The following is a 72,089-nucleotide window of genomic DNA, read 5'->3' as shown; positions in this document are numbered from 1 at the left end:
AGATTTCCTTTAGCTCTTCTTTTTTAATTATTATTTTTTTGTACAACATAAACCAAAACTAATGAGAATAAATATCAAGCAAAATTGAAATCGTATTCCAAACGTCTCTAAACAAACAAGGAAATCACACTGAATCAATCGCCGTAACTAAGCTTGTTCACTAGATTTGTAGCCGATGTTGATCTATAGAAGAAACCATAAAGTGCATCTTTGGATGATAAACAACACTGAATGGAAATGCGACTGACTCTTCCAGCCCATAAAGAGTTAATAAACAATTACAGATTGGTTTGGGTTACACTCAAACAAATTGCTCCCAAATTTAAACCGTTGACTGGACTGAGGAAAAAAAACAAAAACAAATAAAACATAAAGTAAAATAAAATCATACAACTAAAAAGATGTGAAGCATAAACGAAACAAACGTTTAAAAGGATCTCTGTGCGTTGTGCTTCCCAGAAAGACAGAGCATTTTAAGACAAACTTCCACACAAGGCACATTTCAGTACACGTGGCAGATGTAGCACCTTCTCTCAAACTGTTAAAAAATATTATTTATCACCAATTATTCAGCTTTAAACCTCACAGGAACAAATATATTTTTCAAACACTGTCTCAAAACCGTTGGCGTGAACCAAAGCGACAAAAATGGCAGCTGTGGATTTATTATTAAACTGAAACTCTGGACTTTAGTAAAGAGGCTGAAATTCCTGTTATGGTCCACAGAAAGTCACTGCCACATTCACACGAGTGCTCATCACAATGTCACTGACTTCAGGTTGGATATTTAGAGCAAAAGAAAAAAAAAATCAGTCAGGTTTGAGGGCAGTAACACTTAGACGACTTAACTGACTGCAGGAAGGGAAGGAAATGCCCGTCCTAATGGCAGAATCTCCTGAAAACACTTCCAGTCATAAAACATAAAGCTACGAGAACAGACAGGAGTTTGGCAACTTGGTCAACAGCACAAAATCCTGGCGAACAGCGAAAGAAACTGGAGAAATGAGGGGAAGAAATAAAGAGAAGACACTCTGCTGCTTAAGCAGATCATCGTGGCTCTCCTCAGTAGCCTTTTAACTCATATTTAATTTAGTGTAATCCACAGAGAGGTGAGATTATCCACACTGGACTACCAGAAGGGAGGATATGAGTGTGTGCATGTGTGTGTTTGGGTGCTGCTCGCTGCCTCTTTCCATTCTCTTTCACGTTCTTTGGCTTTCAGGCGTCACTCCTCCTACAGCCTCGGCTCTCACCGTCCCATCAGTCCGTCTTACTGTGGTTGTTGTTGAGGACGGTGTGGCCATTCTGCACGTGGCCGTTTTTAGACTTCCCCCTGCGCTCGTCTTCCTCGTCCTCGGACTCCGTCTCCTCCTTGTCGCTCCGTTCATCCTCAACAATATCCTATCAAGGCAAGGCAAGGCAAGGCGAGGCAGCTTTACTTGTACAGCACATTTCATACACAAGGGCAGCTCAATGTGCTTTGCATTAACCCTCCTGCTGTCCTCATTTATGGGCACCAAAAATATTGTTTCCTTGTCTGAAAAAAATCCAAAAATTCAGCAAAAAAAAAAAAATTCTCCAAATTTCTGAAAATTTGCAAAACCTTCAGGAAGAAAATTCCAATAATTTCTTAAAAGTTTCCCTTAAAAAAATTTATTTAAAAAAATTCCCCAAATTTGGCAAGAAAATTCTTGTAAATATTTTCAAAAAATGAGTAAAAATCTTCAAATAAATCCTAAAGATATCTAAAGTGATTACATATATACCAGTAAAGCTTCTAATATTTTCTTTAAGAACATTCACAAAAAATAGATGTTTTTATAAATGTTCTTAAAAAGCATTTTCAAAATGTCTTTTTTCCCCCAAAAAATGTTCAAAGATTTCCCAAAAATGTTGAAAATGTGGACATCAGAAGTTTCACTGTGAAAATGCTTTGGGTTTTTTTTTTTTCCAACATTTTCAAATTTTAAAACGGGTCAATTTGACCTGCAGGACGACATGAGGGTTAAAACATTTAAAGCACTGGAACCAAGGAAAATTAGAAATACATATAAAAAAATAAACTTAGAATTTGCATTTAAAATGAGGTAAAATAAGCGATAATAGGAAAGCAGCGGCAAACAGAAAAATCTTGAGCTGTGATTTAAAAAAAGTGAGAGTTGGAACGAACCGACAGCTTTCAGGGAGTTTGTTCCAGATCTGTGGAGCATAATGAGTAAACGCTGCTTCACCATGTTTAGTTCTAACTCTAGGGACTGAAAGCAGACCAGAACCTGATGACCTCAGAGGTCCTGATGGTTCATAAAGTGACAGCAGATGAGATATGTGTTTTTGGCTTAAACCATTCAGCGCTTTATAAACTATCAGCTGTAGAAAGTGTTGCTTCTACAAGATGAATTATGTGATTATTTCTTCATATTTGCCTAAATGTTAAATATTTTCCAAGCACATTTAGTTCGTTGTCATGGCCTTGTGACCAAAAACAAGCTGTGATAAAAACTCTGACAGTGTCACACATCTGGAGTGACCATCTCAGTGTGATGGCTGCTGCGACCTACGACAACTAGCCAATAGAAATGCAGGATGAAATGACATACTGGTCAGCGCCACACTAAACCCAAGTAGATGATTTGTGGTGACAATGGCAAAACGCATCAAAACAAGTATGTGGGATTTGTGGCAGCAGAGTCCTCCAGCTCGTACCACAACCGGACAAAAAAGGACAAAACATGGAAGGACATAGCGGCGGAACTGCAGCGTCCATATTCTCCTCCTACAGCCTTTTTTTGGGATTTCTCTCCAAACACATAAATGTCATACGGGCGAGGGCTAGTTCCCTGCTTCTTTATTTTCATGGCTGGATGGTGCCCAATTCTGACATTTTATTCTTGTGCATTCACGTCGACTCACATACTCGGCTGCGTTGTCATCGTACAATCTGCACAGAGCAAGCTTCATGTCGAGCCCAAAGATTATTAGATTTATGTCGCACAGCATAGCAAACGGTGAACTTATAAGACTGTTAAAATCGCACCGTATGTAAAGGCCTTTACATGAGAGGTTTTGCAAAAAAAACAAACAAAAATAAAACAAAACAAAAAGTGGCCGTTTCTTACATTTCCAGGCAGGAATTTGATCACCATGCGCAAGATGAGCGCGGCCCAGAAGACGTGCAGAATCTGCAGCACGAACAGCAGCCCGTTGAAGAAGTAGAAGCCGATGAAGGGGGGGTAGAGAGTCAGCGGGTACACCCACGTCGTATGTATGATCCTGGACACAAAGGAGGACAAAGAGGCCAGTCAGAGCCACCTACAGTCACCCTCAACAGCCCATTGATGGAGGCCAGCGGAGCAGACAATGGCGCCGTTGTTGTGATTACAACAAAACACTCTGAAGAGGTTTGAAATTTCTGCAAAGAAAAATATGAATCAATGCATGTTAGCCAGTTACCTGTGTGGTAATACACTGAGGATTGTGGGAGCTTTATACAGCATGATAAAAATGAGCGTCAGCAGCTGTAAAATACATCACTGTGTCTCACTGCCGCTTCCCACCTAAGATGGCATTTGTTTGTTTTGAGCGGCATGTACACAGCTGCTATTGTGACACACAGGGAGGTGACAGAACGGCGGATGTTTAACCCTCTTGTTCTTCAAACAGCTTTTTTGGTGGAGTAGAGGAAGTGAGCTCTGGCAAACTGGAGGATGGAGGGCTTTAGTCTATATTTTGCTTATTGTCTACAAATCTGATGGAAACACTGAAACAAATAATGTGTTAAGCGAGTTCCATTTATCATAGTCCGAAACTAGAAAGTCCGAGAGAATCCTCAGATTTTGAACTTCTCATTTCTTGAACTACTAATCTGTGGCACGCTGTTTGACAAGGAAACTTAATACCATGATATTTTATCTAAATCTCACAAATGCATTTCTCATGTAAAATTAACCAGAAAGTAACAGTTTGCTTCTGCAAACAACTAAATATTCTGTAGGGCTGGCCCGAATAGTGGTTTCTGGCCTCCGAATATTCAGGCCCTATTAAAGACGAATATCCGAATATTCGTACCCGTAACGTCCAGGACAGGGGAGGTGGGGTGGGGGCGCAGTGGCGGCGGCGGCTTGTGGCAGAGACGGCCCGAATATTCGGATCCGTTCGTCTGGTCTCCCGGGTCCAAATTTTGCCTCGTTTTGTCTTCAGTTAAACTGAAGAATTCCCAAACAGCGGAGGTCTTCAGCATCTTGTCTTGTGTTTATGCAACGAAGCGAAGCGTGGCTTCAGAGTCGGCAGCCACCCAGCCATTCGGGTGGTAACGAACACGAATGGATGAGCCGAACACGATGGAATGAGCCGAAGTGGGCCGAAGGCGAAGGGAAGAGACGAGCTCCGAATATTTTCGTCTGGGGGGAGGAAAGGGTGATCACATAGACATATGTGTATATGTCATAGAATATGTGTACCGCCGTAGTGAACGAATATCCGGGATATTCGGGTCCAGCCCTCATATTCTGTGCCCCTAAACACAGTCAGGAAGCCATTAGTGATTAATCTACAACCAACAGTCACCTAACACAAACTCAGAGACATTTTCTGGGTCAAACTGGGTTGAACTGCAGGCTGTGCTTCCACAGAGCAAATATATGGAACCAAATTAAAAACACAAACAGTACAATATCTACAGTATGTAGAGCTACTGTTTTTTTTCAGTTTTGATAACAAAATGTGGGAACTTAGAAGCCTATTCTAAAACTTGATTCCAGGTCTGAATTTTTGTTCGCAAAATAAATGATCAAAGAAATTCAACTTTCATTTTCCCCCTTTTTTTTAGGATTCTTGGTATTACAACTTTGTTTTACTGCACTAAAGACATGTTTGAGTCATGCTGTTTCCATAGAGGTGCAGGAAAAATGTATTTTACTGTAAAAATTAGTCCACAGTGACTAAAAGTGTGGCAGAAGCAGAAAACAAACTGAAATTTCCTGGTGTTTAGAGGGTTGAACAAGGTCAAAAAAGACTATATAACATCTTAAAACATTTTTTAAGCAAAAGTGCATTTCTTGGGTACTTTTTTCAGACACAGCACTGAAGTTACAGAAGTACGTGTTCATCAGACTGAAGGCTCATGTTATCAGTGCAGTAGTGCAGCTTATGAATGTTTGAGCACAGGTTATACTATTTTAGACCGATAAGATGTACTGTTATTGCATCTCTTTTTGTTTTCAATAACTTTTCTGTTTCAGTCACACATTAAAAGCTAAATCCCACATTACTGCAGGTTTTCAGTTTTCTACGTCAGCGCTAAAAATTGTAAACAGCATTGCAACCTTGAGAAGAGCTGCTGCCGTCACCAAAGACGTGCAAAGCAGTCATCGCTCGAGCCTTGTCATCCTACAGGAATATCAGCGGCTCATTTCAGTGATAGAAAGTGTGATGCAACATCATTTTTACCAGAAGGGGAGGATGACGAGGCGGGTGATGATGAAAACCGCAGCGAACAATGTGAAGATGAAGTTGCAGGTTTTTCTCCAACCTGCGTAGTTGAACATTTTGGCTGACTGGAATTTTTAAAAAAAAAGAGAGAGAGAAGACGATTAGCTTTTCCTTTTATTGTCCTCTAGAGGGCAGACAGTGAACTGTGAGAGGAGCTGAGTGCTCTTAAGCTACTCAGCAGGGAGCTTTAATGGTATCTGCTGCTGTGTGATTGTAATTAAACTCTTAAAACATGCATTCCCTGTTGCAGCTGGATGAAAACAACAGTCAGGATTTTTTAGAGTCACACCTCCATTAGATAGTCTGCGGCATCATGCACCAACATGATCAAAGTTCCTGCCCGGATATAGTTGACCAGCCAGGAGAAACCGATGAGGGAGATGGTGGCCACATGGTGAATTATCTGCTCTTTGAAATCCTGCAGAGAGGGAAAGAGATGATGCAAAACCCCAAATCCACCAGAGTTTGGTCACTTATTGATCAGGCTGTAAAGATTGGTCACTAATCGACAGCGTTCCACCGCTTGCTGCCGGTATTACAAATGATTAACTCTCTGCACACAGCAGATTATGCTGTTTTCGGGTTATAAAAAGAAACTAAATCCACACAACAAAAGGATAGAAAAGGAACTCAGCTGAAACCTACAAAATAATGACCTCAAATTCGAGGCTTATTTCAACAGAGATAAGCAGAAATAGGTTGTTTTGGTTTAAAAGATTAGCTACTATTTGTGAAGTGGAGCTATAAAATGAATGCTGGCACAGACCACAACATTCAAACCTGCACAGTGTGATTTCTAACAGAGCATCTCAAGAAACAACACCTCCCAACTGAAGAGGCTTACTTGCTTATTGTGACTTTACCAAACAGAGAAGTGGAACTCGACATTATCTTTAACGGCCTTCTCACTGCTGACAGCTCCACTCAATAAAACACATGATGTCAGGACTTAATGGGAAAATCAATACTCAAACCTCAAAACACACTACCAACTGCTCGGATGCATTGTTTTACGCACTCAGTGAGCGATCTGTCTTGATGGAGGGCTTCCGAGGGGGTTTATAGTATAGTAGCTTATAGACAAAGCCGTATTATTTACCTTCCGTTTGACATCTGATGCTACGCTGAAAAGCAGCGAGATATAGAAGCCCAGTTCGATCATGTAGTACCAGTACTGTGAAGGCAACAGCGGCTGGAAAGGAAACACAAAGAGTTCATCATTTTATCAATTATTCATGTCTATGGTACACATATAAATCAATTTAAAAGGGAAGGGGAAGCCACTTTCTGTACTTTGGGATGCATCGTGTGCATAAACAAATATAAAGAGTTACCATTTTCGGGAAGTTCTCCCACATCATCTTCATATCGTAGAACCATGGTTTCTGAGAGGAAAAAGATGGTTTTTAAGTGTCCAACACAAAACCACGCTCATGTACAAACAATAAGCTCAAAGAGTGCGCCGACTGTAGCTGCAAATCTAAGCTCCAGTTCTCTACATTTCTCTGCTATTGCTGATCATGTGTGATATGTAGCAACTCTAATTCATTCTGTTAAAGGTCCCATAGTGTGCCCCTTTTCATCAAATGAACGAAAGTCTCACATGTAAACCAGAAGGTGTCATTTAGTTGTTTTGTACTGCAAAGATGGTTTGTTTCACTATGGATGTATGACCTTTAGTTTTTGCTCTGTTCTCTACAGCATCTATAGCTTTAATGGGAGTTGAGCTGCTGCTGTCCACGCCTCCTTCAGGAAGAAAACTCTCTCTGCATGTGTTTGACAGCGCGGAGCTAAACGGTTGACCACCAACAGCAGGACATCTGGTGTGTTTTGCTCGTGGCTCAGTCCTGCGAGTTCTTCTTATGAAGGACGGTGCGGATTTTAATGCATGTAGTTACATTTTATGCTAGTTACCCGAGTTAATTACGGAAGTTTTCGGTGCCGTATTGGTGTTCTGTCTCTTAATCTATTCGTTTGGACAGTGGTTGTCTGTGCAGAAGTCACAGATGGTGTAAGCTTTCTCTACTGTATTTAAGCTTTCTCTTTGTACTGTTTAGGATGTTTTCAGTTGCTATGGCGATAACATTGATGCTAACTACTTCAGCTTTTTGGTAAGCTTGAAGACTACTGGAACGTTGTAGCTCAGTACAGTTCTTAACAGTCGATAAAGTTATGAGTTTTCGAGAAATAGCACAAGTTTATAACAACCACAAAACACGTTGAAAATGGATTTTCACCATATGGGACCTTTATATCAATATCAGTAAAGACTTTTCTAGTCATGAGAAAAGTGTGTCAGATGTTGTTTTTTTTGCTTTGCTTATTGTAAAAACCAGATGGACTACTCACATCCACAAGGACTGCCAGGCCAGCAAAGAAAGCAAGAAGGTAAAAGGTAAATCTCCAACTGTAAGAGAACGCACAATGATCTCAGAAAACACCGCTCTAGCAAAGCATCCTTTCACAGAGAACAAAACCGGCAAACCTTCCCACTTGTGCACAAACAATATTCAAACAAAGGCACAAAGCTTTCGGGTTTCCAGGATGTGAAGAAAGAAAAATCAAACAAAAGAAAATTTAAGGACATGTGCCAAGTGTGCTCATGTTGCTGCTGAAGATGACGGAAACAATCAACCTGTGTCTGAAGCTTCTGAGAAACATGTCATTTACTTTTCATTTGACATTTAAAACAAGTGATATAGAAGGAAATCACAAATGAACTCTTTAAAAAGCATCAGATATCACATCCAGCACGAACGGTGAATCACACGGGGCAGGAAACTTCCTCTAACAGCTGCTGGGAAACACCGGGGTTACATTCAGTGTGTCCATCATCATTTTACTGCTTCAGTGACTATCACATCATAACTGTGGCTTGTTTTGCAACAGCTTTTTGAGAAATCTCTGCTCCCGTTATATGTGGGTGCGTCCGGGTTGAAAGCCAAGACACTGCCGATGAGGAAACAGTCATCGGTGCGCCACGGAGCACTTAAATACAGCGTAAACGTTCTGCAGCGGCAGCTCGCACCGAAGCTTTACAAGAACACACTCAATAAACCACTGTTACTGTTTTACTTTCACACCCACGACTGGGATGTTTCTAGAGGTCTAGGATTTCAAGGCCAGTGTTGTAAAGCACTTCTTTTTTAACATTTTCGGCATGTGACCTCATTAAACAAAGCAAGGACTTTTCAATGCCGTTCACAGGCTGGTTGGTGTCCAAGCCAAGCACACACTTCCTCTTCCTGGATCAATTCTTTAGCGTCATTTTCGCAGGTGCAATCAAGTCAAATTATTAAGTCATCCCCAAGACACACTTTTCTGTGCATCCATGACCTCTGAAATATACCTTGCTGACTTTAAAGAAACTGTAAAAGCACAGCAGGACCTCTCCGAAATCAGCGATTATTCTGAGCACCTAAATTTTCTTGAAAAAAAATTCCCCAACAAGGAAAAAAGTGCTGCAGCCAGTGTCTTTTTCAGAGCACTCAACCTTACTTGTGCAGCTGTTTCGAGCACTTGAAGATCGTAAAGTTTTTAAGAGGGCACAGGTGTCGTCACTCTTTTTCAGGAAAGGGAGGAACTTGTCACCATGGTAACCCAGAAAGCGGCAGTGTGTCTGTCTCAAGCTACATGAAATGTCAGATATAAAGCACCACGCCAGTGTTAGTCTGTCACACAACGGTGACACGCTGTCAAGATGGTGTTGTCATAGAAACAAGAGACTCTAGGAACCTGGTGGCATTTTTCTGCCAGAAAAAAAAACAAAACTCTACGGACATACAGTCTGAAAGAAGAAAACACCATCATGAGTAGTTGTACATCAATAAAAGAGGTGAAATGGTGAGTTTGAGGTCTGGCTAAAGACGTTAACCTACCTCGCCTCCCGAAATTTTTTGACCTTGCTGGGTCGGTCCTGGTTTCTCCGCCGCCTGAACCACCTCTGGACCTGCCGCACCGAACAGCCCGTCTGTTTACTTAAACTCTCTATGGAGCTCTGAGGACAAAAGCAGGGCACAAAGAAGAAGAGGCAGTGTAGGAGCCATGAATGAGCAGGTGTTTTATTACATGGTTATGAGACACACTGATTGTGCTTTGTGTTTGTTTGGTTATGATATTATTTTGTGATCATGTTGGCTAGAGGGATAGCGGGCGGGGTTAGTTAAGCGAATATATTCACCTGTTCACCTTTCTTGACTTTTTTTTTCCATTATTTGAGAGAGGGTGAGCTGGATTTTTTTGTTGACAAAATGTAGCGACTTTAACGAACAAGAGTCGCTGAGGAATTGTTTGTCCGACGCTCTAAACACAAGAATTCACTAAGACTTCCAAAGAATAAATGTAACCGTTTACAAAAGAAAAAAGATAGTCGACTCAGGAAAACGTATGCAAAGTCATAACTAAAGTAATCAAAGAAAAATCGTGGTAAACAAACAAAAATACAGCAACCCAGCTCACCCCCTCTCAAACAATAAAAAATTTGCTTAATTATTGCCGCCCATATCCATGTGACCCATCATTTCTATTTCCAACATGATCACAAAATAATACTATAACCAAACAAACACAAAAAACAATTAATACGCCCCTTAACCTTACAATAAAACAACAATTCATTCATGGCTCCTACAGTCAGCGCTGTATTTAATGTCTAGATAAAGTCCTGCTCCTGTACAGAAACAGCTCAGCCAGCAAGAAGTAGAGAGATCTCCAAATGTCTTTTCTGCAGTATAATAAAATCAGAAAAATGTGAATTATATTTAAAAAGACAGAATTTCTCTGATTATTTATTTGACAAAAAATAGAAAAAACTTTGAAGTGCCCCCGGGTTACAAACGCTGGGAAAAAAAGCTTTGTTCTACACACTGAAGGCGTGTTGCTTCTTGCATTTTCTAAATTGGTTTCTATACAGGTTTCCCACCTGCTCACTGTCAGCACCTGCAATTCAGCCCAAAGTCCCTGAATTTTTGTTAAATGACTGTTGGCCACAGCTGAGTCAATCGTGGAACAACGGTTGTGTCAATGACGGCAGAATTTTTTACTTTTTACAGCATCTGGATAAAAGAAATCTTAAATAAGGCACGTAGAAAAATGGTGATTGGATGAAATATATCAATTTGAAGCTTAGATTTGGGTCATTTTGTGGTAGAAAATCAACAGCAGCAGAGATTTTCAACCAACTAGACTTTTATCTTAAAAAGAAAAAGCCAAATCAATCTGCAGAAAGTAAAATTCAAATTCAATTTAAAAAAAATCAGAGCAAATATCACGTACAATGCCCTAAAGCCGCTTATGCCAAGACTCCTATTACACAGTGTCAATACAAAGTCTGCTGCTGATTCTCAGTTATCTCATTATTCTTATGAAACCAAAAGTGGCACATGATACCTTCAAGGACTGCCAAAAAGTCCAAATTCGGATCATTTTTCCTTTTTTCACTGTTTCTGGTGCTGATAAATTATGTAATTTTGGCATTTAAAAAAAAACAACAAGCCGTACCAACCCTTTGAAGGGTTAACATGGCGGTCTATGGGCATCATTTGAGAAAATGGAGTTTTTGCCACTTCCATTCTCCAGCCTCGAAGGTTGCCAGTTGTTTTGAAGTCATGAATTGATCTTAGCTGAGTGTCCACAATAAATTCAAGCGTGCAAAAATATGTTTTCCAACTAAACATCAAACAGCAGCATCTCTGACATCCATAAAGGTCAGGGTGTGCTACTGTTGGAACACATACAGCACATCTACAACGCCTATGAGGCTCCGGTGTTGGCGGGATGAGTACCTGTGTGGGATGCTTTGATGTGCTGCAGAAATAGGACTCCAGGACGGGATTAGGAGAAGCGCGAACACGCTGCTTGTCGCTCACTTTCATCAGAGAGGCCAGAGGAATCGCTACCGTCCTGGAAAGAGGACACGCACACGTCATTTCACATTTGTCAGCGAGACACATGCAAATCAGGTAAAAGGCTCGATTAGCAGGCAAATGATGCCGTGATGACACATTACTCACCGCTCAAATATCTGTCTGATGACGAGGAAGCAGAGGGCGATGGGTATAGTCGCCCAGAGGTCCTGCGTTTTAGGGAAGACTTTGCCATCGTGATCCTTCAAGTCGTCCCAACCGTGGCCTTCGGGGAACCAAATCCAGTCGGCCCATATCTGCTCTCTCAGCTCAGACAACATCCTACAGACAAAGCAGAGGCAGACTGATTTAGAAGGAAATTAAAACAGGTATTAAAAAGACGATTTTGTTTGCCCGGCGAACTCGATTCAGATTTTCCATCAGATAAACACAGCAGCCGACTCAGCTGTGACAATATCCTGAGAGGAAGCAGAGGAAACAGAGAGGAGACGAGAGGAATAAGGATCGATCGGAGGTTATTAATCTCACTGAGCATCAGCGACAGGCATCGTATCTGCTGGGCATTTCCAGCTCCAGATGAAAGGGAGTAAATGAAGGGAGGATTTTAGCTTTTTGCTGCACTCAAAGCAAAGAAAAACCCCTGGAGAAGTCATCTGGGACAGTAAAGTGAACTCAGCTTGACAGCCAATTCCCTTCTATAAAAAAACAAAAAACTAAAACATTTCTGCACCTGGGTGGCAGTGAACATGTGGTTATAAAAAAATGCTACAGGGTTGGTATCTCCAAAAGGGTGATAGAAAAGCCTCAACAGACCTGTCTGAGGTGCAATTGATTTATTATGTCCTTGCTGATTAACAGCACACTGTATCTAAACCGGCTAGAGGAAATTGCGCAATAAACAGCTAATCGTCTCTTGAGCAAGACGACTCGTGATGCTTCCTGCTGACTGTTATTTCATTCCCACTATAACCACTATGGGAACACAACGCTAAAAACACTACACTGGAACTTTACAAAGCAATTCAAGTTATTAATGGAGCATCAGATCAAAGAGCAACAATACTTTAAAGAGCCCTATTATGCTCATTGACAGGTTTATACTTCTATCTGGGGCGTCTCCTAGATTATGTTTACAGGCTTAAAAGGCTCCACATAGCGCAGACCCATTTGTATCGTACGTTTTGTGGTTGTTATAAACTCGGTGGTGCAAAGTAAAAGCTGTTAAAATAAGGAGACGACTTCTTCTGCTAGTTCTCAACCCCCTCCACAGCCAGACGGCCTTCCAGCTTTACAGGCCGGTTAGAACTTTTCTGAGCTGCTCTGTACCAACTGAGGAACCACAATTTTTGCACCTGAAACTTTAGAAATTACAGCCACCTTCCAAGGTGAGCCAGTCAGAATGAGAAGCTGTTTACAAGTCCACCAGGTTTATTTACCATATTAGACCCATTCTGTTAACTCTACAATGTTTCAGCCACAAACCAAATGTTCTGCTGCTGACTGCAAGAGTGAACACAACACTCCCAGCATCTGTAGAACTGAATATATTGAGTATTAGTTGCATTTATTTTGTACAGCAATGTCCCCACAACAATAGGAAAGTCCTTAGTGTTAGCATGTTGTGTAGCTAATGTGGCTAACGTTACCATTAGCTTAAAACGTATACAAGTCAGAGCTCTAACTTGCGTAAAAGTAGTTTTTTATATCTGGTTGCTTCTGTCCTGCTCTCTGTGCTCACATATAATGCATTTTAATACAATTAAATTCTCAATAAAGCTGTTTTCACTCACATATTTAGCTGTTTTTGTTGTCAGCTGCTGCTCTGCACCACGAAAATACGGATTTTATATACAACTTAGTCAGTATATAATTGAGGGACTACATAAATAATATATAAAAATCACTTCCCACTAAGTTACCCGTCACAAAAACACCTCTCAAGGAAGTGTGTTAATTCCAGATCACATGATCTGCTCCACATGATGTCATTTCCTCCTGAAGAAAAGACTGAAAGACTCCAAGGCTTTCTGACTTATTTAATATAAAGTAGTCAACAGATTTACTACAATATCTTTATAAATAACCTCTCAAGTCCAAAGTTACTCAAATGTATATATAATATTTAGAAGAATCTTTGTGTAAAAATGCCATGTGGTGTTTGTTATAGGCGACCATGTTGACTTTGACCTGAAAACAGCAAAAAATGTCAACTATGATACAAAAAGTCCTGCAATCAGATATTGACCCAGCTTAGCACACAGATGAGTTAAAAAAAAAAAAAAAAAAACGACAGCTGTGGATTTGACTGAGGGGATAAAACTCGCTCAAAGAAAAAGTTAGAAGAGAGGAGTAGCAGAGAGAGTCTTCTTCCTGAAAGGGGTGTAGACAGCAGCACCTCAGCTGTATTTAAAGTTTAAGAATAACTGAAATGGTCAGTTTTGAACAGGACTGAAAGCAGCGGTTACACAGCCATGGTGAAAATAACTATCTTGCAGTATTTTGAGAAAAACAGATGAACAAAAAGACAATTTCTGGTTACATGAGACTTTGATTATTTGCTAAATGTCCCAAAAAAAACTTTACTTTTCACTGTAAAGACGCCACTACAGGGTTGACAGAATAACCAAATTTGCTGAAAGTAATTGTGATAATTCTGAGCTTAAAGTGAACTGATGTCAATAAAGGAGCAACAGACACCTGAAGAGCAGCTTGGCTGATGTGTCTCCAGTCAAATAAACTGGGATGTAATTACTGGAGCCACCTAACCTGAACGCTTAGTCACCTGTTGATGTCACCACAGCGTCGGATCAGCAGATTTTGAGTCTGATCGTTATAAAACCGCTGCACCTTTGTGTCTGCTGTCAGTGTTTCGTTTCAAATTGCGAGTGTCTTTTGATGCAAATCACTGGAGACAGAAACTCAGCTGCGTTTGTAAACTTTAACCCAACTGTCTGGTATGAATGCACCTCAGTCAGACTTGGTTTTACTTCAACCGAACAGCTGCTGTAATTCAAAGACACATCAACTCACCTTAAAGCAACAGCAGTCAAACTTCAACTATCCTGTCTTTAATCAGTGTGAGGATTTCAGTAAACCTGCTTCGTCTCTCTCAGGTCACACATATAAACCGTCCTACTTTCCCTCAAACTGTCCACGTTTCCACTCAGCTGAGTGCAGATCGGGTTAAGTCCTTTAAATGCTTCAAACAGAGAACGGCTCTCTGCGGATTGCGTTAGAATATGTTAATGAGTGCAGGTTTGTATTCGGTGCTGGAGTGGATTTTGGTGAACATGCAGAAGGATTTTTTTGTCTAGCGGGGGGGAACTGGAAACCAACCTCGAGGGCTACAAGAGTTCTGGTGTGGATCTCACTCCTGAAATGCAAAGTACACGTTCTACCTGAAGCTGATCTGAACTAGAGACAGCTTGCTTTCTTTGTACAGGACAGCAGATCAACGCTAACTCCCAAACTGGCAACATTATAACTACCGTAAGCAAAAGCAAAATGTGCACAAATAACTTGCAATAAAAATCCTCCAAGAATGTCTTACGTATGACATGACAAGTAGCAGCCTTTCAGTAGCAGCAGAAGTTTTAATGTGCTGGTGGATGATCTCGTCGAGGATTTCCTGACTGGAGGAGATCAATCATTGGCAGAAGAGCACGTCTGGCTATGAGCTAAAGCAAACTTGCATTTAATTTTGTTGGCTGATCATCTAGTACAAAGTGCAACAAACAAGTGCAACGGATGTTTCATTTAAAGCAGAAAAAAGCTCATTTAGACTCATCAGTTTTGCTATCGGCCCTGAAAAAAGACCACAAGTTGACCTCTAACCTCTGGCCTCCTCTCCGTCTGTGTGAGCGTCATCATGGCCTCGTTTTTCAAAGTTGTCTTTCAGTGTCTCCTACGAAAGGGATCCTTTAACTGTTCAGCATTGCTTCATAAAAGCGGAGCACTCACAAAAGAGAAATTTTGAAAATAAAAAAGAGGGTCAAATTCTGTGTCACTGAGGCCACGATGACCTGGCTTTTAGACGAGCTCTAAAAACTTCCTGTAATCTCCACGCAGCCGGTTCATAGGACAGGCTTCTCATTAAAACGTACCATGTGACCACTTGCAGCATCATGGAATCCATTTTTTGGATTAAGCAATACACATCCAGCTAATGATTCAACACTATTCCATTGATCTACAGCCACAAGGATCCACACAATGAGTTGCAGGGAGCGACACTGAACAAGAAACTTCACCTCCCCAGGGCACGTTTGAAAGTCTCCAGCCGAGGCTAATAGCAGGTTTGAAAAGACAAAGTAGCTCAGGGTGTGTCCTGTTGAGCACGTAATTTACATATCCTCATCCAACTGCACGGTTGTTTCTTGGCAGATCCGCTATGTACAACTACACATGCAGAGTAGTTCATTTCCTGCTGCTCGTGTTTTGTTTCCTGAGTACACAACAGGCTTTTTAGTCTAAAAGAAACTGTTACAGAGTTTTACTTGGAAATGAATGAACTTTGGGGGTGACTGGCTGCACACAACTGGAAGCATAATCACTCTACATGCAGCGAAAGCCAATGAGTCTGTGTTCTCCTATTTGACAGAAATCGAGGCATTTATGCGTGTTCTGTTCTCGGTTGTCATCATTTTGGCTTCTGGTGATTTTCCTTTGGTGCTGGCTAAAACCTCTTTGGTGCATTATCCAGCAAAATTCCTCCAGGCAGGAAAAACCCTGCTTAATACAGCTATGACGCCAAGGCCAGCTTTCCTTCACAATGAGTAGCAGCTGGAGCTGGTCGAGTGTAAGAGCCCAGCTACGGTCTCTCAGAACTACTTCTTAGGATCTGCTCTCTACCCATAGAGGAAACAAAACAGATTTATCGTTATTCCAAACAGCTGCGCGGGAAGGTGGATGGAAAAGCCGACTGTAGAAAAAAGGAGGGACGGAGGGAGACGAGATGTTGCCCCAAAACTCACAGGCAGTTTAGGCAGCAGCATCCTTATATGTGGAGTTAAAGATAAAGTCTAAACCACCAACGTGGCAGTTTGGTTGACGTCACAAATATCATCAAATACATATTTCTAAAGCACGATAAATGGCAGGTATGATGGAGACATGATAAAATGGTTTCTGGTGGAGCAACATAATACAGACGAGTCATCAAAATAAAAGCCTGGACATGAGATGAGGGGGATTTTTCCAACGGCAGCATCATCAGTTTTTAGTAACTCCATTTAAAGTGACTGTACAGTGAGGCTAAACAAAAAACTCATGTTATTGTTAATAATAATGGCCTGCAGTCCTACAATCTTTAAAGAATGTTTTGAGAGAATCTTACTAATTTTGGAGAGTGTATTTTTTTATTATCGTTCTCTATTATTTATATAGATTTATATATTTGATTTTTGCGCATTTTTTCTGTATTTGGGTTTATATATTATTGTTTTTCTTTTTTTGCATTTTTTCTATATGTGCGTTTCTATACATGTATACATAATTGTTGTTTTTTGTTTTATTTATTTATTTATTTTTGCTAATATTTAATTTTACATTTTTTTTCTCTATATTTGGGTCTTACAGGGTTAAACGCTTATGGCCTTAAAGGGGAGGTTCCCCTTTATCGTCCATAACGTAAACTCCACAACAAATATTATCAATATAAACTTTCATTTTAAAATAATTCTGCACACATGGCCATTGTCTGTAAAGCTAATGTAGCAATTTGCAAACAATAAAGTCACTTTGAGGATATAAACATTCTGACATTGTGTTAATATTAGGATAAGGTGTTGCCTCTTTGTGTTAAGAATGAACCTGTTTGCATTCTTGCCTTTGGCCGTCTACAACTTAAATCATGTGTAAACATCTACACACACACAGTTTTTTTCCCAGCACAAGTCACTGCACCTGGAATAAACGCGACATAAACACAGAATGTCACGTTTTCAGAAATTTTGCTTGGACTTGTTTTTGGATGTATAATCAGCTTTCTCCTCGACCATCTCTGGTTTGATTGAAACTTTACTTTCACACACTAAGGACAGTTGAAATGGTACCTGTAGAATTTTAGATTGATATATCAACAAGTTATGTGTATATTTATTTCCTGTTGACCCACTTTGAGTACATTTTTTTTGCACTTTGAAATTTGAGTCTACGTCTGCATGACAGTATCTCAGAAACTCTGGACAAGAAGATAAAACAATCTCATGAAAAGTCATAAAAAACTACCACCTTTGAACGCAAATTAATAAAAAAATTTGAGAGCGTAAATGTAGCCTCCTTTGCATCATCCACACTGGATGTTCCCACATTCACGACTCACACATTTATGGAGCGTTTTCTTGTTTTTGCCGGAAAGATGAAACAGCTGAACATCACATTTTGTTTTGTTGATTTAAAAATAATAGTGTTAAAATCAAATTAGTTTTGCTGCCACTCTTAGACCCTACAGTGTTTTAAAATATTTGCAGGTTTCACCATCTGAGAGGATGACAAGCAGGAAGAGGTGAGGGAAGGTCAGAGGGTTTCCAGAGATACAGGTCAAATTAGAATTGTGGGACTTTTTCTATCTTAGTTGACATTTTTGCTGTTTTCAGGCCTAAAACCAACATGGCCGCCTATAACCAAACACCTCATGGCATTTTTACACAAAGATTCCTCTAAATATTATATATACAATTGAGTAAAACTGAAACTCAAAGTTATTTATGAAGATATTGTAGTAAACCTGTTGATAAAATTTGATATATTGCCAAAAAAATACCTGTCATGATTATCTCAATTTAATTTAAAAAAAACCCACAATCAAAATTATTTCTGAATAAGTTCATTTTATTTTTGTTTAGCTAATTAGAAGGTGGTTGTTGTTATATTTAGTTGACATTTTAGTAATATCCAGTCATTTTTTATTAAGAAGCGATTGTTTCAATAATAAATGATTATGGAATTTGTAAGGATACATCACAATGAACATAAAATATATGTATTTTTTACTTTTAATAAAAATGCATGCAAGATATATCCCACGCTGTAAAATAAATTGTTTTTACGGTAAATTTCCGGCAGCTGTGGTTGCCAGAATGCTACTGTAATATCAGAGTAAAACATTTTCTGAATTTACGGTGAAGAAATGTATTTATATAATGTGCTTCACTTCATATATTCCAGCGAAATTTGCTGGATTTTGGTTGATTTTTATGTGAATATTCTTAAAGAAAATATTAGAAGTTTTATTGATATATATGTAATCACTTTAGATATTTTTTAGGACTTTTTGGAAGATTTTTACTCATTTTTTGAAAATATTTACAAGAATTTTCTGGCCAAATTTGAGGATTTTTTTAAAAATAAAACCTTTAAAGGATTTTTTAAGGAATTATTGCAATTTTCTTCCTGAAGGTTTTGCAAATTTTCAGAAATTTGGGAATTTTATATTTTTTTTTGCAGAATTTTTGGATTTTCGTCAGATAAGGAAACAAAATTTTTGATGACAGTAAATGAGGACAACAGGAGAGTTAAATCGTTTAACGGTTATGTTTTAATGGAGGTAAGCAAAACCAAACGGCACAGGCTGTCATGTGCTGTCCAGATTGTAAATTCCTTCGGGGCGAATGCGCGAAGTTGATTATTTCAGAGAAAAAATTACTCAGATCACGTCTAATATAAAAAAAATAAATCCTATCAGGCATTTAAATTGGGTTTACGGTGTAAATTTAACCGGGAAACGGTTGTAGAAGAACTTTCATTTGAAGCTCAGTCTACGCCGTTTGCGTAAACTCGAGCAGGGAGTGGCTGCGTGCGCACGCGTGGCGCAAGCGGGGAGTCTCCCGGACATAGCGGAACAGAGCCGTGAGATGGAGCTCCGAATAAGTTGCCAAACCTCAGAGAAACTCTCACTGCTAGCTCCTAACACAAGCCCCCCAAAAGGCTCCAACACTACCGAGTCTGATCGCTGCGTGTAAAATGAACCGAAAACGGGGCCGAGTTCCTGCGCGGCGACATCTCCAGTTTACGCAGGAAAACTTTTTGGCGCACACACACACGCACACACACTAAATTACACCCTCTGCGACATAAATGGCCGTTTATCTTTTGCAAACAAGTCGCGTGTTTCATCAGAGGCCACTGTTTAGGCCGTGTTGGTTCGGCTTTCACCTTCCTTTATCGCGGTGTTCCTGAATAAACAGCAGCGACACGAGGACACGCTGAAGGGCCTGTTCGCTCGATTAAACTTTGATGAGCCTCTTAAAGCTTCTCTGGGAGGGTGTCAGCACAACTTTGATGCGTGTAAAACTTCACATAAATCCTCCTGGGAATCACACTCTCCCGCTCCTGTCTAAAAATAGCAGCGTTCGTCTGTGCGCAAAAGGAGAATGTTGAGTTTGAGCCTCTCCGTGAGTGCTTTTTACAATCTTTCCTGCCTCGGATGCTTCGTGTATCATGTAACGGTGCAGTCGCTCCTCTTACCTCTCGTCTTTACTCTTCAGGTAATGCAGTCTGAAAATCTACGGCGGCTCTGTTTCTGCTGCTGCTTCGTCCTCTGATCCCGCGGCAGGATTTCATGTAGTTCTCGCCATTAAACTACTTCTTTTCTCTCTCTCTCTGATCGTTCAATGAGCTGCGGTCCGCCTTCTTTCTTTTCCTCCAACCTCAGGTTCGCCACATTCTCAGTGGAGAGGAAAAAAAAAGCTATGTCGCGCTTTCTTTTCTGTCCCAAAACTCTCTGTGCTGGTCGTGATTTGATCCAAAGAGCTGGAAAAGAGTCGTTTCCACTTTTCCGTGAGTGGAGAGTTTGTGGTCAGCGTTGAGACGGACAGCTGAATAGGAGGCACATAGAGGATATCATGGTAGTGTGTTAAAAGAGGATGAGAGGGGGGGCAGGCTATTTAAAGTGACGTTAGACTGGCTGAAGTATGAGAGGCGATCAGTGCCACACAGAGAGGAAGTGCCTCAGTGGATAAAGTAGAACACAGCACTGTTTAAAATGGCCAATTGAGTCCCAGTCACTGTGTAAAACTAAAACCTTACCCCCTTTTAACCCTGTCAGACCCAAATATAGAAAAAATGAAATAAACTACATGAAATCAAACATTGAAACAATGATCAAAAAATTTAAAAGATAATATTCATAATACATATATACAAATAAATATAGATATAATATATAAATATAAATAAATAATAAATATAATACATAATTAAATAAAAAATAACTAAAATAAATGACCTAAATATAATGAGCAAAAATTTAGAAAATGGAAAAAATAAAATATATAAACCCAAATACAAAATAATATCAAAAAATAAAAATAAAATTCATACACACACACACACACACGTATATATATATATATATATATATATATATATATATATATATATATATATATATATATATATATATGCTATAAAAAAAAACTCATGTAGGCGACCAGCAGCATGAGTCAGGCCCATAGAGATGCTGTCTGCTCTGAAACTCACAACTTGTTTACTGTTTGCTGTACCGACATCAATGACTGACTGGTTTGTGACTTAAAAATACGTGTTTGTATGTTTATCATAGAACACGACTTTTGTTCATCACGTCTCTGCCACTCCTTAATCTGTGTAAAAAAAACATGCTCTTTCTGTGTCAGATCAGCATGCTGGTTCCATAAATACACCTGACATAGCACCAGCATTTAAGAAAAGTCTTTCTGAAAAGTTCAAAAATGTGTGTCTTCATTGAATATTGACAGAGCAACCAATCAGACCGTGGACAACAGTCTGAATGAATGTGCCTGTTAGGTTGTTTTTTTTTTGATGATGATGCAGCCAGAGTAACTCAACATCTGGCAAACAGAAACGTGAACATTACCAATGCCTCAACACTTACAAAAGAAGTAAAAGATGCTAGAAAGAAAGAATAGGAAAAAATAAAGCTTCAGCTTACCTGTTCTTGTAGCACCATGAATGTTTATTTTTAATTGAACTGAACTTTAGTAAACTGTTTTTGTTTCTTTTCAATTTTCAGATTAATTTCTGATTATTTAATTTCCAGTTCTAAGAGCATTTTGATTATTATTTGAAGTGAACTATAGTTTGCTGTTATAAACTAGGATTTTTAAAATTTAGTTAGTTAGCTATTTTTGCCTATTGTCCTTTTATTGTGTCCTATTGTTCTTTTTAGGGCTGGGGGGGGCGGCGGGGGGCGGAGATGGCCTGGATATTCGGACCATTTGTCTGGTCTCCCGGATCCAAATTTTGCCTTCGTTTTGTCTTCAGTTGAACTGAAGAATTCCCAAACAGCGGAGGTCTTCAGCATCTTGTCTTGTGTTTATGCAACGAAGTGAAGCGTGACGTCAGAGTCGGCAGCAACCCGGCCATTCGGGTGGTAACGAACACGAATGGATGAGCTGAGATGAGCCGAACACGACGGGATGAGCCGATATGAGCCGATATGAGCCGAAGGCGGAGGGAAGACAGTAACGCCGAATATTCGTTCCGCCCGGTAACGTCCGACCGGAGGGGGGGACGTTACCGGGGGAATATTCGGATACCAAAATTAATATCCGGATACCACCGTAGCGAACGAATATTCGGGATATTCGGGTCCAGCCCTAGTTCTTTTATTGTGAAATTGTCCTTTTATTATTGTGTCCTATTATCCAGTATATTTATTGCTGTCTAAACAGACCTCAATTAATGTGCACTTCCCCTATCAAATACAGACATAAATATGAAACAAAAATAAGCTTCCTATTTGAAGGACTCCAGATAAGGGAATGTAGATGTATATCATGTCGTCCTGCAGGTCAGATTGACCCATTTTAAAGTTTGAAAATGAGGGGAAAAAAACCCAGTATTTTCACAGAGAAACTTCTGATGTCTACATTTTTGGGAAATTTTTGAATTTTTTTTTTTGTGGAAAAAAGAAATGTTTCTTAAGAACATCTTAAAGAAAATATTAGAACTTTTACTGATATGTAGAGTGAGTACGGAAAGTATTCAGACCCCTTGAAATTTTTCACTCTCTGTGTCATTGCAGCCATTTGCCAAAATCAAAAAAGTTTGTTTTATTTCTCATTAATGTAAACTCAGCACCCCATCTTGACAGAAAAAAAACAGAAATGTAGAAATTTTTGTAAATTTATTAAAAAAGAAAAACTGAAATATCACATGGTCAGAAGTATTCAGACCCTGTGCTCAGTATTGAGTAGAAGCACCTTTTCAGCTAGTACAGCCATGAGTCTTCTTGGGAAAAACGCAACAAGTTTTTCACACCTGGATTTGTTCTGATTCACTCCTTTGTTATTTTAGCTGTGTGCTTAGGGTCATTGTCCTGTTGAAAGGTGAACCTTCGGCCCAGTCTGAGGTCCTGAGCACTCTGGAAGAGGTTTTCCTCCAGGATATCTCTGTACTTGGCCGCATTCATCCTTCCTTCAATTGCAACCAGTCGTCCTGTCCCTGCAGCTGACAAACACCCCCCCCAACATGATGCTCCCACCACCATGTTTCACTGTAGGGATTGTATTGGGCAGGTGATGAGCAGTGCCTGCTTTTCTCCACACACACTGCTTAGAATTAACACCAAAAAGTTCAATCTTGGTCTCATCAGACCAGAGAATCTTATTTCTCATAGTCTGGGAGTCCTTCATGTGTTTTTTGACAAACTCTTTGCGGGCTTTCATGTGTCTTGCACTGAGGAGAGGCTTCCGTCGGGCCACTCTGCCATAAAGCCCCGACTGGTGGAGGGCTGCAGTGATAGTTGACTTTGTGGAACTTTCTCCTATCTTCCAACTGCATCTCTGGAGCTCAGCCACAGTGATCTTTGGGTTCTTCTTTACCTCTCTCACTAAGGCTCTTCTCCCACCATTGCTCAGTTTGGCTGGACGGCCAGGTCTAGGAAGAGTTGTGGTCATCCCAAACTTCTTCCATTTGAGGATTATGGAGGCCACTGTGCTCTGAGGAACCTTGAGTGCTGCAGAAATTCTTTTGTAACCTTGTCCAGATCTGTGCCTTGCCACCATTCTGTCTCTGAGCTCCTTGGGCAGTTCCTTCCACCTCATGATTCTCATTTGCTCTGACATGCACTGTGAGCTGTAAGGTCTTATATAGACAGGTGTGTGCCTTTCCTAATCAAGTTCAGTCAGTTTAATTAAACACAGCTGGACTCCAATAAAGAAGCAGAACCATCTCGAGGAGAATCAGAAGAAAAATAACAGCATGTGAGTTAAATATGAATGTCGCTGCAAAGGGTCTGAATACTTCTGACCATGTGATATTTCAGTTTTTCTTTTTTAATAAATTTGCAAAAATTTCTACATTTCTGTTTTTTCTGTCAAGATGGGGTGCTGAGTGTACATTAATGAGAAATAAACTGAACTTTTTTGATTTTGGCAAATGGTTGCAATGACACAGAGAGTGAAACATTTCAAGGGCTCTGGATACTTTCCGTACCCACTGTATGTAATCACTTTACATATTTTTAGGACTTTTTTAAAAAAGATTTTTTACTCATTTTTTGAAAAAAATTAAGAATTTTTCTGCCAAATTTGGGGGATTTTTTAAAATAAAATTTTGAAGGGAATCTTAAGGAATTATTGGAATTTTGCAAATTTTCAGAAATTTGGGAATTTTTTTTTACAGAATTTTTTTTCAGACAAGGAAGCAATATTTTTTGATGCCTGTAAGTGAGGACAACAGGGGGGTTAATACACCACTGATGCAGGTACTTCAAGTTGTGGCAGGTAGACGACCTGACTGTGTGACTAACGGTGTGTCAGATCTACAGCGTATCAGAGCTGTTTTTATTTTGACCTCATATAATTGGATGAATGCTGTTGCTGTCTCTCTCTCTCTCTCTCTCTCTCACACCCACTGTTGACTCAGTGTTGACGTTGGTTCAAGTTACATTACACAAGAATGTCTGTGATGGAATTTCCATATTTTCGAACTTAGACTGATATCATTCCATCCTGCATAGCCGTGTGCAGTTTTCATGTAAAGGTTCGTCTCTTTTCTAATCACAGTTGGTGCTGGGAGGCAAGCTTGACCTTGCAGAGGAGCCCTTATCTGGTCTCTGCGGTGAATGTAAATCAGAAGGCCCAGATTAGAAAGGAAGAATCTGAGATAGACCCACACAAATAATTCTGTGAAGTAACAGCTGGAATCTATCAAAATGGCAAAACTACCAGGAGGGGTTTGAGAAACAGACTTACCTATGAGATGGAGTGTGATCTAAAGCTTCTGTTCCATGTGCGTATTTATGGTTTATTGCAATAAATAACTCTGACAGGTTAAAAAATATATATATCTTTTTTATAACTATACACACAGTTTTCCATGAGTCAGGCGCAACATCTGTTTAACCCTCAAAGTGAGTCGTTTTAAAGTTTGAAACTGTGGAAAAATATATTTTATTTTCACAGTGAATACGAAGCGAAATTCGCTGGATTTTGGTTAAATTTTTTTCTGAATGTTCTTAAAGAAAATCTTAGAACTTTCACCGATATGTATCTAATCACTTTAGATAGTTTTAGGATATTTTTTTTGGAAGATTTTTATAAATTACAGTTTAGATTTTTTTCAATTTTTTTATTTCTTGCTAAATTTGGGGATTTTATTTTTTTTAATTAACCTTTTAAGGGAAACTTTTAAGGAATTTTTCATTTTTTCAGATCTGGATGCAGCAGCTTCCATCATGGTGATTTGTCTGGTCTGTGGTCCGCTCCTTTCAGCCGTTCTCCTGATATGCTTCCTGGTAGAAAAGTGTTTGTTGATTGATGATTTTTTTGTGTATTCCATCATAATATTGCACGGGAGCAAAACAGTTTCACCTCCGGTTTGGTGAAGAATGTCAGAGAATTGACCCTTCGCTAAGCCCCTCCCACAAATGGCTACTGTCCAATCCTACCTTAGCAACTGTAACTAGGCACGAGAGGTCTGTCAAGCTTTCAGCAGAAGACAATATGCCGAAGCGGTGTGCGTACGGTACTTGCAAGTCCGACACTCGTTATCCGCAAAGCTTGGAGGGTGGTGTTGATTTTTTTGCATTCCCCAAGCCAAAGACACAAGAAGAAAGGTGCCGCGTGTGGATTAAGCAGTGTGGGAGACCACATGATCAGCCGAATCCCTCCAAAATCAATAAGAACACCTACATCTCTTCTAAGGTAAGTTGCTAGCTAACATTAGCTAACCGTAGCGCTGTGTGTTAGGTCAGATAACATTAGCAAAGAAAGACGTCTCAGTGGAAGGTTACTTCTCTTAAAACTTGAGCTACTGTGTATTATTTGAGCAAAATAAATACTGGTGATATATAGAGACAACTTCTGACATACTGGTATCTTTAAGCATTTTGTGGACGGACGCCTTACAACTGAATTCCCAAATCCTGCGGCTGCTCAACATAGAGCTCATTGTACAGTACCTCATCTTCCTAAATATGATCCTACCTGCTTCCTTTGTAGCAGCAATCTACGGGTCTCCGCCTATGTTCACGTCTGGCTTTGGCGACAACGACAGATGAGACCGGTACTGCATTAATGTTGTAATCCCTTGGTTTGTGCCACTGTTGTGGCAAACTTGTGCAAGATATTACTGGGCTTTGCTGTGCCTTAATGAGATCAAGTGTATAGATCAGCCCCATTATATGTAAGCAATATCCTGGCGCGCTGTAAACAAACACAAATTTAGCTTAGCAAGACATGAGCAGACACATGATAATGACAGTTGACATAAAATTAATTTAAATGTATATAATACATATCGGGCTTACCCTGCTATACAAGAACATTGTTGTTCTTGTATATGATTATTTTTGACGTGAAGTGACAATACATGGGGTGTTTGGCGCTTACACTGAGATCTGTGCGCTTTTCCCTCTATTTTAACGTCCTCTTCATTTGCACTCCACAACATTTAATTTGGTGAATGTAGTTCTCAAAAGCATATTGATCTCTGATATCGCTGTAGAATATGTCCAGAAATTTGCACATATCTCCTGAGAAATATCACTCACCGGTACTGCTAAAACTCCATATTTTATGCTAGGAGGGAAAGCTTGACAGGCGTAGCAACAGTAACCAAGGGGGGTGGGGCTTAGCGAAGGGTCAATTGTTTTTCACAGTCTTCAGCAGTATTTTTTGTTGGTAAATGAGAGACATTAGAATGGGACACGTCTGCATCTTCAAACCATAAACAAGGAAGTGAATTCAGTGACGTGCGTGCATTATTGATTGGTGGAGCTCACGGGAGGCTGGCCAAAATTGCAGAAAAGTTGCAGTGATTGGAAAATTGCAAGGTGGCGCAGAATTCAAGGAGATTGGTTGAATTTGCGTTAATAGTTCCTGGAGGGACTGACTTATGTGTCTGAATATAGAAGATATTCTCTTCTGTTTATGGTCTTTCACAGTTGTTTCTCTTGTTGTTTTGGAGCAGCACTTTGTGGCACCAATCGGCCCTCATACATCCAGACATGCCAAAGAAGGTCAGGCGTGTTTGGGCGCATCAGACCAAACCCAAAAGGCTGTGGCAGCAGACTGAGTGCATACTCCAGCTGTGGCTCCACACCTCAGCCTCTCCTGTCTCCTGCAGACCTAAATATTTACGCATCAGAAATAATGGTGGAAACCTGCAGAAGAGGCTCAATGTGTGGACATTTTGTACAGCATGTTTTGAACTGTATCCCACTGACTAATGGCAAATTATTAAAAAAGCATGAAAATTAATTCAACTACAGAAACTCAAAATATTTCTGTAATTTCACTCTTGTGATTTTTTCTCAGTTTGTCCAGAGTTTAAAATGCAACCAGAACTCGACGCCAGATGTTTTCCACTTGGCTCAGTACTCCTTTAGGCCTATAGAGGGCAGCAAACCTCCCAGAATAAACCCACGATCACACACCCAAACTCAAACACGACAGCAGAGCCTTTTTTTCTAAATTGTACTTTATTTTCTTTTAAAGACATATGTTTTAAAACAGCGATTGTAGAGAATAAATAAAGAAACATGTTTTTGTTTTGTTTTTTACTTCCATAGGTACATTTATGTAATTAAAAACTCTATAATAAGTGTGTTCATTGTCTTGAAGACCACGAGGAATCCTCCTATTTTTTTCTTCTTAAATTAAAAAGAAATTGTCACATCTCCCCACCGCCATCAGATTGATTACCAAATAAATTAAAACGTAAAAAATCAAGATAGAAAAATTCCCAGCCCTTCCTTTCCGCTTTGCTAATTTTTAAAAGTAGTGGCAGCAGAGAATCTGAAGTTTTGAAGTCCTCCGTTTTTAGAACCAAGGTATGTACACAGCGAGAAGTCCGTCTCTTTTCCAGTTTAATTACCCCATGTTTTTTTTCTTTAAATTTACGTATAAATAATAAAACTAACTCTACATAACAATATTACCAATGGTAATCATACAGAATAGTATTTTCTTTTGCCTCCGGCTGTGTAGACTGGCCCTCTGTTAACGCCATAGACCACAAATCACACTATACAGTAGAACCCTGTTCAGTAGAATAACATCAGTGATATGCTTTTTCTTAACATGTATATCTTGTTGCCGACAATAGAATATGTACATAATATAAATGAATCCAGCTGTGGAATGATAGGAACTCTGGAGCACTTCTGGATATTGCAAATGCTGATTCTGTTTGATGTTTTTGTTGCTGACATTACTGCTGCTGTAGTTTCTTTTCTCGTTTTTTTTTTTTTACTTTCTTTTTTAATTCTGTAAGCGCATACACGTGATACTGCTTTTTGTGAAGTGTTGCTCCTGTGCTATACGGTTGGTCAAACAACCAAAAAAGGCTGGGACATCCCAAGTGGTTTTCTTGATTGAACTCTTAGGTTTTCCTGGAGGTGAAGAAGAAGAAAAAAGAAGAGAGAGAGAGGGAAAAAAGAGAGAGCACAGAGCGTTTTAAACCAAATCCCAGACATGAAACACACAAATTCAAGACTTTTGGAAGTGGAATAAGTGTCTGCAAAACACAACTGCTTGCACTGATGCCTCAGGGGGAGTCTCAGTAATCAACTAGTGTCCATGCAACTGGAATAGTGACAGTCATACTGCTGCAAGTTCTTAATAGGAAATACTTTGTCATCTCTTTTTTTGACAGGCAAATTAATTCAGAACATGCACAGTAGGAATTCTGGTGGGGATCAACTCTCCAATTTAAAAACAAAACAAAACAAAAAACACTCAGATGATTCCACATTTATTCTAATGATATTCAAAAAACATGCCACTCACCAAACTGTAATTTCACAGCGAAGTGATATTTGAAATCATCTGCCAGATAGCTGATTTGTAAAATGCAGATTGCTGCAAACAGAGCATCTGCAGGTACCAGAGAAATCGATTTTGGGATGTTTTTCATGCCTGTTTTGCCTCAAATTGAAACCGATTGTGTGTCAGAGCCGTGAATGTGAATCTTCTCACCTTTATGAATATTGGCTCTATTAAAAACCCCTTAACAGGCACGTAATGCAAACTCTTTTCACTTAGAAATCCTAGGACATTTCAGATTTCAATTTCAAAGAAGCCTGTATAAAATCACGCATGAATAAATCAGGATAGATTCAATTTGATATAACATTGACTTATTTAGCTTCAACGACGAGCTGGAACACGATGTTTTAGTGGCAAAAGCGAATAAAATGTACGTTAAGGGGTGTTTCAAATGAAATTAACTGTTTTCCAAAATACAGCTTGTGTGTTTGTTGTCTTTCAGAACAGGAAATATCCTCCAATTGAGATTTACGTACAAAGCAGCAGATTTAACTCCCTTAGGAACACAATTTTAAGGCATGATAGTGGATTTTTTATTAATTCCAGATGTTTTAGTGACCTGCAGATACCCTGTGCATGAGACGCATTGTGAATTTCTAGTTCTTGTTGTTTTGGATTTTTGTCTTTTGAATATTACGAGTATTTATGGTTAAATTTATCATCTTTGGAGTCCCAGAATTCCTACAGAGGAATGCAGTTCCTCAGCCAGTAGCACGTGTCACAGGAACCAAACAGCTTTACCCAAAACCTTTCAAAATAAGGTTAGTGTCTCAGTTGGTACGACACACACACACACACACACACACGCGCGCACACACATCACAACACTCGCACAAATACAAACGCACGCACCTTGCCTTCGCCTCATCACACACAGTCGTTCACATATAAATACTACGCTGTCGACCAGATACAGGGGCACGTTCAGTACATTTTCAGTCTCACAAAAAACCAAACAAAGTTCAGGCACAAAGTCACTTGGAATTGAGTTACAACCAAACGAAAAAATCCCGCACTCACCGAGAAACTACCACACCAACCAACTAAACAGAGGGGATGTGTAAGAATGATAATCATGACAGACAACAAAAAGGAAACTAATCGAAAAACCAAAAGAGTCTAAAAGGAAAAAAGCCTAATAGATCCATATTTGATGGACAGATTTTTAGCTCTGAAGCTTTTAGAGAGAGTTTTTAAAAAAAGGAAAACAGCGTGTCATGATAATCAGTTGCTTACAGATGCTGAGGTAAAGTGACAATTATTGATCAGTGTTTGCAAGGATTAAAAACCAGGACAAAATAATAAGAGGAAACTCACAACGCACCAAACACAGTTCATGGTCGCCACAGTAACCCGCCATGCAGTTGAGCATGGTGAATCAAGGCAACGGCCCAAAATAAAGAAAAAAGAAAAAAAATTGCTAATGGCAACCATCACAGGCAATATCGCCACAGCAACCAACACAGGCCAATTAACTTACAACGCAGTGAGAAGGAAGGGGGAAGGTTTTAGCGGTTGCTAGGCAACCGTAGCCATAGCGACGCACGTCTCCACGTTATATGTATGGACGGGACAGTCTTGAGAGTGGTGTGATGTTTTTTTCAGGAAAAATGGCATATGGCACAGCACAAAAACAATAAATGAAAATAAAAACAAAAAATTAATGACGGACAGTAGTTGGCATTCAACCCTGCGACAGAACACTGGTTAGACAGAAACATTTGAACCCAGTTTAAAGGCTAACTCGTCAATAAAAGTGTCCCTACATGCTGAGCAACAACAGAGAAGGAGCCACGTTTACACAGCAAAGGTATCTCCTGATCCTTGTAATGTATTTCTAAACTGACGGTATTTTCAGTGCTTCCACCTCATTAAAGTTAATCTACTGTAGGGTTATTGACTTCTTCAGTTCCACATGAAAGACAGCCATTTAAGCACTGAGCCCCAATTACATCCACTCTGTCTGCTTAACTTGCACACACATTTCCAGCTGTCTATCAATCCCCTGCCCCGTCTGCTCCACGTACAGCGGCTCACCTCCTTCAGTAAGGCCTGTTGGCGTCCTTGGGCCTCTTCAGCTGCACCTTCAGTCTCTTCATGCCGATCTGGAAGCCGTTCATGGCCTGGATGGCAGTCTGGGCGCTGGACGGGTTGTCGAAACTCACGAAACCTGAAGAAGAGACGACGGAGCGGAGAAACAAAACACAAGCATCCATGTTAGGGTGAAAACTGCAAGGCTTGGTGAGAAAAACAACTCAGAAGAATCACAGAGACTCACCAAAGCATTTGCTCTGGTTGGTGGCGCGGTCGACGAAGACCTTTGCGGAGATGACGTTTCCGAAGGGCAGGAACATCTGCAGGATCTCGGAGTCGGTGAACTCCTGCGGCAGGTGGTAGATGAAGATGTTACAGCCCTCCGGACCTGCAAAGACACACGGGAATAACACGACAAGACGTGTGAAAGAGTTGAGGGGAAACTTAATGTGCTTTTAATTCTAATGACACTCAACGATGCTTTACATGACAAGTAGCTAAAAAAAATAGCAGAAAAGAACACAAAGTCAGACATTAAGAGATGTTTAAAGGACTAATTGTAGTTCTGATGTTTTCTTGCTGTCTGGCTCCAACCTGCAGCTACGCATTAATACACAAGACTATTACTAATTTTCTCATCTAATTGTCACCAAGAAAACAAACATATAAGCATGTTTTCCAAATTTTTTTAAGAGCTCAAACTGTTGATCTGCAACCTTTACTAGACATATCACTGAAAATGTGTTTAACATGCAGATTTTTCAAGATAACGCCACAAATCTGATCTTCTGCAGACGTTAAATTACAATAAATTACTCCTAATTGTTATTTCTATTGTCTGTTTTCAAATGCATGCAATACAGAGTTTGACTTTCTGGTCTTGAATCAGTGTTATGTCACTTATCAGAGAGTCTGATTTTTGTTCATGTTGCTTAGTAATGCAGAATGATTTGCACTCGTTATATTATAATAATGAGTGGGATGACAGAAAGATAGTTTTAAGAGTTGAAATTACAAGTTGATCAACAGGAATACAGTCTGCTTTCAGCTTCTCTAACATCAGAACTGTCTGTTTTCTGTTTCTGACAGCCTCATCTTGAACTCTGGTGAGCTGTTTTGAAAACTTTTCACTGTTTTCTGGCATTCAGACTCAAACATGTATTGAATAATTACAACAGATTGTGAGCTGAAACCGTGTTTCTTTACAAAAATGAATACAGAGCTTATCTTTAATGTGATAAATTACATAACTAAAACAACTTTTAGAAGTCCTAATAAGTTTAAACAGCTGCCCAGAAGCACTTCTGGTTATCTGTGATTCAAAATATGTTTGATTTTCTGTAAACTCTCGTGTTGTCCTGCGGGTCAAATTGACCTGTTTCAAAGTTTGAAAATGTAAAAAATCTATATATTTTCACAGCGAAACTTCTGATGTCCACATTTTCAACATTTTTGGGAAATCTTTGAACATTTTTTGGTGGAAAAAAGAAATGTTAAAGATGTTTCTTAAGAACATTCACAAAAAAAAATCAACCAAAATGCAACGAATTTTGTTGGATTTTGGTTGATTTTTATGTGAATGTTCTCAAAGAAAATATCACAAGTTTTACTGATATATATGTAATCATTAGGATTTTTTTGGAAGATTTTTACTCATTTTTTGAAAATATTAGAATTTTCTTGCCACATTTGGTAGACTTTTTTGAAATCAAACTTCTAAGGGAAACATTTAAGGAACTATTGGAATTTTCTTCCTGAAGGTTTTGCAAATTTTCAGAAATTTGGGGAATTTTTTTTGCTGAATTTTTGGATTTTTTCAGACAAGGAAACAATATTTTTAGGTGCCGGTAAATGAGGACAAGAGGGTTAAACAGCTGCCCAGAAGCACCGTTGGTTATCTGTTTGATTTGCTTTCAATGAGTTAAACACAAAAACTGCTGCCGTGTTTCTCTAAGACACGGCGGTGATCATTCCTCATTTGCTCACGGCTCTTTACCTTCTCTTTGCTGCAGCTGCTGCGGCTGTTGCGGCTGCTGAGCCACCAGGGCGGGCTGGTGGGGGAACGGTTGTCCCACCAGGCCATAGGCAGCAGGGTAGGTGGCTGAGGAACAGGAGGAACAGGTGAGCAGAGGGCACCGCGAAGAAGCGCTTCTTTTTCCAGTTCTAAAAAACATCTGACAGAGCAGCGTCCCCACCCACAGATCCACTAAAAGCGGGAGATGTTTTGCATATAGTTTGTGACTCATCCTATAGTGCCGGAGGTTATTTACAGTCGTTAATGTATGTGCATGTTTAGATTCTGGATGGAAAATCTCTGCTTTACACATGCAGTGTTGAGTCCAAAAGGTAACGTAGCTGCATATATTATGTTACATAAAATGTGTCGTGTCCTGGTGTCACCGTCTGGAGAGGTATTTCTAGGAACTGAAAAATGTGAAGGGATTATTTGCGTGTACACACATCCAGAAGCACTTGAACTATTTTTCTCCTCTAATAGTGCAGCTTACTATCAGGGGCAGTAGTAACTCAAACACACAGCAATCATTGATTCTATATAAAAGATGGATGTAGCCTCCAGTCTGAAAAGTAAAGCCGGTGTGGAAGTGGCTCACGCTACAGGAGTTTAGAAAGCCTAACAGGTTTCAAAATCAGGTTGCATCACGCACAAGAGGAAGAAAATCCACAGACACTCTTCTTTCTAATGTCAGGTATGAACAGACGACAAGAATTCACCCTCTGCAGGATAATATTAAGATAATCGTGACTCAGGTAACCTCATGGGGAAACAGACGTTAAAAAAAAAGTGGAGTTTGTGATGCATTGACTTGCTCTAATAATACTCTGCAGTGAGAAAAAATGGAGTAAAAAGGAGTCTGGAGGTGACAATGAATGGTCAGGGAGATGTGGTTAATAAAGTTTGTAACAGTCTCCCATACCCAGATCACTGTAGAACGATCTGGTTGCACTTCATTCTTCATTATCATTCTGCTACAATGGAGAAAGGGCTCCGGTGTGTTTGTAACACTTTAAAACGATTATAATTAGGGATGTCTGGTAACATCGGCCCGATATCGGCATAAAAATGTAATATCGGTCAATATCATTATCGTTTTTTTGCCTATCATGAAAACCAATAAAATAATGCCTGGATCATGAACTGTTGTTTGAGACAATTAAAAAAAGGGATGAATATGGCATTTTTTTCCCATAACTGAAGTTGAAGTACTTTTCTTATTTGGCACAGGCAATGTTTACATTTTAAAGCCTTGTTGCATTTGGGAATACATCCAGTGAAGCATCACAATAAAATGAGGCATGATATGTTAATTTCATGACAGGAGATATGCGATGTTAACTAAAATTTGTTAAATAGCCCACATATATCGGTTGATATTGGAATCGGAAATTGGGAGTTGGACAATATCGGCATATCGGTTATTGGCAAAAAAAAGCCAATATCGGAAATCCCTGATTACAATCATCCTGCTAAGAACGTCATATTCACCCAAAGTAGTGATGGAGGAACTGTTGTGGTCGACTATTTGCATCAAGGGGAGAAGAACACTGGCCTTAAAACGGTTAATTCACCCAAAAACAATCTAAACCTTTGGCAAAATATTCCTATGTAGGCTGCTGCCTGGAGGTTGTTGTTGTTTCTTGTAATGAAGGTAGTAGCAGCAGAAGAGATAGCAAAAAGCCAAGCCTACATCCGGTGAGCCAGACCAGCTCATCAGCCAGGACTGGAGGTGAGATTCTGTCAGTTTCAATATCTAGCAAACATTAGCCTGAAGGGCCGGAATTAGCATCACTTTACAACAGTATCCACTGCTCCGGGCGCTAACGTGGTCATGCTAACATCCTGGATTTAACTCATGAACGTCAAAAAGTGTCAATCAGACTCCCGCAAACTGTCTGAAGTACCAGACCTTCATCAGCGAAATAGTTTGGTAAAACAAGAGAGGACATCTTAAAAAGGGAGCGGCTGTGACTCCAGTGAGCATTACCCACATGCCACATGGAGGTATGACATACCAAAGCAGTCCACCAAATGACTATAGCTCTCTTCAGAAAGCAAGAATCGTACATTATTTTCTTTTGATGTTGGAGTCATTGCTGTTGCATGCCGTGGAATGTTTAGGTATTTCATATCTCTAAATGTTACATGAGTGTGGCCTTAAACCGGCATTCTGTAAAATGACCAGCAGGGGGCGACTCCTCTGTATGTAAAAAGAGCTCCACTTGTGTTGAGGTCTACAAGAAAATTACGAAATAACCTGACTTCTCACTTAATTTAGCACCTCAGTAAACATTTTTCTAATAGGTTCATGGTCTCAATCACTAGCTTCATGTGTCCTTTAATACTAGATTATGTCAATTTTGTAAATTGTGGTCCAATTTAGAGGAAATTAGATGAGTTATGCTTCAGTTACTACAATGTGAACACAGTCGAACCTCATTCGTCATGTCTGTTGGATTCTTTGCTGTATGCTATCGAAAACAGTCATCCCATGGAATGTTTAGATATTTTATACTTCCTGATGTGGAAATGTAGGTGAGCCTGCCCATAAACATGCATTCTTTTAAATGACCAGCAGGGGGCGACTCCTCTGTATGTAAAAAGAGCTCCACTTGTGTAGAAGTTCACAAGAAAATGACAAAATAACCTTACTTCTCACTTAATCTGGCACCTCAGTAAACATTTTTCTAATAGGTTCATGGTCTCAATCACTAGCTTCATGTGTCCTTTAATACTAGATTATGTCAATTTTGTAAATTGTGGTCCAATTTAGAGGAAATTAGATGAGTTATGCTTCAGTTACTACAATGTGAACACAGTCGAACCTCATTCGTCATGTCTGTTGGATTCTTTGCTGTATGCTATCGAAAACAGTCATCCCATGGAATGTTTAGATATTTTATACTTCCTGATGTGGAAATGTAGGTGAGCCTGCCCATAAACATGCATTCTTTTAAATGACCAGCAGGGGGCGACTCCTCTGTATGTAAAAAGAGCTCCACTTGTGTAGAAGTTCACAAGAAAATGACAAAATAACCTTACTTCTCACTTAATCTGGCACCTCAGTAAACATTTTTCTAATAGGTTCATGGTCTCAATCACTAGCTCCATGTCTCCTTAAACATTAAATTATGTTAATTTTGTAAATTATGGTCCAATTTAGAGGAAATTAGATGAGCTATACAGTCATGATCGTATGAACGCAGTCGAACCTCATTCAGGTTTCCAAAAACAAAGATGGCAACGGTCAAATTCTGGACTACGTGTGCCTAAAACAGTGGCTACATCCATCTCTTATATACACTCTGTACTGATCCATGTCACTGTTTATGGTGTTAAATTGATGGCAGTAGATCCTGAGAGGCTCACCTGTGTAGTGCTGCATGCCTGTATAAGCTTGCTGCAGTGGGTCCAGGACGGGACTCTGAGCTGTGGCACAGCAAACACATGGTTACCGAATGCTTCATGCATGAAAATAAAAAGAATCCTAAATGTTATTTGGGGCACATCAGCATGCTCCAAATAACATTTAGTGCTTTAGTTTCATTTCATTTCCTCTTAATTAGGCCCTCGCTGTTGCGCATGAAAGCAGGAAGCCTGTGAATCTGTGGAGGGATATAATATGACAGTTGTAATGTATTTAGGATGCGATGGCTGTACCTTGATAGGCATGAACCCCGTTGGTGTACAGGGCCTCTGTGGTGGACTGGCCATTAGGTGGAGCTGGAACAGAGGGGTAGCTGTTCACTGCGATGGGTGGAGGCAGAGCAGGAACAGGTGTGGCAGCGATGGAGGGTGGAGTGCTGGTACCTGCAGACAATTTGAAGGAAAGACGAGAGTTTCTTCTCATTTAAAGTCCCTGAAGGCTTTTTTTTCCCTTTACAATCAGCTCCAGACTGTGGTGCAGGATCTCACATGAGCACAGTTTCCTGCCAGTTCTTGACAGATTTGGATGCTGTGCAAGAAAGATTTCTGCATTTGTGTCACTTTAGTCTGTGATGTGGGGGAAAAGGTGGTTTAATGTGTGACTCAGAACATTTGATGAAACCGAAATGACAGTCCAAAAATGAAAAACATGCCCACATTTAAAAAAGATATCTATTTTCTTAGCTTTATATGGAGAGGAACTCTGTTCTACTTGGATCCAGTTATCTCGAAATATTCCAGCTTTTTTGGGTGCAAGTTGACATACCTGCTAAACCAGTTAGTACAGTTTAGGGAAAATAACTTTTATTGTGACCAAGTATTCCATAGTTTTGTATTATGGTGACATGCAACTCCACAGCTGCTTTGGCTTCAAACAGAAAACCAAGAAGATTTTTTTTTCTCCAAAATTGAACGTGCCTTTGTGTACGTTTGTGTTCTTGCATTGTGCATAATAAGTTGGGCTTTAAACGGTGCAGGTTTAGAACAAAGGTTATGTTCCAGATTTGGAATGAAGATGAGCTTGTAAACGCTGACAGGGTCTAAGAATCAGACTAATTCCTTGGAAGGTTTCCTGTGGGTCAGACCAGGAAGATCTCAATGTGAGGGATAATCTCCTGAAACAGTTTTCATTTTTGACAGTTTGGTCGATATTTGTGCAACACTTCTGTCACTGAAATAGAAAATGTTGACAATCTTTTTAATTTTTTCCCCTTTATGGTTATTAGTTCAGAAAATATCATTAGCTGACCTCAATACTTTTGTTAATGGATGCTCAAAAATGTGACTTTTTTGACCCATACCACCCACAATCAGAGACTATTTTATCTACTTGTTAAATATTGCAGATTCGTTGACATGATGAGGGAGAAAACAGTGAAATTTTCAGGCTTTTATTTTTAATAGTTCCTGAGATATTGTTGTTCAAACGACTACAATTAAAAAAAAAAGTGCAAAAATGGGTAGCTGGCAGTTTCAGAAAGTGTTTGATATATTGATCAAAAAATGTACAGATACCAGTTTAAATATCCATAGATTATGATGAAGAAGTTTCAAGCAAATAACGAGATGGCTGAGCAGCAGACCCGTGTGGAATTTATAGTAAAATGAGTGTTTGTCTCGGGCATATTTTCTATCAAAATGTTTGTTTACATAAATCACTATTAAGCAATAGATTGCTTTAAAACGCCAAATAAACTTATCTACAACCATATCTATAAAAGAAGCTATCGAGCTAAGTGGGTTCAGGCCACTCTGACTCAATTTCCTCTCGCTGCTTTTTATACCTTAAAAGTAAAAGCTAACATGGCTAACTGCATGATAGAATGAAAAAGGAAAAAAAGAAAAAAACAGTACAAAATAGATGTTTGTAATTTTGTCCTCTTGGGTCCACCTCTCCTTGTGTATCTGTCCTCATATTTCAAGCAGAAATCTAATCAAGGCCGGCCGGGGCCAGACATCTCTGCCTCTCATTACCTGAGGACGGGGTGATGGATGCAATCGGCGTGGCAATGATGCTGCTGGGGTTGAGGGCGGCGAGCTGCTGCATCTGAACCGCCGCCACCGTGGCAACAGGAGAGAGGTAGGCCGACTGCGCCACCAAGGCCTGCTGCTGCATGAGCTGGAGAGAGACGGGGGGAATCAGGAGATGTTCGGAGTCTCTGCTTTTATGTGTAATCTCAGCTTTTGTAAAGACAAATACAAATAAATTACAAAAACAGCTCAACGTCTGACATTCAGGGAGTGATTTCTGCAGATTAAGGCTGACGCACCTCGCTCGGATTTCCATTATTAACGAGCTCAAACAACCAATCATAAAAATTGAACGGGTTTAATATAATTGCGACGGCTCCAGACTCAGCCTCAATCGGGAGTCAATATATTTAAAGTGCACGTCTAAGCAGGCTGCAGCTGTCCTCGGTGACCTGCTCTGTTTTTGCAAACCGGTGCAGATGTTCGTAATCAGTCATTACGGTCAAATCAGGGGAATAATTGGTCTTGATGTCATGCTGTGTGCTCCGTGTGTGTCTGGGCTGCAAGTGTGAAAGTAAATTATTTTATTAAATCCCGCCTCGGCTTTTCAAATCTACCTGCACTTTCTTATATTTTGAGTTCTGTGTGTGGTTGTTGGATGTTTTTCCTTGATTAAATTATATACCATTACTATAAATCAACACATCATCAATGCTGTCAGGCCTCTTTAAGCATCACAAATTGAACAGCTTTTAAATGAGGCAAATCTGAAACCATTTGCGATGAACGGTCAATTAGCAGCGACGAGAGCAGCGATCCCGGGTCACTTTATGTTGCAACTTGCCACTTTTCCAATTAAAACCATCCAGTATGACGTTAAATATCCGAACAATTGAGGTTTGCTTTCCGGAAAATTAATTCGGCGTCTTTTTTATGGTGTATGGGTTATGAAAAATACCTTCCAGTTTTTGCTTTGAGTTTTCATTTTCTCTGCGTTTTTAGACAGATTATTGTGTTTTTATCTGTCCCTTAACCCTCGTGTCGCCCTGCGGATCAAAACTGACCCGTTTTAAAAGTTTGAAAATGTAGAAAAAAATATATTTTCACAGTGACACTTCTGATGTCCACATTTTCAACATTTTTGGGAATTTTTGAACATTTTTTTGGTGGAGAAGAAATGTTAAAAACGTTTCTTAAGAACATTCACATAAAAATCAACCAAAATCCAGCGAATTTCGCTGGATTTTGGTTGATTTTTATGTGAATGTTCTCAAAGAAAACATTAGACGTTTTACTGATGTATATGTAATCACTTTAGATATTTTTAGGATTTTTTGGAAGATTTTTACTAATTTTTTGAAAATTTTACTAGAATTTTCTTGCCAAATTTGGGGGATTTGTTTAAAATAAAACTTTTAAGGGAAACTTTTAAGGAATTATTGGAATTTTCTTCCTGAAGGTTTTGCTAATTTTCAGAAATTTGGGGAAATTTTTGCTGAAGTTTTGGATTTTTTTCAGACAAAGAAACAATATTTTTTGGTGCCTGTAAATGAGGACAACAGGAGGATTAAACTCTGATGATTTCATGCCTGTTTGCTTTATTCTGCTCCCTTGGGAATCACTTATAGATTCTTCTTATTATTTTAACTTTAGTGCTTTTATCTCTATTCTAGGAAACATCTCTTAATTCATGGCTTTCCAGCTTTTCTCCAACCACAGACTATTTGCTGGACAAAGTGCCAGTTGCCATGTAAATGCTCCTCACAGACAATCAGCGTTTACTTAGAGGGATAAAGTTACACAGGATGTCTCCCGCTAGTCTGTTAGCGAGGTCACATGCGTGTTCACAAACCGAGTAAGGTTCAAATATAATCTGTGTCTGTTTTCCCACCAGCACGCAAACAGGGCTGGATGCAGAGTTAGAGTCAACGTCAGAGCAGAGAGAGACGAAGAGACGGCGACACAAAGAGAAGAGAGCGACAGAATCCTCTCAGCAGCGCGAGTTAACGTCCTCATGACAGGTAGAGTGTGTTTCTAAACGCGTGTTTCTTACGGCCTGTGTGTAGGCGTTGTAGGCCCCGAGGTGCAGGGTCATGGGACTGATGACGCCCAGCTGAGAGGCCACCTGCTGCATCCGCCTGAGTCCTCGCTCCTTCTCGGAGTCGGCAAACTTCACCACCAGGCTGGACGAGGCGCCCTGCGGAGGAAACGCACAAAATCACAACCGAACCTGTCGGGAAGGCTTTCACGTCAACTCTCAAACATCAGATCACAAGTCAGAGACACAAAAACGCCAGTCGTGCAACCACAAAGTCACAAAGTTGGAAATGGGTCAGTACAATTACTCGAGTACCACACTGGAGAGCAAACAGGGGTTTCTTGTGCTTTACTCGACCATTTTCATTTTATCCTTTCACTACGTTACATTTCAGAGAGAAATCTTGCACTTCTTACTCCAATACATTTAGTCGTTCTGAGATTAAACCATTTTTTCCGGCCTTTGTGGCTTCTGGTGTATGACAAAAAGCTGTGTGCAGTCTGGCTCACATTTCAGATGTCTATGAGTTGTTAGCAGCTCCACCAAATAATGACGTTTTCCCTCTAAATTTCTCACATGATTTAATAGTTGGACACAGTCAATTGATCCACTAAAAATCTAAAAATTTAAGCTTAAAAGGGTCAATATATAATTGTGGGACTTTTTGTATCATAGTTGACATTTTTGCTGTTTTCAGGCCTAAAATCAACATGGCCGCCTACAACAAACACCACATGGTATTTTTACACAAAGATTCTTCTAAATATTATATATACAATTCAGTGAAATAGAAATTAAAAGTTAGAAAGTTAATGTAGTAAACCTGTTGACTACTTTATATTAAATAAGTCAGAAAGCCTTGGAGTCTTGGAATTTGCTGTTTTCCAAATATAATTTGATATATTGCCAAAAAAGAAATATCTGTCATGATTATCTCAACTTAAAAAAAGAACACAATCATAGCTATTTTGAATAAGCTCATTTTATTATTGTTTAGCTCATTAGAAGGTGGTTGTTATTAAAATGGAGCGGTTATTTAGTTGACATTTTAGCAATATCCAGTCATTTTTTATTAATAAATGATTGTTTTCATAATAAATAATGATGGAATTAATAAAGATATGATCATAATGAACATAAAAAGCTTTTTTTTTTTACTTTTAACAAAAATGTATGCAAGATTTATCCCATGGACTTCAAAAGTCCCTCAATTATATATTAATCCAAAAACAGAAAATAAATGTGTGAATCAGAGCTTTGTTTCCTTTTTTTTTTTAGCTCCATCTGCTGCAGCTGCAACAGTAACATGCTGCTGACACACTGATGGATTAGTATTAACAATCTAATGATGTTCTGTATAAAATTATTACAGTTAGAGGAGACAAAACACGTACTTTTACTCTAATACTTTAACTACAACCTGCTGCTAACAACAGTGCAATTTTAATAGGACTTTTCATGCAGTGGCGTATTTGTACATAGATTTATTGGTACTTTTCTACTTCAGTAAAGGATGTGAATAAATCTTCCACATCTGGTCTCTGATGCATGACTGCTGTTGTCACCTTGACTTCCCCCTCATTTCTTGTCAGCTCCATATCATATATAAGCAAACAGAAGCTAAATACCAGAGAAAATGAAACCAAAAACAATTAAAAAAATGATTATAATGCAATATTGTTATAGTGCAAATAGACTGTCTCCATGATTCAAACATCCACAGTGTTTCCTGGAGTAAGTATGCAAACCTCGAGGCTAATGACATCGACAAAAAGCTGCTTGGAGTCAGGAGTTAGTGAAGCTGGAGTCCAATCAATGGAGCATGAGAGGAGATTAGAGCTCTGCTGACTTGTAAGAAAACATTTTGAGTTTGCTGATGTGAACTATGCCTCATGCAAAAGAGATCTCAGAAGACTTACAATCAAGGATTCACTGATTTGCATAAAGCTGGAAACGGTTGCAAAGTAATCTCTGAATGTTTTTTTTTTTACATATTCATCAGTCCACAGTTAGACAAACTGATGATTTAGTTCTGTGGCTACTCTTCATAGAAGTGGGAGCTGAGATGACTCCGAAGGCACGAGGCAGAATGCTCAATGAGGTAAAAAAAAAAAGAAAAGAGGAAGCTCTGAGAACGAGCTAAAGGCTTAAATGAATGGTTGGAGCTGTTTAACATCTATGTTCATGGATCTGACAGCCTCAGATCTCAGCGCATGGAGGAAGCTGCTGCTTGAAAAAGACGTTGCTGCGAAAAGGAACCTGATACTCCACAAGAGGAAAACGTATTCAAACACCAAAACAAACAAACAAAAACATGTTGAGTTTGGGCGCAGTATTACAGCTAACATACAAGAAGCAAACTACGAAATCTGCCAGTGTAATTTTCCATTTTATAACCACAATTAAATAACAGCCGCTGTTAATATGGAGGAGAAAGAAACATGCTGCCCTTAACCCTGTAAATCCCACTGCAGAAATATATCTGTTTTATTTTTTTTAATATTATTTTCTATCAAACAGAATATACGTATATATATCTATATATGAGAAAAAATATACATATTTATATCTAATATTTTTTGCTATTTTTTCTAGATTTGTTTTATATATTATTACTATTTATTATTATTATTCATATTTTTTTACATTATATATTATTTTTTGGTTTTTATTGCTCATTTTCTTCTATATTTGGGTTTAGATATTATCATTCTTATTCTTTTTCTTATTATTATTATTATTTATATTTTTGGTTTTATTTATTTTTTGCTATTTTTTTCCTATATTTCGGTTCATAAATACATATTTTTGTTTATTTATTTATTTTTTTGCTATTTTTGTCTATATTTGGGTCTTGCGGGGTTAAAAGCTAGTGAAAATTTTTAAAAAAAAAGATTTCTTTCAGCTCTGGAAACCACTGGACAACATCAAGAACTGTAAATGTGTAATAAAATAATCATAACAATATCATAATGAAAATAATAGATTTTACTTTGCATACTTTATTTCCAGCACTGCTTAGAGCACAAAAGGAGCATCGCATAACAGCATGAAAACATGTGATTTTGGGGCTGCTCTGCTGCAAATATGACGCAAAACTAAACACTTTTTTTTATCAAAGTATCTGGATAATGTCAGGGTGGTTGTTTGTCAGCTGAAACTCAGTGAAAGCTGCAGTCGAACATCAAAGTAAATCTACAACAGACTGACTTCAAACAAGGAAAATCCATCTTTTGGAGTCGCCCAGACTTTAACTCAGTAGATACACTGTGAAATGACTTCCTTAGAGTAGATATCAGTTGTGTAAATTCCTCCTCTGTGCAGGTTTGATCTGCAGAAACACTTGTTTGAGGTTACGGCTGCCACAGGACATCGAGTTCTTAGTAAATCCAGCAGTTCACTTACTTTTATCACCAGATGCATGAATGTTTAATGGGTCTGTTTAATGCATCTACATCAGATCTCACTTTAAGATAAGACAAGATAACAATTTATTAATCCTGCAGTGGGGAAATGTGCAGTTAGAGCACCAAAGATAGCGCAAACGTTTTAGGAATGTAAAAGTAAAAAGGAACCACAGTATACACAAATAATAGTTCTAATAACTACTGTACTAACAAGATAAGCACTTAAAGTACAGTACAGTAGTTTCTCAGAATATATTAATATTAAAAAATAATACATAAAGCATTTTAAAAGAATATTAAATCGTAAATTAAATCTGGCATAGTGTTCACTTGTTGTCATGGTTACAGTGACGCCGTGCCGCTATCTGGCAATGATACAGAAATCTTTACCAAATCTCCACATTTGTCCAAAATGATTAGAAATTTGTCCAGAACTTGCTCAAAAATCCTCTTTGTTGACTGTTCACAATCTGTCCAAAAATAAGTTAAACATCTAGGATGGCTTAGAAGGGTTCCAAAAATGACTAAAAAACAATAAAAATGCGTCCAAAATTGCTCAAATTTGACCTCATAAAACAAGTGTGTTTTTTAAATCTTGTCAAAATTTGTCAAAAATGGCGCAAAATATGTGCAAAATGACTAGAAATTACTCAAATTTGTCCCGAACTTGCTCAAAGAATCTTCCTTAACTGTTCAAAACCTGTCCAAAATGAGTTAATGGTCTAGGATGGCTGCGAATGGTTAAAAAAATACTAAAAATGTGTCCAAAATGACTTTAAAAGTCTTAAAACTATTAAAATTTTCCCTAAAAAGCAGGAATTATTCAAAGATACAATTTCACAAACAATCTGTGGTCCGCAGTGGTGGATTTGTCGTAGGATCGCAATCATGTGATCATCAGCACAGGTGTTGTTGTGGCTACAGTGACGCCGTGCCGCTATCTCGCAATGATGCAGAAATCTTTAACAAATTCGTGGCTCCAGACTGTAAGCCACATCACTGCCACAGTCTAATCAACTGGTCCTTGTGTCTTTTCTGACCTTCCCTGAAAATTTCATCTAAATTTGTTGATCTGTGTTTTTGGTGTAATGTTGCTAACAGACAGACAAACCAACACCGACCGTCATATAACTTCACCACGTTCCTTTGCGGAGTAATACTTACTGCATGTATCAGTGGGGTTGCACAGACTTTTTGATGAATGGAAATACAGTTAGAGTGTTATTATTGTACAGATTGTCTATAAAGCACATTTTGTAGAGAGCAAAAAGCTAATGAAATAGCATATATTCTACCGTATGTACAAAAATAGATGTTGCACAGGGTGTTTAAAGAGCAAAACATTCATAATAACACAGCATATGTTGATATTGTACCAAAGAGTTGTACGACAGTTTCGACTATTACTGCAAAGAAACGAAAAACTCGTCTTGTTTTTCTTCCTGCTGCATAAAATGATGCAAAAATACACTTCTGGCGTTAACTAGGATGTTCATTAAATTTAGTCGACCTGCGTCAAATCGCTAACCCACAACGGAAAATTTTAAAAAATGACCTCATTTTAGAAAAAAAGAAACTAATAATGTTGCCCTCTATTGTGTGTGTGGAGGAGAGGGGGACAGAAATGAGAAGTGGTGACTATTAGCTGAGTCACCATGCTGAGTGTCTAAATGACTGGATTTGGAGCATCTGAGTGTGTCTGTTTGATCTCACCGAAAATGTGTGTAGCCATCTGTGTGAGTGAGTGTGTGTGTGTGGACTTACAGGTAAAGTACGACTCCCGTGCAGAGCGTTGATGGCGGCCTGGGCCTCTGCGTTGCTCTGGAACTTTACAAATGCACACCCTACATGAAATGACACACCATTAACCACGGCCTCGCACACACACAGTGTAACAAAACCACCTCCCTTTAAAATACATTAGAAGCCGTCTTACATCCAGCGCTTCATCAGTTACCGTGGCATCATTAAACATGGTCCACAGAACATTCATTGCTTCATCAATCACAGCCCGTAAACCACCAAACGCATCATTAGCCATGACCCATAAAACCTATTGCACTATTAGTCATGCCTCGCGCAACAAACGCAGAAAAATCTAGCATCTGTGTTTGAACTGTCGCCGGACTTTGATTTACACGGCAAATATCATTAGCATTGTTGTTAGTGACAACCGTAATTTATACCACGTGACGGTGAATGTGCCGCCGGCCTTATTCTCGGGGCCGGATACAAATACAAACAGTTAAGCAAAGTCAATAGCAGTTTTACAGTCGTGGCCCCGGAGTCCAGCTGCATTCATTTCCAACCAAAGTGCTTTAAAGGACACTTGACTTGAGGCTGCTTCGGGAAATCACGGAGGGTGTCGCTTTACAAAATCTTCTTAGCGCTGAACATATTATTCACTGGGACAAATCTAAATTATTGCTGAGGGTTTTAAGCAGTTGAATCAGCCTGGGTGATTTAAACAAGATGACATGTTGCATCTTATTGCATTAAAGGCATTATGGAGGATGTTTTTTTTGTTTAATTTGTCTGATTCACATAAAATGAATATACTGACCTTTAGTGGACTTGTATGTATGGTCTCTAAAAGAATAAAAAATCAAAAAAAATAACTGTGGACATGGCAGGACCTGAAAAACATCAGCCAATCAAAGCGCTCGGACCGAGGCGTTTGGTTTGCTCCCTTTCCTGTCAATCAAAAATCTTCCGGCTCAGGCCTAGTTACGTAGATTACGTACGCCTTGGACTTACGTGTTTTCTGTATGTGTTGCTTTGGTATAGCTTCGTAGTTAGCTGGCGACTTGTTTTGCTCATCTTTTTTTACACAATGGCAGATAAAGATCCAGGGGGACCCAGCCGTAAAAGACAACTTCACGAGTCCTACGCAAGTATCTGGAGGGGGGCGTTTCTTCGTAAATGTTAAGAGGGGGAGGTTAGAGGGGGGGTGAAGGAGAGGTTGTATGTGCGCATGCGCATGCTACGTCCAAAGTTGTAGGAAATTAAATCTCCTCTAATGCCTTTAAATGACCCACATTATGCACAATTACAAGTTTATAGTTTTATTTTTTGGATCTACAAATATTAAGATGACGAAAACACATTATTTTTCTCCACTGAGTCTCTTTTTACCCTCAGAAAGCTTCAGACAGAAACAGCCCCTTGTGAAAAGTCCAGTTTCCACAAGGAAGTTGCTCATTTTTTGTTTGAGGGCGAACAAGTGTTTTGTAAATGTGTCACATGATGATCCAGATAGGTAACAGAAGAAAAGCCTGGACTTGAAATGAAGCATTTCAGGCAGCACTTTCTGCGGGGGAGAATAAGTTCCTTTTGGTAAGGACTTTGGCCTTAGTATGACCTTCTCCATGTACTAAAAAGCTGCTATATAACACGCTATAGGAAAGGGAGGAAAAGCCAAAAAACCATAATATGGGCTCTTTGAGCAGAGAGCATTTAAAGTTAAACATTGCTAACAGTTAGCTATGTGCGCTGGGATTATCTTTAGCATAGTCAAAATTCACAGATATGGCTCTTTAAATGCAATTTTAATGGGCTTCCTTAAACATTTCGCTCAAAAGTGTCTAAAGGAATATTTATGGTTATTTATTATGCATTAAAGCATGGGTAGGCAGTATTTTTTGAAGTCGCTGGACAATAAAGTCCCATAATAACCTTTTAGCATGTTGTTATTCAAGTGATCTTCGAGGAAACTAGACTTCTGCACCTTTGGCTCAGTTTTTAGGCTTAGAAATCCTAGCCTGTGACTGAAGATTTTGGCCAATCACAGGGCTTTTCAGAAAGACAGAGTGGTTCCTATTGGCTGCTCTACAAATGCAGATGTGCATCACTTTAGATGGTAGAAAATCCTGCAGTAAAAGTTGCTATTTCAGCCTAAGCAATAAGTGTCTAAACTCCAGAGAAACCCCCAAAAAAGAAGACAGGCGTAATCAAAACAACAGTCTGTTAATAAATGCAATAAAACACCTGTCAGTAGCAGTAAAGCAAACTCATATGTTCATTAACTTCTTTATTCTGAGCTTGTTGTTCATCTTTGGTGACAATTTAGCCACACATTTCATTTTCCTGTGTGTTCTAGTGGTTGGTTGGGTTGTGCAGGCAGATTTACAGCCCAAGTTGGTGGTGAGTAGCTGCGCTAAATGTTGCTAATAGTGTAAACTTCTTATAACCGAAGCCAAAACCTCATAGCTGTAGTTAAATCAAAATCATGTTTATCTTCATGTTTTGCTTAAAAAGGGAATCCTCGATTTATGTCGGAGTTCCGTTTCTGGGGATCAACAAAAGTCGTGTTCACCATAAGTCAGAACGCCGGCGAAAATGTAAACACAGCTGTTACGTGCATCACGATATCAATCAGTTCTTCAGAAAAGTCATGAATACCAACGACTTTCACGCATGTATGAATCATTTTACTAAAAGATAACAGAATATTGTAACGGACTGATATTGTTGTTGATTTGAGGTTTCAGTGTTTATTGTTCAGTTCCAGATTTACCTGATGTCAGTGAATGTGCCATGTTTAGTTAGCTCACCTCTGATTGGCCGAGAGCCAGCAATAGAGAGAGCTGGGAACAGCGACGAATTCTGGAGCTAGGGTGTGGGGTTTGTGTAGCTATTTTGGCATTGGCTGTGACTCACAATATCCTTGGTGAAGTTTCAATAAATGTCATCACAGAAGGTTTCTACAATATGTTGACCTGTTTTTACAACAACCGGAGAATGGAAACAAAGCTGTCTTATTGCGCCGCGGGACGACATATTCATCTGCTCGTCAGCTAGTTCCAAGTAACCCGTTCTGACGTAACGATGAAACGCCGTAGGTCGAGGACGTCGTAAACAGAGGACCCCCTGTAAATGTGCCTGTCTTGTGCAAGGGGGGCAAAAAGTTAAAGCTGCAGGAGGAGGACATTGTCTTCCAAATCCTTGCCTACCCCAGCTTTATACCTGCATGTCACCAGTCCACAAAATGACAGTTTGTTTGGTTTTAATTTCGCAGCAAATTACTTTTTATTGTTTACACCCTATACCAGGCTTCATTTTTATGCACAGCCCTTTGTTTTCTTTTTTACATTTTTCGTTTATTTTGTGAGTTTATCCTCAGGTTTTGCTGAGCCAATTTTACATTTTTTCAGGTATGAGTTGGCATTACCTTTGCTGGTCCCGTCAGGCCCGCGGAGCACCGTGCACTCCTCTATGCTGCCAAACGGCTCGAACATTTTCCTCACGTCGGTGTCCGTCTGCTGCTTCCCCAGCATACCCACAAACAGCTTCCTGTCTTCTAAGGGGAAGGAGATCACCAGGATGGGAGGGAGATGGAAAAAAAAACAAACCAAAAAGCAGGACAATGTGAGTGAGATTAAAGAAGTGATGCAAGAAGAAGAGAAAAGGGAGATGTGCCATGTCACTGTGCACGCATGAATAACTGAGAGCAACAACAACGGTGCTACAGAACACGACTGCGATACTCCGGGGCGCCACCAGAGCGCAGCAACTTGAACGGCACAACAAACAAACAGCATCTGGCGGTGACTCAAATGTTTGTCACCCTCTGTGTTGTCAGAGAAGCTGCTCCGTCTGTCCCCGTCTGTGAAGGATCAGATCAGTGTTTCTGCATGTTGGAGCCCATTCACTACAAATCACATACGCCGTTCATTCCTGCACACTGTTCCCTAAAAGAACACCGCACACCGAGAGATTCTAACCTCGATTCAAGCTGCCATTTCATCCCAATCTACTTAAGTCTGGCAAACACCTGAAATTTGTGGATTTGTCTCTTCTATTGTTCACTCAGACGCAGCTTAAATGCCAGTAGTGACGCTGCAGGTCTGAATACTCGAAGCTGTCGGTGTGGTGTGTTGATTTAAGTGTTCTGTGATGAAAAGCATCGAATTCACACACAATCGATGCCAGACTGCAAATAGAAAAGTGGACGATGAGAGAAGAAGAATCTGGTAATTTCTTGGACGAAAAAGTTGCGGTTTTGACAGTCAGGCCTTGGATTTTGGACACATTTTGGACGTATTTTTTGCCTCTCAACACCACAATAACACGCTGTACTGTTAAATTATTACAAGTATTCTGATTTTTCTGTGAAAAATTAACTGTTATGTTGACTGCAAGCAAATTTCTGTTCCTGTAAGTTAATTGGAAAACCAAAGCAATGCTCTGTCCAACAAGATGCATCGTATTTGATTTTAATGAGCCACAAAATACAGAATGATGATCTTCAATGTGGTATAAAATCAAATGTAGAAAATCTGAACTGACTTTAAGGACAGTGGACAGCAGGCGTTTTGATTTGTCACAGTGTGACAACGAGCCAACGTGCACAATACCAGGACCCTGAAGCCGAAGCAGCTATATGGAATTCAGCCATCAGTAATTTTATCATCTACACCTGTGCTTCTCCCACTGTGGCGTGTCCAAGTGTATTAAAAAAACAACAACAACGGGCCTTATCAGAGACAGAGGATGCTGCAAAATGGAGATTTGGACTATTTCTTCAATATTAAAATCCAAGCAAAACACGTGACGGAGCGCTGTCTGCATCTTAAACAAGTTTCAAGTTGCACAATTTGTAAGGCCGACAGCTGACTCTAAACTGTGGTATGGTTTGGAAAAGTGAGCAACAATGATGTATAGTCACTCAGATCAGACAGCAAGCAAACCGTGACAAGATATTCAGTGAATCTGACAGAAAATGTGTTAAATGCACCTTCGAGTCTCTAAAAGAGCTTAAAAAATGTGCTCGTAAATGTTGAAAGGTGTGTGAAAATGTACCGATTAAGTATCTACTGGGACAGATGGATCTTTGTTGTAAAAACTGCTGTGCAACTCCAGCAGCATATGTGTTGTTATTTAAGCACGCAGCTTAAATACTGTCCCCCTTTTCAGCAAATTAATTAAAGTCTCTCATGTCCCCACAGTGTGTTTTTCAGCTCAGAACGCTGCAAAGATGGTTCATTTCACCATGACTGTGTATAATCGCTGGTTTTAGGGCTTTTCTAAATGGTCAGAAATGCTCTGTAAACCAATGAGCTGCTGCCCTATTCAGGAAAGAAACTCTCTCTGTTTCTGTTATTGGCAGTTTGAGCTGGATGGTTATTGGTTAGATAGGATAGTATATGTAGCACCTGGGTCGAATGTGTAAAGCTTGGAGGCTAACTAGTTATCGGAAAGAGCTTTACCTAAAGTTTGTAGCAGCCATAAAATACAACAAAAAAACGTATTTTCATGATGTGGACCTTTAAAGCTGTTGAGGTGGTGCACAGTGTAGGATGGCAGCAACAAAACATCCAGTTTAATAAGTCACTAAACCTGCTGCTGAATCTGAACAATGATCTGCTCAAGGGATGATGAAATCTTGCAAATTTCAATGTAAGTACTTGATGTGATCTAAATTCTGGTGGTGTTTTCAGAATAACATCCTTAAAACACCAGAACACCAGAATATTTAGGGTCCATTACAGGGGTGTCAAACATGCGGCCTGTGGGCCAAAACCGGTCCTCCAGAGGGTCCAATCCGGCCCACAAAGTGTAAAAACTAGAGAGAAGACATTAACTGCAAATTATAAATTAGTAAAACTAGAAATTTAAAATAATTTCTAGACCATGACACGCTGTTTTGATCATGAAGTAAAATGCTCGATTTTTCTTTTGTCGTTTTGTGTCTCATTTTTGTAATATTTTGTCTTGTTTTTGTCTTTCTTTGTCATTTGTTTCATGCTTTTGTTTGTCATTTTTGTCATTTTGTGTCTCATTTATGTCTCACTTGTTTTTGGCTTATTTTTGTCAATTTGTGTTTTGCTTTACCCGTTGTTTTGTGTAGCGTTTTTGTCGTTTTGTGTTTTTGTCTCACTTGTGTTGTTAGTCTATTTTTTATTATCATTTTGTTTCTCGTTTTTATCATTTTTTGTCAATTTTTGTCATTTGTCCATTTTTTTGTTGCTTTCTAACCTTTTTGTTTAATGTTTGCCTGTTTTTGTTTTGCTTTATGTTGTTTGTGTAATTTTTTGTCGTTTGTTTCTCGTTTTTGTCATTTTGTGTCTCATTTTTGTAATATTTTGTCCTGCTTTTGTCTTTCTTGTCATTTGTTTTATGCTTTTGTCATTTTGTTTCTCATTTTTGCCGTTTTGTGTTTCCTTTTTGTCTCGCTTGTTTTTTTGTCTTATTTTTGTCGTTTTGTGTTTTGCTTTATCCATTGTTTTGTGTAGCGTTTTTGTCGTTTGTGTTTTTGTCTCACTCGTGTTGTTAGTCTATTTTTATCATTCTGTTTCTCGCTTTTATCATTTTTTGTTTATGTTTGTTTTTTGTCCATTTTTTTGTCGCTTTCTAACCTTTTGTTTAATGTTTTGTCTGTTTTTTGTTTTGCTTCGTGTTGTTTGTGTAATTTTTTGTCGTTTTGTCATTTTGTGTCTCATTTTTGTAATATTTTGTCTTGTTTTTTGTCTTTTTTGGCTGACTTTTGTCGTTTTGATCATACAGTAAACTACTATATAATTCAGTTCCAGATAGCTGTGAATAAATGTTTTGTTCCTTTGGAAGTTGTAATGTGGAAATGATAAACTGAGGCTGAATGTTGTTGAAATGGAATTTAATTTTCTTAAGAAATTTCAGGTTGTTCATAATGTTTTGTAAAAGATAATTCCTTAAATGTGAGGATTTTCAGAATGTACTTTTTTGCACTAAAACAAAGGAGTTGTGGTTAGTTATAGGTTAATAAGTTATGACTTTACTGATCACTTGAGATCAAATTGGGCTGAATGTGGAACCTGAACTAAATGAGTTTGACACCCCTGGTCTATTAAGTCTAGGTTTCTGTTTTGTGAAGATTTACCTGTTTTCTTCCTTTCTCATTGTACTTTTATTAACTTTATTGATCCTTGTATGCTCATTTTAAATATTCATTATTGCTACATTTCCATTTTGTAGAATCCCATTACAGCTCTTGCCCTACACAAAAGTCTTGAGCTATAAATTTCACCTTCTTGCAAGTGTCACTGCAGGACTAACGGACATGTCAGCGTGGATATTTTTGGTGGTTGACACAGTAAAGGTGTTGCTGTTTGAACAGGTGCTGTGGGGACAGGTGTCTCTTACCCCCTCTGCTCTCGCTGTCTGCTGGCTTCACCTGGATCGGGCGGTTCATCTGCAAAGAGGCCACACAACACAGCAGGGTCACTTTAAATGCATACAGGTCAGGAGTAGCGAGCAGCAAGGCAGGAAGAAAAAAACAAAACGGGAGGAATTTATACGCAAAACAGCTTTACAAGCTAGAAATAAAGTGGCACTAATTGGAATTTGAGCGTGGCATTTAATCAAAACGCACCCCCTGCTGTCTTGCGAATTACAAAACGTGATATTTATGTGTTCTCACTTCATGTAACCTTTCATGTAAATGTCATTATTGCTGTCACGCGACATAATAGTGACAAATCTGTGCTTGTATGGATGTTTATGGATTTAGCCTCTGCTCTAGTTTCCCATATTTAACCTCCTGAGACCCGGCCCATTCGTTCATGTCCTCTGCACGGGATATTTGTTCAATATGTTTTGACTCATTTGAGCTTCCCTGCTAAATCCTGATGTGTTCAATGGAGAACATGCTGGCCTTTCCAATCATATCTCATGATTAGGGGAGAAAATGGGAACTTTGTTTTCATACTGAGACAAAATGGAGACTGTAGCAAAACTCTGCAGCCAGGAATAGGAAAAGCTAAGTCAGATACTGTTGTTTTATTCATGGTAATCAGATATTTTCTTGTTTCTGAACACGTCAGGAATCATAAATTTTGAGTTCAGTTAAACTTTTGGTCAGGAAAAATTATGAATGTCAACTATAATGGACATGAGAACGATTTATTTTCTATGTAAAGTAATTAATGTAATATCTAAATAGTTGTTTAGAACCATGTTTCATTCAACCTCATAAATTTGACACTATAGTTGTTTAATTTAGTGTCTTAAAGTTTCATTAGAAAATAGATCAGCATGTTTTCTTGTCAGCCTGTTTTGATTGAAGTGTTTTCTATGGCAAATTTGTTTTGTCCTAAATATTTTAATCAAATTCTAAATTGTAAATTGTTATTTTAGTTCCAAACTGGCAGGAAAGAATCATAAATACTGTAGTTACAGTTTGAAAGATGCTTTTTTCCTCAGTTCTCAGGAGGTTAATGCCTCTCCTTTCCTTTTCTTTTCTCTTCTTTTCTTTCCTTTTCTGTTTTTTGGCCAGCTCTACTCCAGCAGACCCGGCTGACACTGATATGTGTGATACTACATTTGCAGTGTCATTCAGTCTCTCTTTCTCTCCCCTCCTCCTCTCTCTCTCTCTCTCTGAGTCTCTCTCAGAATCTGCTCTAATCCTGCCGTCTATCGGTCCCTCTCCCCCTATCACACAAAACCAGGAAAAGCACACACCCACGCGGGATTGGGGAAGTGATAAGATTAAGAACACTCGCCAGCTAATCTGGATTAAAGGAGCACACAGCATCAGAGTAGGGGGGAGATTCTGAGCCTGACAGAGAGGCAGAGACGGACGTCTGCCGGGCGACACAGGAAGGGAAACGATGATTGAGAGAAACAAAGAAATAACAGAATGATGGGGGGGGGGGGGGGGAAAGCACAACACGAGGGGGGTTATGTAACCTTTTCATATTTTTTCCCCTCCTTTACTGCTCCATCCTCCGCCCTGCTGTTTAACTAAACCCCTACGTGAAACCGTGCACACATGAGTGCTTTGGCAGCTTGTCCTTCAAAACGTATAGAGCAGGGAGAGAAACGCTGAATGGAGGTATTGAATGAGGTGAAGAGAAAGAACGAACAAGAGAAGAGGAGGGGGAGAAGGGTGGGATTGAGAGGGGATTGAGGGGAAGCAGAGGAGCATATGGAAGGAAGGGGGGAGGCGAGAGGGAGGGACGAGGAGTCGAGGTGAGAGCAACAGAGTGACACTCTGTTAACTGTGGCTTAATGAAGGTCTTAATTATGGAGCTGGTGACATTTCAGCCAGTCACTGATCCGGCGTCACTGATTGATCCGCTGTGATCGGTCACCGGGAGACACTATTGATCGGCGCCGCCAGGACCCGCATGAGCAAACAGCGAGTACAGAACCGCCGGTTGAAAGCAGCACCGGGGAGCTCCTCAACGAGAGCGTCCAATTGATTGCACCAATTAATGGGATGATGGAGGGGCCAAAGTCTCAAAACCATCTTCCAATCAGTCAGGCAAATGAAGGTTCTGCTCCTGCAGGCAGCAGATGGTAATTTTAGTTTAAATTATATGGTGAAAGTTTGCTCCTAACATACCATTTGCTGCAGCGAAGATAACATCATCCCTACCGGGCCTGAATGCTAAAAAAACCATCATGCAACGAGGGTGAAGCTCTCAACAAACATCACTTGTGTTGTTCTAAGAGCTAATTCATGTCTCTTGTCCAATGTTTACAAAGATAACCATCACCTTTTGGGCTATTTGCACATCTGAGTGCAGCGACAATGCGTGCAGAACAAGTGCAACATTATAATATTGTACAAATGTATTTTCTGCACACAATGAGATTACATTCTTGATTTACATTGTGTTATTTTAAACTACAATTCCTAATCTCAATCTATCCTTTTTTAATCTCACTGTGTCGTTGAGTACATGCTGTTCTATGCAGCCCGGATTATAGAAAGTCATTCATCCTGTGTTTTAATATGATTTAATGCAGGTTTGAACATGAAAAGAATCTTTTATTAGTATTTGTAGCATTTGTTCATTAGTCTAATTTAAATCTGAGGTCTCTAATTAAGAAATAAAAAGCTTTTAAATAATCAAATTAAAGCTCATTCATAGTCAAATTTATTTTTTTACTGATTAAATGTGGTAATAAGGACTGTTTTTCCTAAATCATATCAAACAGAGATGTGACACACAGGAATGAATTCAAAAACATGATGGAATGTTTTATGTAAAATTGACTTGTTTTAAAGTTTGAAATGTGGACAAAAAGATACATTTTCACAGTGAAACTTCTGATGGCCACATTTCAACATTTTTTGGGAAATCTTTGAACATTTTTTGGTGGAAAAAAGAAATGTTAAAAGGGTTTCTTAAGACCATTCACAAAAAATCAACCAAAATCCAGCGAATTTCGCTGGATTTTGGTTGATTTTTTGTGAATGTTCTTAAAGAAAATATTAGAAGTTTTACTGACATATATGTAGTCATTTTAGATATTTTTAGGATTTTTTAAAGAGTTTTACTCATTTTTTGAAAATATTTAGACGATTTTTTTTTAACTTTTCAGGGAAAGTTTTAAGGAATTATTGGAATTTTCTTCTTGAAGGTTTTGCAAATTTTCAGAAATTTGGGGAATGTTTTTGCTGAATTTTTGGGTTTTTTTTATACAAGGAAACAATAGTTTTGGTGCCTGTAAATGAGGACAACAGGAGGGTTAAATAACTCAAAATAGAAACCGACGCAGAGAACAAGATTCTTCAAATGGAAAAGACACTTCCGTCTTGGACTTGAGTTAAGCAATCCAAGCTGATGCCACAAACTCATGGCATCAGTTTGTGTGACATGTTTGGCTGATCGCGTGTTTGAACGGCGCTTCCATAAAAAAATCCCCTGGCCCTTATTTCAGCTCCGGGAAGACAAACAGCGAAGGCCGCAGAGCCGGTGATAAGGAGGAGCGCGGCAGATGGCTCAGGAGATTGGAATTAGAATATACAAGAGGGAAAACTGCGAGAAGTGGAGGCCATCAAGGCTGCGCCACTTCAGATCGGCACGGCAACCGGCCGCTGCCTCTGACGAAGAGCGCGCTCGCATGGCTGTCGTCATGACAACCCCTAGTGATGAGAACCCCACATCAGGTAAACAAGGTTGCCCTGAACAACGTGCAGAAGAGACGAGGAGAGAGGAGAGAGGAGAGGGAAGGGAGGGAGGGAGGGAGGGAGGGAGGGAGGGAGCAAAAAAAACACAAATGAGGAGGACAAAAGGTGCTTCTAGGTCAAGAGATAGGGGATTAGATGTGTGAGGGGAAGAAAAAATGAAAGAAGAAGGAGGAAGTAAAAAACAAGGGATGATGATGATGATGATGATGATGATGATGGAGGCAGCGTTCGTGCCTGTTGAATGTTGGCGCTGCCTCGAGAGCAGATGCAGGAGCAGGGAGAAAAATATCTCCCTCTAAGCCTCAACCACTAACACACACTTTACAGTAATTTGCTCTCTCCCCTCCTCCTCTTCCTCCTCCTCCTCCTCCTCCTCCTCCTCCTGTTGCTCCCCTCCCTTCCCCTTTTCTCTCTTAGGCTTGTTTACAAAAACAGTCCCATACTGTGCACAGACAACACACAGGCAAAAACCTGCCTGATCAACAACCCATCTCACCAGTGCGTGTTTTATTTTTTCCTCTGCTATTTGATTTGTTGTGTTGTTGTTGTTTTTTCCCTCCCTTCCCTTCCCTCTTGCACTGCATCTCCAGATATTACACACAATCAACACACAATGCTCCTGTCGGTCACGGCAAACATGCAGCTACACATCTTTAATCTTTTTTTTTCCTTTTCTCTGATGCCGTGGGGGGATTTCACCGGGATTATGAGATATTAAATCCATAGATTATCCAATCAAATCACAGCTCAACCCTTTCGCCATAATGCATGACCCCCCCCCTTCCTCCCGTCCGAGCCATCAACATTCATAAACAGAAGAGGAGTGGCTCTCGCTGTGATGTGTTTTCATCCACCACGGCAGCACAAATGTGTGTTAGACAGAGGAGTGTTTGTGGTCTGAGTGAGTAAAACATATTGATGATGACATTTTTCTCGCCTTCCCATTATGACCCGCAAAACAGATGATAATCTGTTGCGGCTCAGCGCGGCCCAGTGTTGTTAAGTCTATACAGTGAGCTGCTTCTGCTGCTTCTGTGTGAGGGTGACACATTTCTGCCGCCTATTTTCTCTCCAATTTCAATCCATTCTGCTTGTCCGCCCCAAAAGACGGCCACTCTGAATGGTAAATATATCAGCGGAGACCATCACCCCTCCTGCTCTTTCAAGAACATTTACAGCAGGAGTGGAGTTGGGGGGGAGGCAAAGCTAGAGGTGGGGGTGTGTGTGATGGGGGAGGGTGGGAGGAAGGGAGGGAGGTGCAGCTGGGTGGGTCTTGAAAGGAGGAGGAGGGTAGGGGGGGGGCCACAAAGACAATTTTCCGTCTTCGCCTCCCCTCCGCTCCATCACACAGCGCTGGTCATTGCATCGTGCCGGTCGCCTAGCAACCTGGCATCCCTCGTCCCAGCCGTCTCCAGGCAACGAGACCTGCGACCGTAATCAACCTGCCACCTCCCGCCTCCCCTCCCCTCCCCTCCCCTCCCCGTTCTGTTCCTCTCCCATCATCTCTGCTGCTTTCGCTCCCTCGGCTTCTCCATCCTCCATCCTCCTCCTCGTCGCAAAATGCACTTATATACGACCGAGACACACTTGTGAATTCACCCGAGGGAAGAAGAAAACACAGGTGGAAATTGGTATATTCACAAGCACAGAATGAAAGAAAGAAAAAAAGAGTAAAAAAAAAAAGAATAAATAAAAAGGGGAAGGGGGGAGATTAATAGACGCAGTTGATTGTGCACTCGCACAAAGAGTTGGAACAAAAGCGACAGAGGCTGGGATGGAAAAGGGAAAAAAAAACGCAGAGAGATGCACAAGAGCGGTGTGGTAATGCTTCCACATGTGGATGCACACAAAGCAGAGAGAGACAGAGAGAGAGAGAAACCTTCTCCTGAATCCAGCCAGCCGCTAAATCAATCCAACACAAAGAGACTGACAGCTTGTACAGTTTAATAATATTTAATCAATGTCCCAGCGTTCAGATTCAGAGCTGCTGCCCGTCGTCGTCTCCTGCAGGGTTCACTAGTCGGTCCGGCATTAACACCGAGCTGACATTCAGTCCTTCTGTCAGACGGACAACTTCAAATATAAAAAAAAATCCCTCAAAGTGGAGGAAACTGTATATCAAAGAGTAAATTTCTAACAACACTCGAGTTGACTTCCAATTGTTTTGTCTCTTCTGGCTGTTAAATATTCATGTCAAGTGCTGTTTGACTCGATTCAGTGGAGCAGAGGGGGAGAAGAAGTGAATCACGGACAGATTTCTGTGGATGTGTGCGAGTACAGATAGGGTCCATGTCCTACTTTTTATGTTAGTTATTTATTTTTTATATCTGGGCACGATTTGCACACTTCATAACCAATGCAACCTATATATATTTTTATATATACATACAGTACCAGTGAAAAGTTTGGGGTCATCCGGGCAATTTCATGTTTTCCATGAAAACTCACACTTTTATTCATGTGCTAACATAATTGCACAAGGGCTTTCTCTTTCTCTTTTTACCATTAGCTAACACAATGTAGCATTAGAACACAGGCGTGATGGTTGCTGGAAATGCTCCTCTGTATACATATGTAGATATTCTATTAAAAAAATCCAGCCACATTTTACCACATTAGCAATGTCTAGACTGTATTTCTGATTCATTTAATGTTATCTGCATTGAAAAAAATGCTTTTCTTTCAGAAAATAAGGACATTTCTAAGTGACCTCAAACTTTTAAACGGTAGTGTATGCATGAATAAATGCACCTTATGTGAAGTATAATTTAAGTAAAAGACAGAGATCCCTGTGTGCACAGCTATGCTCAGGGACATTAGCATTAGCTTCAGAGACTGGGAGGTTTAAAGCTGCTTTAGAGAAGGACAGACTTGTTTGTTGTGTAATTTAGGAGAAGCTGAGAATGAGGTTCATTTTATGTTTTATTGTCCTGTATGCTTTTCAGTAAGATGTCCTCTGTTTATTTTGATTTCTTTTGGTTGGATGACCGTGAAAAATTACACTTATGTTTTAGAACGGGAACCCTTTTTCGTGACAGAATTTCTTTGTCAGGCCTGGGATAAAAGGTGATATAGTTTGTTTAACCCTCCTCTTGTCCTCATTTACCGGCACCAAAAAATATTGTTTCCTTGTCTGAGAAAAATCCAAAAAATCAGCAAAAAAATTCCCCAAATTGCTGAAAATTTGCATAACCTTCAGGAAGAAAATTCCAATAATTCCTGAAAAGTTTTATTTAAAAAAATCCCCCAAATCGGGCAAGAAAATTCTTGTAAATATTTTCAAAAAATGAGTAAAAATCTTCCCAAAAAATCCTAAAAATATCTAAAGTGATTACATATATATCAGCAAAACTCCTAACACTTTCTTTAAGAACATTCACATAAAAATCAATCAAAATCCAGCGAATTTCGCTGGATTTTGGTTGATTTCTTTTGTGAATGTTCTTAAGAAACATTTTTAACTTTAAATTTTCCATCAAAAAAAACGTTCAAAGATTTCCCAAATATGTTGAAAATGTGGAAGGTTTCAGTGTGAAAATACACTTTTTTTCTCCACATTTTTAAACTTTGAAACGAGTCAATTTTGAACCACAGAACGACACGAAGGTTAAGGACTTATCAGCAGAATATTGTGTGTTTTGGATGTATTCAGTCAAATCAATCAATCAGCCATATATGGTATTGGTTAAAAAGTGTGCAAATCATGCTTAGATATGTCTAAAAAACAAATAACTATCATGTCAGTCTGTCTCTCTGTATATATACACAGACATATGCATGCTAGACAATCAGTCCTGCACCAAAGTTCAAAGAGCTTAATGAGTTTTGCCACAATAGAACGTCACCGCACACACTCTACCCCCCAAAAACCCACTATTTCCCAGTGACAGATGTCTGCATTTAAGCTGATAAACACACTGCCTCAATGCACCTCCACCCCCCCTTCCACCCTTTCTGCCACCCACCGTTCATTATGTCAAACTTTCATTCATTTCTTCCTCCCATCCCCCCTCCCTCCCCTCCTTCATTACTAAACCTCCCCCCCTTCCATCCCTCCTTCATTTATCCAATTTCTCTCAAATTCACACCCATTTACCACCTCCATAAATCCAATCTGCATTCATCATTACAGTCGCCCCAGAGTGACGTACAGAGGACGAGCCCCCTTTCTTTCTTTTTTTTCTCCCCTGTGCCTGTCCTGCATCGTCCCTGGCGTGCATTGATATGCATATGTAAATGAACGGACGCATGAATGCACACTTAACTCCGGATAGATTCATCAAATGAACGCGTTGGCTGTAATTGCCATCATCATCGTTGGAGATCTGGGCTACATATGTAGGCGCTGCTTTATCTGCAGACATGTAGCATCTGCGCACATTTCATCCACATAAATGTCAGTTATTTCTGCTAACAGGTATATAAGAGTTTGTTAACCCATGTGTGTCTACAGTAAGACGTCTCGCTCATGCATTAAGGCCACAAATCACAGCACTCTGCACTACAACTTCCCATCTCATATCCTGTGTAAAAAGCCTGGGCTATATTTAGCATATGCAATTTTTTTTTTTCAGACTATTGATAAAACCCCTCTGTCTGCTCCGTCTGAGTCCTTATGTCTGAGTAAATGTCAGGCTTAGTCAGATGTTCCACCCAAAGCGAGCTCCTGCCTCTCATATGGGCAGCTTAAACACAGAAGGCCTCGCAGCGCAGATTTTACGCTCGCAGATAGTGAATGAAGAAACCTGAGAGGGGCTCATAATAAAACCCTGCAACTTCCATCCCTACTCCTATCTGTGGATGTGCGCTCTCCACGGAAACCACGGTGCACACAAAAGCAAACAGACAGTTACACACACACGCGTGCACAAAAGCACACACACACACACACACACACACACACACACACACACACACACACACACACACACACCCTTCATTAAACCGTGTTAGCGCCAACACCTGCCCTCCCTTCCCCCGCCGCTCATGCAAATACACAGCAAACGCTCTCACACTTTCCAACTTGGCCACAGTGCCGCTATTAAATTTAGATATTATTATTATTAATTTTGGATTAAAGCCTTAAAAAATGAAACAAACGTGTTCTGTGACGACTGAGGCACTTATGAGCTTCAGGAAGTCTCGTCCACATTGATTTAAGGAAACATTTTTGGAGATAGTTTGCTTTCCTCAACGCCGTTCTCACGTCTGTACAGTACATAAAAACTACAGTTGGCAGCTGATTAACTTAGCTTAGCTTAAAGATTAAAAGTACGGGCAAACAGCTAGCTTCATGCTAATCTATGAGCTTTGGAGGTGATGGTAGGCTAGGCCAGGCTAGCTGTCTTTATGCTAAGCTAGGTAAGTCTGATGCTGCCCGCAGGCATGGACTGTAAGTAATAGATGGATGGAGCAACCATTAGCTTGTGGATTACTGTTTTTAAGCTTCAAGTTTGGCTTTTCGTTGTCCCCATCAGACACAACTAACGACTACGCACACAAAGCATACCGTAACTCATCATCTATTTTCTGCGAAATTGGATCATAATTTACAAAATGGACATCATGTTGGTTTCAGAGAACTAATGATTGTAACTTTAAACTAATCATAAAAATGCTTAATGAGGCAACAAATCAAGTGAGAAATCATTTTTATTCTCATAGATTTCAATACAGTTGGGCTACTTTTTGTAACAGAGGGGTCGCCCCCTGCTGGCTGCTAGAAAGAATGTATGCTAAGTCCATTTTATCTATGCAGGAAATATGAACTAGGTGATAGTGATTTTGATCTTTTCATGTAAATTGCGACAAAAATAGAAGTAAGCGTGCATCACAAACTTTCAATTTTCCTTTAATCTACTGATTAACTTTCCAGATTTTAAAACATTTTGTCCAGAATCTAAATATCTTCATTTTACCATCATGTAGTCCAAAACAAGCCACGAAATATGAATGCAAAGCAATTTTTGCTATTTTTTACTAATAAATGACTTGGCTAAATGACATGCAAAAACAACAATAATTTTTAAAAAAGCTAAAAGAAGCTACAAAATACCAAAGTAGATGAATAACAAAAATAAATGCAATAAAAAAACAGATAGAATAGTGAAGTCAAGTCACGACTAATGAAGACACCATCTTCAAACTGCCTTCTTGTAAAAATTATTATGATTGGCATTATGAAAGCAGCATAACAAGACTAAACGTTGCAGTTAAGTCCCTGCAGTGTTATTTAAGGTGTGATTTTACCTGATTGTACTCCATAAAAATCATAAAAATACTACTTTACTTGACCATAATCCATATAAAGGCCGAGACCCTACAGTGTTATTAATTATGTAGAATAGTCTAACTAATATAATAATAAAGCCGCACACTACTGGGTTATAAATTATGGATCTCAACCTAATAAATGTACATATTGTGGTTAAAACACTACAATGGTAGAATAAAATTATTGGTTCCAGTTTCTCCAATGTGCTCTTCAAATTTCAGTTGATTTCTAATTTGTATATTATGTCTAATTTGATATTTTCATGTAAATTATGACAAAAATAGAAATAAGTATGCATCACAAACTGTCAGTTTTCCTTTAATCTGTTGATTAATGTCTACATATCCTCATTTCATCATCATGTAGTCCAAAGCAAGCCATAAAATACAGTGATTTTTGCCATTTTTTGCTGACAAATGACTTGGGTTAATGGCTTGTGAAAATAGTGCTGATTCATTTTCAATTATGTGAATTTATTTCAGCTCCGACGGCCGTTTTCAACACGTATTTATTTAAAGTTGTCGACTTCTCAGCTCCGTTTTGGAGCCTGCTTTGTGAAATGACTCAGTTTAATGTGGCACAACGTGGACGTTATTGTCTCTATGAGCCTCACAACAGCTGACCGGGGCCAGACAAATGGCCTGAGACAGAACACAGATAAAGCGATAAGAACAGAGGGGACAAGAGTACAAGATGTCCAAGTAGGACAGAATGAGTGCAGCTCGGGAGGAGAATCTTTTCTTCCGTTGCCACACTCGCAGCGGCTCTGTTTTATTGCTCCCTGCTATTTTTTTTCCTCCTCTTCCCTTCAACCAACTCCACCGTTCTCTCACTTTCTTGGGCCGAATGTGCTTCTGACGCTCTTCTTCGCTTAGAGACGGACTCCCTCACCTGAAATTAAACACAAGGCCAGGTGCCACTCTGATACGACCATCTGCTCACCCCCGCCTGACTTTTACCTTCTTTCTTCTGTTCCATTGTTAGCGGGGAGGAGGGGGAAAAAAAGCAGCAAGACTCTCCAGAAAAGGAGAAATGCTTTTAAAAAAGAAAAAAGAAAGAAAAAGAAGCAGCGTCGACTGTTAATGGCATCTTTCAGCTTTCTCTACATTCAGGTGTGCTTTCATTTAAGCTCCCTCGTCTCAGTCCTATAATTGCTATCATGTTATTCCTTTTGTATCGCCCTGGCCATGAGATGCCAAAGTTAATTATTCTTTGGCAGCGCAGGTGCAATTAGATGACAATTACACCACAGCTGGTGGCAGGGGTGGGAAGCAGATCCCGTCCGTGTGGGCGTGTACGGAGCTAATAAGATGGTTTTCATTCTTCTTCGCTTTTTTTTCCCTCTCTCTCTCTCTTTTGGCATCGGAGGGGGGGAGGGCAGGGAAGGAGTGGGAGAGGGTTTAGCTTGTTCCACACGGCTTAGAGGTAAGAGGTTGTGAGGGAGGCAGTGGAAACACTGGGTGGGGGAGATGAGGGCTTTAGCACGGGGCATCGGGCCCTGCTGATCCCCTACCAGAGGTCAGGAAGGTCGCGCTACTGTCACGCTAACAATGAGATTTCTTTTGTCGCCACCCTAATACCAGCCTGCTCCTTCAAACCGCCTCCCCCCCACCCAGTGAGCTCACAATGTCCTCCTGCTGAGACGATTAGTCGATTGACAGGCAAAAAAGGAAAAAAAAGTCAATAAGTTAAATAATCGAATCAAAGGTAAAGACAGATATCTGTGGGATGAGCTTTTTAAAAAGGACATGACTGGTTCTCCTGTCTGCTCTGGGATTACAACTAATGGTTCTAATCTTTATTGATTGCTTTCTTTTTTTAAGAAAATGACCAAAAATGGTGAAAAATGTCCTTAATCCTGTAAAACCCACTGTTGCGGAAATACAGCATCAGTTCTATTTTTTATTATGTACATAAATAAATATAAATATAGAATTTTTGCTGTTTTTCTATATTTGTTTATATATATTTATTCTTTTTTGTGTTATTTTGCTCATTTTCTTCTATATTTGGGTTTATATATTATAATTATTATTAATATTTTTTGTCTTATTTTTTGTTCATTTTCTTCTAATTTTAGGTTTATATATTATCATTTATTTTTTGTTTTGTTTTTTGTTTATTTTCTTCTATATTTAGGTTTATATTATTATTATTTATTTTGAAGTTGTAATATATTTTTTAAACATTTTTTCATATATTTGGGTTTTATATATCATTTATTGCTCATTTTTTCTATATTTGTTTGCATAGATTCTTTTTTGCGTTTTTTTACTCATTTTTTCTATATTTGAGCTTATATTTTATCATTATTATTATTATTATTATTATATTTTTAGTTTTATTTTTTGCTCATTTTCTTTGATATTGAGGTTTATATATTTTATTATCATTATTATTATTATTATTAGTGGTATTATATTTTTGATAATTTTTTCCTATATTTGTGTCTGATATATCAATTATTTCTTTATGTTTTGCTTAGTTTTTTCTATATTTGGGTCTTACAGGGTTAACAGTCTTCTAAAAAGTCAAAAACGACATGTCCGGCAGCTACCATTCATATTTTCAAAAGTGGAAACAGAGAAATTGGTAATTTATTCAAAGAATTAAAAAAAAAAATCAAATATAAGTAAAAATGAAAAGAATTTTAAAAGCTACAAGATGCTACAAAATACCAAATCAGACGATTGATACAAACAAATTCAACAAATAAATGAAAGATAAAATAATTAAATCAAGCCATGGCTAATGAAGACACCGTCTTCAAATTGCCTTCTCCTAAAAAATATTTTTATTGATATTACGAAAGCAACAAGACTAAACACAGCAGCTAAGACCCTGTAGTGTTATTTAAGGTGTTATTTTACCACCCAGAAAATCATAAAAATCCTACTTTACTTCATTATAATCCATATAAAGGCTGAGACCCTTCAGCGTTATTAAATATGTAGAATATTCTAACTAATGTCATAATAAAGCTGCAAACTACTGTGTTAAAATTATGGATCTTAACCTAATTAATGTAAATACTGCGGTGAAACACTACAGTGATGAAATAAAATCATCGATTAGGGTTTCTCAAATATGCTCTTTAAATTCCAGCTGATTTCTAATTTGAATTTACGTTTCAGACCCAGAAACTGAGAGAGAAATGAGAGATCTTGAACTTTTCACGTAAATCTAGACAAAAACATGAATATCTGTGGTTCCAGATTCTCAGATTTGTCCTCTAAATTTCAATTGAACAACTGCAGGTTTTTAAATTTGATTATATTTCAATTCAGTTTAATCTATATAGCGTCGATGTTTAACATCTCACAGCACTGAGCATAATAAGATACAGACCGTACGATTTAGAAACAGAGAGCAGAAAACCCAGGAGCTGCCTTAAGAGGGGAAAAATAAAACCTCGGACAGAACCAGGCACAGGGAAGGCACCCATCTGCCTCGACCGGTTGGGTGGGAGTGGGTTAAAACAAACCAAAAGGCGATGTTTTCTTGAATTCTGCAAACTTGTTTTTGCCACATTTTGCTGTTTTTAGGCTTTAGAATTGATCGATACTGAAAATAATCCTTCTTCTCTCCTCCAGATTCATGAGCTGCCATTCAGTAGAGTTGAGAAGGAAGGAGAAGAAAAAAAAAGAAGTGAATGATTTCAACAAAAATAACCAAAAGGAAACAGGGGTAAAGCCTTGTTAGTAAAAGAGGAAGCAGCGGCAAGTCTGGGAGCACACTCTGTCTCAGTAATTCCTTGCCTTGTCGCCTTGTCTCCCATATAGTCGGTTATTATAGAGACGCGGCTGTCATGTCATATTTAGCTCTGGAAATGTCATTTGGCAGCACACCTGCTGCCTGGCTATGCTAATAAAGCTAGGTTTAACTTTGATTAGAATTCAGAGGGAGAGATGGATGGAAAGAGAGAGAGAGAGGCAGAAAGGAAGAGAAACATCAAAGAGAATAAGAACTGGCAAAGTCACTCCAGCAGCGAGCCTCATAGCTGTCTCTTTCGACCCGTGACATGCAGCAAGATGACTCATGCCTTAACTGGATGGATATGTCTGGATGCATCACATATGAAACATAAGAGGGAGAGAGCAGCCTCTGACCTTTATTGGTGCGTATCAGCTTAAAGGGGAAGTCGGCCCCGCATGTCAAACTTGGTTAATTTTCCCCGTGTCACTGTGCGTCCACGTGTGCTCACACAGAGCGGCGTGCCAGTTATTCTGCCGTAAACATGCGAGCTGTCGAGGACGTTAAAGAGGGAGAAAAAAAAAACAGCAACACACTCACCCCTGGTAGTGTCTTCTGCTCGTGCAGTGCATTCTGGGCTTTGAGGGCAGATTCGCGAGCGCAATACGTCAGAAAGGCACATCCTGGAGACAGAAAAGAGGCGAAATATGCCATAATATCAGGCGTGTTGTGCTATTGTTGCATCGCTGTGCTTTGGTTTTATTAACATGGATTGATTTTAGCAGAGATTCTGGGTCAGGGTGCGTTTAAATTCCCTAAAATCGCCTTTAATCAGAGGCGAAAAATAAAAAAAACACAATTGTCATTTTGTTAAGTAGTTATCCCAGTGGCACCGGAGATCTGTTGGATTATTAAATCATAATATCTAGCAGTCTGAATGGGTATTTAATATCACGCTGTTCAAGCAAAATGTATGCAGCCCCACATAATAGAGAGAGGCCTTCATTAACCTTTAGGGCTCCCAGAAATCATGAATATGGAAATGTATGCAGAATAGGTGTTATAGGTGTTAGAGGACTGATACCACCTGGCCTATACGTCTCCCAAATGACTGATGGTTTATGTGGATTTATAAAAAGCCTTTGTTTTGCGGCGCTCAGATTTGCATTAGAAATGACAGCGAGGATTCATTGTTTAGCTTAGATCACTTCCCCGCAGCTCCCGTCCATCTGTCAGACGGGATTTTTGTCGAGTTTTCCTCCCAAAAATGTGAGAAGCCCGTTGGCCACGTGACCGGGAGAAGTAGTAGCAGCAGTGGGTGGCGCCGACACTTTTCAAACTGATTGATATCGCCACGGGAAACCAATTATTGACTGACAAAATACTTTTTTCTGAGACTGATCCCAGACAGCTACCTTTCTGTTAATGATAATTATCCCGACACGGAGGGAGCTGTGTGACATTTCACACTGTAAAAAGTACAACAATGCCGCTCGCTGGCGTTATTTACTTAATTAAAACAACCCGGAATGATTAATTACGTCATGGAGTTTGTTTTTAATTTCAGAATGCTACTAGGTATGAAGGAAAATCTCCCAGCTTGCACTAAAGCTGATCGATTAATCGATTAGTCGGCAACTTGAGTATTTTTTAAGTCAAAAAGCCAAAATTTTCCAATTCTGGCATCTAAAATGTGAATATTTTCTAGTTTCTTTACTAAATATCTTTGGGTTTTGGAGAAAAAAGACATATAAGGACGTCATGTTGGGCTTTTGGAAACACTGATTGGCATTTTACAGACCAAACAACTAATCGATTAATCAAGAATGCAAACGATTACTAGATGCAGTCATTTCTTGCGCATGTTTAGTTGGGTTTTGCACGATTTCTGCAGTTTCTACATTCTATTGTTGCTGTTATTTCCACAGTCAATTGGAAGATAGCGCATGGAGAAAGGCTGAAAAGACTGTCGGCCTTTAATCCAAGAGTTTGTAGAAGAATAAATGTGCAGAGTCAGGACACTAAAATGACATTTTAACATACAAAACCAAGCATTTAAAGCAGAATATTGTATTTTAAATAGTCAAGTTGTTGAAAAAAGTCAAACAGTGCGACATATTCTGCTAAAATGTTCGTCTTTAACCTGCAAAGATCCATTTTCAGAGCGATGACTTGAAGTAAATCTACATTTTTTTTTTCAATGTCAGAATCCATAACCGATGTAAACACACGTTGTTTCCACCAGCTGTGCATCAGATTTCCTCTTTAGATCGATGCTACGGTGGGCTTTTGGCCTCTTGGGGGCTTTTAAAAAACCTCAAAAGGGACAAAAGCATTTGCCTTCCCTCACATTAACCGACGCTTCAATCACAGCTTAAAGATACACAGGAGAAACTGGTGCTGACTGCATGTTTGGCCTTCACCACTAAATAATACACATAAAATCAACAGTATCACTCCCCTCCCCTCCACTCTGGCCTCCCTCTGACCCGGCGGCTCGCTCACCTTTGTGCATCCCTGTATATTTGTCCTTTATCACGGTCAACTCGTAGATCTTTCCAAACTGCTCGAAGATGGGCTTCAGGTCCTTCTCCTCCAGGTTTCGGGGTATCTGCCCGATGAAGAGCTTGATTGCGTCAGGCTCCTTCATTGAGAAGTCTGCAGGTGGTGGTGGAGGAGGAGGAGGGAGAGAGAGAGAGAGAGAATAAAAACACAGAGTGGAGGCGGTCAGGAGGAGCAGACAGGAGCCTGCGGGCTTAAATTCACACTGCACAGGAGGTGCAAACAGGAGGCCGGGGATGGAGGTGCAGATGGGAGCGTTCAGCGGGGATGGGAATAGGCTGAAATAATACTTTCGACACCCCTTGGAGACGTGGCGGCGCAAATACTGTGGTAGATTTTAGCAGCGTGTGCCACAGAAATCAGGATAAAGCACGCAGCAGTTAGATTTCTGTGATAATATGTAAGTATGTTAATGAAAACGCTGAAAAAAGAGTCACTATCGACTATTACAGACGCACTGCAATGCCAAACTGAGCCATTATACGTGGATTTTTGACATATCTTTATGAACTAATGTTTTTTCTTGCATAAAATACATGCAAAAGGATGAAAATGCTTCAAAAAGTCACCTATCAAGTCACTGTCAACCATTACAGATACACTACTATACCAAAAAGACATATCTTTTTGGACATATCTTTATGTATCATGGCATTTTTCTTGCATAAAACACATGCAAATGGATGAAAATGCTTCAAAAATCATCTACGAAGTCACTGTTGGCTATTACAGATAGACTGCAATACCAAATTGAGCCATTAAATGTGTTTTAATATCTTTATGAACTATTGCCTTGTTCCTACATAAAATGTATGCAAATGAATAAAAATGCTTAAAAAGTCATGTATGAAGTCATTGTCAACTATTATAGATACACTATTATACCAAAAAGGGCAATTTCATGTATTTTTTGGACATATCTTTCAGAATTATTGTAATTTTTGAGCATAAAGTACATGCAAAAGAATGAAAATACTTCAAAAAAACCATCTATGAAGTCACTGTCGACTATTACAGATACACTATTATACCAAAAAGTGCATATACATGTATTTTTTGGACATATTTTTACAAACTATTGCCTTGTTCTTACATAAAATACATAGAAATGAATACAAATGCTTCAAAAAGTCACCTATGAAGTCACTGTTGACCATTACAGACACACTGCAATACCAAATTGAGCAATTGTGTGTGGTTTTTTGACATATTTTCAGGAAAAATTGCATTTTTCTAGCATAAAACACATGAAAATGAACGAAAATGCATCAAAAGTCATCGCTGAAGTCACTGTCAACCATCACAGCTACACTGCACTACCAAACTGAGCCATTATATGAGATTTTTGTTCACATATCTTGAGGAATTATTGCATTTTTCTTGCATTAAACACACACAATTGAATGAAAATGCTTCCAAAAGTCACCTATGAAGTCACTGTCGACTATTACAGACACATTGCAATACCAAACTGAGCAACCGTGTGCAATTATGTGTGCTTTTTTAAAATATCTTTCAGAATTATTGCAATTTTTCTTGCATAAAACACATGCAAATGCCGAAAATTCTAAATATTACTGACTGAAAATGAAGTTCCATGCGTTGGGCGTCACACTGGACGCTATGAATCAGATCAGATTGGATATTTAGTGCTTTTTCTGCGTTAAAGTCTTTTTTTTTAAAAAATAAAACAGATCCATGTGATGCTGTAGTAAATACTAGTAAACACAATCTCCCCTTTTTTCGTGTCTAGGCCGCCTATTTTCGAGCCCACGACAGTGTGTGTCAACACAGCTGGAGACCTGCGCTCTCTTTGTCAAGACACTGGTGACAACAACAATGACCCGAGCAGGATTTCACACAATTTCAGCCATTAAAAATAATTTAAAAACACACAACAAAGAGTTAAAGAGGAAAATAAATACCTGTGGTGCTGTTCGTGGCAGAGAATAGGCGTGATGTGTGGAGATGATCTTCTTCTTCTTCCCTCCGCTGCTTATTTAGTTATTAGAGCTCAATTAGTCAGTTCATGTAATAAGTTAGGCCTGCTCCCCCCCTAAAACAACACAACTAACACCCAGCCACCGTCCTTTATTCGGCATGAGCGAGCTTTTTTTCCAGATCTTGTTTTTTTCCCCCCTATTCCTCCCCTTTGCTCTTCCCCAACGCCGTTTTTCTTTCTTCAAATAATCTAAATAAACAGATCTCTTACTGGTTCGGCAGCACACGCTCTGGAGTGATGGATAGATGTTGAGGCTTCCTTCACTAGACCGGAGGGAATTGTCAGTCTGGCTGGCTGTCCTCTCTCCTCTCACGGTGCGTGTGTGTCTGTACTCCTTTGACGTCGTAAGCCGGTGTCTCCCTCCCTGTCCATCTCCCTCCATCCCTCCCCTGGGCGCCGTGAGCCGTGATGTCTGCCGCCGGGGACCGTCCACAAAGTACTGGCCCGCTGACAGCCGCACAAAGTGGAGATGGAAGAGAAAAGGGAAAAAAAACGCACAGCGGGCAGGGAACATCATGTACAAGTTTATAAAATTACATATATAATAAAGAATTTATCATTAAGATTATATATATGCATCATTATATGATATATTATTCTATATTACAACACAAAATGACAAAAACAAGACACAAAATGACAAGAACGAGACTCAAAACAAAAAAGAGACACAAATCAACAAAAATGAGACACAAAACCACAAAAATGAGACACAAAACGACAAACCAAGACAAAAAATGACAGAAGCGAGACACAAAACAACAGAAAAAAGACACAAAACAACAGAAACAAGACACAAAACAACAGAAACGAGACACAAAACAACCAAAAGGAGACACAAAATGACAAAAAATGAGACAAAAACAACAAAAACAGGACACAAAATGAGAAAAACAAGACAGAAAACAACAAAAACGAAACACAAAATGACAAAAAAAGGCACAAAACAACAAAAACGAGGCACAAAATGACAAAAATGACACAAAATGATCAAAAGGAGACTAAATGACAAAAACAAGACAGAAAATGGCAGAAACAAGACACAAAACAACAAAAATGAGACTCAAAAAATATCAAAATATAAAATATATATACACACACACATACACACACATATATATATATATATATATATATTAT

At 39.3% G+C, this 72,089-nt stretch overlaps 2 protein-coding genes across 8 annotated transcripts in view; both read right to left on the bottom strand.

Annotated features, from left to right (window-relative positions):
- Positions 1-20,231, bottom strand: part of cers2a (ceramide synthase 2a) — a 20,558-nt gene extending 327 nt beyond the window's left edge. The window contains exons 1-11 of the mRNA XM_022200098.2: positions 19,818-20,231; positions 11,499-11,672; positions 11,271-11,388; positions 9,366-9,484; positions 7,837-7,894; positions 6,822-6,872; positions 6,587-6,679; positions 5,777-5,905; positions 5,446-5,552; positions 3,117-3,270; positions 1-1,401 (exon numbers count right to left, since the gene is read on the bottom strand). The exon at positions 1-1,401 is cut by the window's left edge and continues 327 nt beyond it. Of these exons, the coding sequence (XP_022055790.1) occupies positions 1,261-1,401; positions 3,117-3,270; positions 5,446-5,552; positions 5,777-5,905; positions 6,587-6,679; positions 6,822-6,872; positions 7,837-7,894; positions 9,366-9,484; positions 11,271-11,388; positions 11,499-11,671 (1,143 nt within the window). The 5' untranslated portion in view covers position 11,672; positions 19,818-20,231 and the 3' untranslated portion in view covers positions 1-1,260. The remainder of the gene's footprint in view (positions 1,402-3,116; positions 3,271-5,445; positions 5,553-5,776; positions 5,906-6,586; positions 6,680-6,821; positions 6,873-7,836; positions 7,895-9,365; positions 9,485-11,270; positions 11,389-11,498; positions 11,673-19,817) is intronic.
- Positions 20,232-28,037: 7,806 nt separating this feature from the next.
- On the bottom strand, positions 28,038-71,360 carry celf3a (cugbp, Elav-like family member 3a). 7 transcript variants are annotated; one of them, XR_007945085.1, is made up of 15 exons: positions 71,160-71,359; positions 68,891-69,043; positions 66,986-67,068; positions 52,641-52,689; positions 48,691-48,819; positions 45,285-45,364; positions 40,129-40,272; positions 38,079-38,223; positions 36,339-36,488; positions 36,048-36,107; positions 32,658-32,762; positions 30,906-31,049; positions 30,665-30,797; positions 30,108-30,204; positions 28,038-28,191 (listed from the first exon to the last, which is right to left on the bottom strand). XR_007945085.1 is itself a non-coding variant. In XM_051955550.1 (15 exons), exons 3-14 carry the CDS (start codon positions 69,033-69,035, stop codon positions 30,670-30,672), a joined length of 1,362 nt encoding a protein of 453 aa, XP_051811510.1. In that variant the 5' UTR covers positions 69,036-69,043; positions 70,873-70,942; positions 71,160-71,284; the 3' UTR covers positions 28,038-28,191; positions 30,665-30,669. The 7 variants fall into 7 exon arrangements, 6 of the variants coding, with proteins under 6 accessions (XP_051811510.1, XP_022055797.1, XP_022055794.1 ...); XM_051955550.1 differs by lacking the exon at positions 30,108-30,204 and adding an exon at positions 70,873-70,942 and having other exon boundaries at positions 71,160-71,284; XM_022200105.2 differs by lacking the exon at positions 30,108-30,204 and adding an exon at positions 70,873-70,939 and having other exon boundaries at positions 71,160-71,284.
- Between the last annotated feature and the right edge of the window lie 729 nt (positions 71,361-72,089).

Source organism: Acanthochromis polyacanthus, chromosome 11, assembly GCF_021347895.1.
Source record: "Acanthochromis polyacanthus isolate Apoly-LR-REF ecotype Palm Island chromosome 11, KAUST_Apoly_ChrSc, whole genome shotgun sequence".
In the NCBI taxonomy this organism is placed as follows: Eukaryota; Metazoa; Chordata; class Actinopteri; family Pomacentridae; genus Acanthochromis; species Acanthochromis polyacanthus.
The sequence above is the reverse complement of the archived record's forward strand: the minus strand, read 5'-3'. Positions and strand labels throughout refer to the sequence as shown.

What these genes read in the sequence shown, in the direction of transcription:
- celf3a (XM_022200102.2), bottom strand. Translation starts at nt 71,331, where the DNA reads ATGGAGGGAGATGGACAGGGAGGGAGACACCGGCTTACGACGTCAAAG. An exon ending in AGGCATGCAGCACTACACAG is followed by an intron (nt 32,763 to 36,047) that starts GTGAGCCTCTCA and finishes CCTGTTCCTCAG; the next exon opens with CCACCTACCCTGCTGCCTAT. An exon ending in CAACCAGAGCAAATGCTTTG is followed by an intron (nt 30,798 to 30,905) that starts GTGAGTCTCTGT and finishes TCTCTTCTTCAG; the next exon opens with GTTTCGTGAGTTTCGACAAC.